Source organism: Octodon degus, unplaced genomic scaffold (genome assembly GCF_000260255.1).
Source record: "Octodon degus isolate 3935 unplaced genomic scaffold, OctDeg1.0 scaffold00001, whole genome shotgun sequence".
NCBI lineage: Eukaryota > Metazoa > Chordata > Mammalia > Rodentia > Octodontidae > Octodon > Octodon degus.
The window spans coordinates 35,348,227-35,420,315 of NW_004524577.1; positions in this window are offsets into that span (position 1 = coordinate 35,348,227).

Sequence of the window (72,089 nt, forward strand, 5' to 3'; positions counted from 1 at the left end):
ATTATCAAACTGAGAATTAGAAAATTTCTGATTTTCTAACTACTATTTTTCAGTAAACTCTTCCTTTAAGACTTTGGCTGTATCTTTACTGCTTTGAAAAAGTCTTACTCTGAAGTGAATGATAGTTGTTTGGTAGTGTGGGGAGTGCCAGCCCAGAATGAATAGGTCTTTTTTTTTCCTGTTCAATTATTTCATTTATGAATTTATTATGTCTGTCTTTAGCTGGAATTGAATTATTGGGATAACCCTAGTATTACAAATAGAACTGGAGTGAAATGTGCTCAGTTGTTATTTCCAAAACTTGAAAGTGTTTCCACTTTCTGTGTGAACCATTATGATAAAAAAGTGAAATAAAAAGATTTTAAAGGTCTTATATCACATCTGAGAGAAGGCAGTTTCTTAAACTGTATTTCATAACATGACAATAACACATCAAATAACATAACTCTCAATATTGATTCTATCAAAATCATAATCTGAGGGCCACATACACACCTGCATGGCAAGCGCGAAGTCCAGAGTTTAATCCTTGATACAAAACCAAACAAACAACCAATAACAACAACAAAAAACAAAACAAACAAAGAGCAGATAATAAAATAAATCATAACCTAACTAGACAACCCCTGGTTGTAGTCAGTGATTGATTTAGGGAATCAATTAAGACAAAAAATAGTGATGCTCTGAATCTGATGCTAAAGTTTATGATTGGTTTGCATCATTAATAACTATGATCATGTTAGGGTGCTAATATCATGATGGAACTTTTAAGAGCGCAGATGCCAGACGTTAGATCTCAACTACTCATACAAAATTTCATCCCGATGCTACTTTAGTGGACCTACGGTAGATTGAGGAAGTCTCTTTAAAGAAATCCACAGATGATTCTGGTGGGCAACTAGTTGGATTTCTGGTAGTATCAGCTACTAGCAAAGTGATTCTGCTCACATTTTGTTAACCTCGGTGTACTTTTTTATTAATGTATTTGGTTGTTACAGGGTCTCACTACGTAGCTTGGACTCATGGTGATCCTCCTGCTTTCATCCTCCCCAGCACTGGGATTACAGTGTATGCCACTACACCTGGACACTGTCCAGCTCAGCCCACCCTGGGGGTGGGGTTGGCATGGCATGTTGTGCTGGGGATTGAACCATGGTCTCTGGGCTTGCCTAAGCAGGTGCTTTAGTCTGCTGAGCTGTCTTGCCAGCTCATCTCTGTGTACTTTTCACTTTCTTATCTGGGTTTATGAGCTAATGCAGATTAAATAATAAGTTGTTGCATTAGGATATATAAATATCATTTAAAAGTAGCTTTAAGGAATTGTTTGATTCATGGTTTACAGTATGGACAACATTAACTCCTAATATTCATAGTGACATTTGAACTCAGCTTTACAGAATAGGTGTGGAAAGTTATCCTATTGTAAGTCAACATATTAGTTATTTAAGCAGGGAAGCAACAATTCTCTAACCACAGCGAAGTGGGGGAAATAGCTTCCCCCTGGATTTCCACATTGTTACAAATTTTAAATATATGTTGATTCACAGAACTGTACTAGAATGCAACAGTTAAGTACATATGTTAAACAGAGAGTGGTGGGGAATTTTACTCAGGCTTCATTTCTTCTTAAATAGTGACCTTACACAAATCATGTATTTACTCTAAGGTGGTCCCTGGGGCATGGACTTCCTGAGAAAAGGACTTCCTTTGTCTTATTCTTTAACATATCTCAAACTCCTTAGAGATGCCTAATCTAAATGCGTACTGAAAATACTTGTTGAATAACTATAATCCAAAGTGGCAGATAGAGCCATAGTCATAGAGCGACCTCACAGAGCTATTGTGCTTGGGTGGTTGTAATTGCTGGGCAAACACCATATGTGTACCACTGTATCCAGATGTCATCAAGATAGCCAAGTCTAATGGCCTTGGTGTAACTACTGAGTCCTAATAGTTGATATTTGTGATTGGCTCCCATGCTAAATAAGCACCCCCTAATACTTTTCATTGTTTAAAATCATTTACAAGTCCTTGCAAAGAGTGGGAGTATTCTTTACTCTCTCTGGCCCTTCTCTTTGGCTAACCATGTGTTGTTTCTTTTCCATACCCTACAATGAAGAGTGCCCTTGTGGACTATATCACCTGCCCTCAGCTGCCTTTTGGGTGTGGCCCCTGGAAGATGGAAGCAGTAAATCAGAAATGTCCAGCAGAAAAGTAGAAAAACAAGGTATATAAAGTAAAGCTATATCAATATGCTGAGCCGTGAAAGGCTCAAGTCAACAACTTCTGCAGATAACCCACTACTATTGTAGACTGCTGGAGTGTGTTGGATTGTTTTGCTGAATTCACGCACCTATAGTATTTAGATGCCAATAGAATACCCATTTCTGGCAAGACTAAACAAAAAAAAAAGGATACAGTGAAAGACCATTTTGTATCTGTACATGCAGAATAGTTAGGATAGATATACAGCTACTTTGCTTAATTCAGTAAGAAAGATTTGTACTAATGGTGTTTGGACAGGATATTCTGTCAGCATCTTGTACTAGGGATAACCACTAAGAAGATAACAATGTACGATGTATTAATTATTGAAACTGTCCTATTAATCAAGTTTTGAAACTGTCTCATTACTATTTGTTTCTCAATAAAATTAAAAAAAAAGAAGAAGTGTCCTCTGTGGTCAGAGCTCCTGTCAGGTCGCCTCTCTTCCCACATTTGAGTCTCTGACGAGGGTTCGGTAAAGGTTCTGTCCTCTTATAATTTTAGACCAAAGACTGATACAAGCTTCCTCTAGGTCCTAGTCACTACGTTATTCATCATACATTACTAGTTTCTGCATCATATCCACAACTCTGTGCATGCTTCCTTGACTAGCTGCGATTGATTAAACCACTGGAGCATGGCATCAATCTCCTACTGAAACTGGCAAGCAAGAAACATTGGCTTTAACTCGAAGCCCTGCTTGGTCTCCTTGGGCACTGCACAAAGGAGAGGAGAAATGTTTTGCTCTTGCTTTGCCATTTCTAAGGCTGCAAAGCTATGTGTATGGCAAAAATTACACTTGTGTCTTATCAGTCTTGGGGAGAGGACTGCCTCTGGCTGCTAGAACACAGAGAAGTTGCAAGTGCAGAGGGGGTGTGTGGGTGGAACAAGGCAGACTGGGAGAGTTAATGGATGTTGCGGCGCTCTACCTACAAGAAGGAGAAGTCATTTATCAGCTTCTCTGAGACTTCTGTTTCTTGCCACTTGGAAATCAGTCAACCATGAAGGACACTGAAAAGATCTCTTTGCTGCATATGTACAATGAATCGTGTCTTCATTGGGAAAGAATTTGGGCTATTCACACTCTAAATATACCCAATGTTGTCGATAGCTGTCCATGTTTATAATATATTGCATCGGTGGATTGCTTTGGGATTTTTTATTGAAAAAAATGATTTTATGTCCTAATAATGACATTTGGGAGAAGAAATAGAGGTAAGCTGTCTTTTTCCTTTTAGATTCTCAGACACATGAGGTCAGTAATTATAATTAGACTAATTTATGCATGGGAATGTGCTGAAGTGATAAATCCTTGGTGTATGTCTCTTCTCTCTGTAAGAACACATCAGATCCTTTCTTGTGTTACCACAGCAATACCCAAGAGGCATATTCCATTTCAAACACAGGATGGATATTTATATGTAAAATTTGTAACTTTTAGACATTTCAACTTTAAGGAATAACAGAGATACACAACTGGATGCATGCTTGATAAGAAATATTTTTGAGGAAAAAATAGGCTAATAAGTTATTAGGTTCTAGAGTGAAAGCAATGGAATTTAAAACTAAGGCTGAGTGTAATTTGTGAGCATTCTCTTTGCTAGACAGGGTGGTACCAAAACAAATCAGCCCTAACAGAGAGATTAGTAAGCAATGTGCGGTGATTATTACTTATTAGCTTTAGCATATGTGCACAAGTAACTCCAGAAGATAAAGGAACAGCCTACTAAGATTACATGAACAATGCTGAGAAACTCCACAATTTATGTGTTAGGCAAGAGCTAAAATTTAAATATTTTCAATCAGGGAACTACAATGACCTAAGCAGTATATTATGAAAAATTATGTGGAGTGGTATGTGGGCCATACTGAATGGAGAGTATTCTGGAGATCAATTAGGTGATCATTGCTGTGATTTAGGAAAGTGTTTTAAAAAATGCCTGTGTGAAAAATATTCAGTGTTATGGGGCCAGCCAAACAGCTCAGTGGATTAAAGCTCCTGCAAGCAGATGCAGGGACTGGGGTTTGATCCCCTGGCCTGCCGTGCCAGCCCTGCCACAGGGGCATGCTGAGATGGCAATTGAAACTGGGCGTGGTGACATGGGCCTGTAATCCCAGCTCTTGGGAGGCTATAAACAGGCAGATCACTATGAGTCTCATCTAATAATGAGACTGTGAACACCCTGTACACCCTTCCCTAAAATACAGAAAAAGAAATAAATGAAGATATTCAGTGTTATAAATGGAAAAGATGGAACTGTGTGAATGAAGAATTAATCAGTTGTGGACATAGATGTGGGGAGGTCAATTCAGGCAAGGAGAGGCAAAAAGACTCTCTGGGAGGCATTAGGCTCTGTGGTGAGCACAGTGGTTTCATGAAAACAAAAGGGAAATTATGAAACGGAAGTTAAAAAATTGGTCAGATAACAAAACCATTTAGACCAGCTCAAAGTGAAATATGGCAATATTTGAATATTTTCAATGCAACACCTGGAAATTCTGATTTGAAATTCGAAAAAGCATCAGGCAGTACAGTTGTTAACCGAGAATCACAGGCCCGGAGGGGCTATTTTGAGCCCTAAGTGCTGTTGAAATCATCAGAAAAGTGAGTATGATGCAGGAAAATAATGAGGCAAGGCTGGAAGAGAAAGCACTGGAGAGCACTTATGGTTCAAGGCCCGGAGCAGAAGCAGGAGCAAAGTTTACATCCTAGCTGAGTGCTAAAGTACTTCAGCGGCGTTTCCTGATTTGCCCAGCAAGGTAACTGAGAGGCCAAAGGACACGTGTCCTGAGAAAAGACACACTAAATGACTTCCCGAGATCACCCAGCATTATCATTTCAAAATTGTAATGTTGAACCCAAACTGTTCAATGCAGCGGTGTTGGAGATCTCGGGAAAACGGAGTATCATGAAACTTGGGTCAAGGGGGGCACAGCATCCCCAGGGATGGAGTCCTGCCCTTCTAAGGAGTTAAAGGCTAGCAAGGAGCTCTGACTTACTTTCTCTCTTCTGTGTACGCCTACTTCCCTTCTGCTTTCCGCAGAGGCAGAAGGAGCATGAGGCTTTCAGCAGAAGCTGAGCTAACGCTAGTGGAAGGCTTCTGGTTTCCAGTTCTCAGAACCTTGAGCCATTTACACCAAAAGTGTGAGGAGGTGCTTTCTGTATCATTTGCAGCTGCTACATTGTGCAGTTCTATAGCAGCATGTGGGAAGTGGCCTCCAGTCGGAGGCTCAAGATATCATATTGCTGTACGAGGGCTTAACGTTACCTCTTTTTTTTTTCAAAATTTTATTGATAAACAGCAATGAGACAGTTTCAAATCAAATTGGAAGTACAGTTTCAACAAATAACACACTGCATATATTCTTCTTAGTGGTTAATTGCTGTACAAGATGCGGACTTGAGATCCTATTTACAAACACCATTAGAATAAATCATTCTATTCATTAAGAGAATGTAACTATATATCTATCCCAACCACTTTGAATACACAGTTACAAAATGGACATTCATCGGTATACCCCATTTTTTCTAAGTTCCGTTATTGAATATTATAGGTGTGTAAACTCAGCAAAATATTCTAAAAGAGTCCAGTAGCCCATAATAGCATTGGGTCTTCTGTTTAACTGGCAATGTCAGAAATTGTTGACCTGAGTCCCCCGCAGCTCAACTTAACAGCATGGCTTTATTTCCTATATTTCGTCTTCATACTTTTCTACTGGATGGTTAAGACCAAGGTAAAGCAGGACCTGTGCAAAAAGAGTTGTAGCTTTTTGGTCTGAGAAGGTCTGTGAAATCCCCTCAGGATTTATCCTGAGATCCTGTACCTCAGATTGTAGAACCGTTGTCAGTGTCAGCCATGTGGATGAGTCACGACCATTGCTTGGCCAATGTGCTCTCTGTGAAAGCCTGAGAGAGTGTTTTCTCCTCATGTGACTCTCCTTAGGCACACTCTATTAACGTTACCTCTTAAGAGGTGTTTCTCCCCACACCCAACTTCTCATGCAACACTGTAGTTTCAATGCTGAAACAGAGAGGATTCTTGTATATCCACATTACACATCCCAAAAGGGTTTTCAGACCACACAGAAACACTTAAGTCACTGTCCTAGAATGCACAAAATGCATTTTGGGTTTGGTCAGCCTTGCCACTTTTCCACTATTTTGTGCTCTTTGTATTTTTCAAATTTTGTTTATTGATGCTGATATGAAGAAAGAAATTCTTGTCGAATTTCAGCTCTAATTCAGGAATCATGGTGAAGACTAGTTTTGCAGTCCATGAGGGTTTCAACTCAACATATATTCAAACACGCTTAAAAATTAATAAACATCTTCCTTCTAGGGCTCCAAAGTATGTAGAAAAGTTCATGATATGAATGAACCAATTAATTTTGGGGAATAAGTCACAAAGGGATCAACGGCATGAATTCAAGCATGAATTGCTCTCTAAAGGCTATAAAAGCCAGTTGGAAGAAAAAGAACACTGACCTCCAAAAAGAGATAGGCAGAGTGTCCTCACTGACCTTGAAAGGCTATGGATAACCCACTACTATTATGGACTCCTGAACTATATTGGATTATTTTGCTGAATTCTCACACCTACAATATTTAAACGGCAATGGAATACCCATCTCTGACAAAACTAAACAAAAAAAAAGGGGACACAAATGAAGGACCATTTTGTATCTGTATATACAAAATAGGATAGATATACAGTGACTTTTTCTTAATTCAATGAGAAGAAAGATTTGTTCTAGTAGTGTTTGTGGACAGGATATCACGTCTGCATCTTGTACTATGAATAACCACTGCGAAGACAACAATATACAATGTATTAATTATTGAAACTGTCCTACTGACCTGTTTTGAAACTATCTCATTGCTATTTGTTTCTCAATAAAATTAATTTTAAAAAAGAGCTAGGCAGAGGGCTAATGGCTTGAAACTTAGTATCTAACTTGGTTCTCCCATCAACTTGAAAAGTAAGCGATAGAACCCGAATTTTGCACTCACAGGCCCTGGTACTCACGAAAGAAGGTGTACATTGGGGTCTTGAAATTTCTTCTCTGATCAACTAATTTACTACAAAGCCTTTCTACCAGGAAGCTTCTAAACAGGAGCTTAGTTTGGTGAAATAACTTGTCTTCTTGGTTGTGATCAGAGAAGCAGAACTGAGAGACACAGAGCAAGGGGTTATTTTGAGGACTTGAAGTAGTTCAATGAGGGAATTCATTTTCCCGGTCACCATGAGGACGTGTGTGGTGCTCAAGCCTGAGTTCTGGCAGGGAGCCAGTGGAGAAAGCAAGGGAAGGTGCAGCAGGAGAAACCCAGTCAAGCTGGAGTCTGTGAGACTGAGCGGGAACCACAAGAATGGACTTGAACATGGGTAAGTCTCTCCTCATCTCAAAACCCCCAGTTTTGAGGGTGTGGGTAATGCAGGAAAAGCTGGTGCTGTGTACAGGAGAGCCCTACATGTACCTAAGTCTGAGACAGGGGTTGTACAGATTCTGGGTGTAGTGGCTGTGTCCCTCCCATCGGGATGGTCAGCAGCAAGCAGCCCAAGGGGGCCCTGCACAGAATGCCTTAGTACAAAGCCCCATAGCAGCTCTGCACCTGGACTCTCCAGCTCTCAGGCAAACACGCCCATGGCCCAGCCTCTGTGGAACAACACAGTAAATGAGCTTCTAGGATAAACTAGGCTCCAACTTATGTACTATTTCCCTACTCCCTCTCTATTACCTATTTAGAATCATTACACAATTTAAAATGTAAGAGAATTACCACACATAAAATTTTTAAAAATCAGTTATTTGGTAGTTCCACTACAATAAATACCATATGACAAATTTAACAGCCTAGGTCTAAAGTCCCCACCAAGATGAATCTGCATGCAGTCATGGAAAAACTTGAATATATATGTTGTGTAATTCAGATTTCCTCCCCTTACAAATGCATCATAATATGTTTCTTTTTACAATGCAATAGGAAATAATTACAGAAAAGATACCAGGTTGGAGAAATCTGGTAGGATAGATTTCACCCAGGTAAAATTTTTTAGATTCAACTGACTCTTGGAAACAATAAGCCTTCTGTTTATACCTTGTGCTATATATTAATTTTTATAAGATCATTTTGCAATATTCTCCCAATGAGTCGCTTACAAAGAGAGTGCCAGAAATCTGTCCCCACACATGAAAAGCTAAAGAATCCAGCTGAGGTCCTGGATTCCACGGCAATATCCTGCATAGATCCAGCTTAAGACCCAGCGCCCACCACAGTGCCCCTCCTGTGTCCACCTGGAGACCTACAGCTCACAACAATGCCTCGTGCAGGCCTGTTTCACAGACCTGCACTGGGAAGTCCCAAAGGCCAGTGGTGGAGGCTGGAGAGCCGACTCCCTGCCAGCGGGATGAAGGATCTGTGCTAGCAGGCTGAGGGACCTGCACTGAAGCTAGGATGCAACACTCAAGGTGAGAACCAGAGCTCCCTCCAGAAATGCCACAGCCATTCTCAACAGCAGTGAGGTCCTGAGCTTCTCTAACAATGGGAACAGCTGAGCTCCATCAGGAAAGCCAGCACAACAAGCTTCTCCAGGACGCAGAACAGTGAATCATCTTCCCCTCTGGAGCCAGGAAGTGATACTCAAAGTAAGGACCAGATTCTTCTTCTCCCTCATATTAATGTTTTTGCCTAGTTATCTGTGTGTGTGTGTGTGTGTGTGTGTGTGTGTGTGTGTGTGTGTTTACTTCTTTGACTTTTTAAAGAGGAGATGAACAGAATTGAGTAATTCTTTGGGCAAAGTGTATCATTCTTTTCCAAGACATGGCTTTCATTCCTTTTACTCACTTATTATTTAATAATGTGTTGTGTGTTAATGACCCAGAATGAAAATGCTATGAATAACATACTACCTCCTATCAGTTTACCAGCTTTATACTTTATATAAACATTGCAGATAACCTCCATGTGAACTCTGGCCTTAGCACTGCCTTAGAAAGAGCATGTTGGCTATTCCTAACTCCTGGGTCATTGGTTCCAGGGTTGTCTATGAAGATCAAGATCCACAGAATCCCAAGTCCCTTGCATAAAATGACAGATTTTCACACAGACCTTGTGATCTTCTGTATGCTGTGCCCTCTCCTCATATGATATAAATGACACCTAATTGTTATACATATTGCTTGGGGAATAATGACAAGAAAAACTCTGCACATGAGTAATAGAAACAAAAAAGAGAATTATGTATCTATGGACTACTTATATTTGCATTTGTGCTTGCATTTATGCATGTAAATACTTATGTACAATTGTATATGCACAATTTCAACCTATACTTTCAAAATTTCAAAGCTTGTATACAAAGGTGTAGCTAGAGATACAATATATTTCATTTGTTTTTTTTTTTCTTTCTTCTTTTTTTGTGTGTAGGGGTGTTGAGAATTGGGCCTAGGGCCTCCACACTGACCTATAGCTCCAGACTTTCTTTCTTTCTTTCCTTCCTTTCTTCCTTCCTTCTTCTTTTCTCTTTCTTTCTTTCTTCTTTTTCCTTCCTTCTTTCCCTCCTTCCTTCCTTCTTTCCTTCCTCCCTCCCTCCTTCCTTTCTTTCTTTCTTTCTTTCTTTCTTTCTTTCTTTCTTTCTTTCTTTCTTTCTTTCTTTCTCTTTTGAGACAGAATCTCTCTAAATCTGGGCTTCAACTTGTCATCCTGGTGCCTCCAGCCCTAGAGTGCAGGGATTACAGGCATATGTCACCATCTCCTATTTGGTCAGACTACATGGCTTTCTCAGAAGAAATTGATTTGGTACTAATGAAATTGAACATAATGTTATATATTTGTACTGCCCTTACATAGTTATTAGTTTATTCACATTTTTCCCTGTTTTTCTAAATTGGGTAGTTGGCATTTTTACTATTGAGTTGTATGAGTTATAAATTCAAGATAATGACCTTTTGATAAGTGCTAAAATAACTTTAGTTTCCATGTATATTTTAGCTATAATTTCATTTTTTTCAATGAATAGGGTTTCTGTTTCATTTTGTTTTGCAATGTGAAGACTGAACTCACAACTTCTTGCATGTTAGGCAGGCATTCTACTAGTGAACTTCAACTACAGGACCACTAGGTTTTTTTTATGAAATCACATTTACAAGATTTTTCCGGTGGTTAATTTTCTTATACCTTATTCTAGAAAAAATATCCTCTTGTATACATTTTCTTTCTGATTCTTAAGCTTTACATGTGACATTTAAACTCTCAGTCCATCAGGAAATCATTCTCAATTGCCATAAAAGGAAGAGCATGAAACAATTTTGCATTATTAAGAGTTTTTCCCCTTTAGAAAACCTTTCTTAGCTAGCTATCAAGCAGACGATTAAGATCCAACATAAGGAATTTAAAAGTTACCGCCAAAACAATGAATCCAATCACTAAAAGGCAAGTGAGCTAACCAGGTCCTTTTCAAAAGAAAACAAGTACAGATGGCTAATACCTTTTCTAAAAAAAACGCTTGACAGCTTTGGCTGTCAAAGAAATGCAAATGCAAATTACAGTGCAGTATCGTGTCACCCCACTCAGAATGGCCATTATGAAGGGCACCAATAGTGCATGCCAGTGAGGATGTGTGGCTGGTATGGATGTGGATGTGAGAGGCTGCGGGGGCTCACACGCAGTCAGTGGAGAGATGCCTCGGTGCAGTCTCTCAGAAAAACAGCATGGAAATTCCCAAAAAAAGTAAAAATAGGTGAGTGTATGATTTAGCTATATCACTCTTGAAAAGTAAACAGCCCATCGGTCAATATATAGATACCTGTAGATTGTTAATTAATCAATTATTATTATTTTTAAATGTATTTGGTCAGTACAGGGTCTCACTGTACAGCTTGAACTCGTGGTGATCCTCCTGCTTTCAGCCTCCCCAGAGCTGGGACGACAGGCATAAACCAGTGTGCCTGGACTCTGTGGCCAGCTCAGTGTGTCCTGGGGGCAGGGTTGGAGTGGGATGTGGTGCTGGAGACCAAACCATGGTCCCTGAGCTTGCCGAAGTAGGTACTTTAGTCTGCTGAGCTATCTCGCTGGTCCTGAGAATTGTTTATTGTGGACAATTCACAATTGACCGAGTGCGAATCAGCCTGAATGCCCCCCACTGGATGATTGGGCAAAGGAAGTATAGTATTCATACACAATAGAACATTATGCGACCATAAAGAAAAGGGAGATTATATCATTACAGGAAAATAGAGCTCCGGATCATCAGGAGAAACAAAATAAGCCAGCCTCCGGCAAGTATCTCCTGTTTTCTTGATTATATGGAATTAAGAGGAAAAGACAGAGCAGAAGTAACAGAGAGATTATCAGTAAGTAGGAAGCGGACTATAGGGAAAAGGAAGAGAAAGAAGATATCAAAGGATAGATGCTGCTGAAGCGAGATCAAGAGATGGTCAGGAAGGTAGATAAGGACCACATCCATTACACTGGTGTGTGGAAGGAAGCGTACCTTCCAGGACCTGGCTCTGGTGATCTGCTGCTTCTGCCAAATCCCTGCTCCTAAGAGCAAGCCAGCTGAAATCTCCCACAATGCAATGTTTCCAAATGCTTGAGGCTTTGGGGTCCAATGGGGATCCAAATCATAACACGTACTTTGTCAGGGCAACCACATTTTCTCAATTTACTACCTTCTTCAACTAAGTATAGCTATTGAATTTTGTAAAATGTTTTTCTTCATATTTTAAGTTAGTACTTTCTCTTTTCTGTCTATAGTTTTATAGATTTTTCAAAAAAATTATCCTTTTAGTCATAGGGTAATCCCAACCTCAAAATTATATATTATCATACATACATGTTATAAAATTCTGTTGGTAATTTTTATGCTTTGTTTGTGTTTTTGGGGACTGAATCAAGAGCAGGACTTTACACATGCTGGCCAGGGGCTCTATCAAATAAATTCACCCATGGTTTCTATTAGTAAATATTTTACCTTTTTTTTTTTTTTTATTTAGTACAGGGTCTACGGATCTACGGGGTCTCACTACACAGATTGGACTTGTAGTGATCCATCTGTGTTTAGCCTCCCAAATGCTGGGATTACAGGCATGCACACCACCATGCCCAGTCGCAATTGCCCTCTCAGCATGCCCCAGGGGCAGAGCTGGCACGGCAGGCTGGGGATCAAACCCCAGATGCTCCATTCTGCGTAAGCAGGTGCTTTAGTCTGCTGAGCTATCTGGCGGGCCCTTGCTTAATATTTTTGCACCTGCATTCATAGACACCAGAGTTTTACAAATTCTGTTTTCATTCTGTCCTTATATGGTTTTGTATCAATCTTACACTGACTTTGTCAAATTAACATGACATTTTCCTCTTGTTTTTATTCTAAAAAATTCTTACTGTATTTGAATTTGACAGAGGTTTTCCTTTTTATAGTTCTATGAACTTGATTTGTAAAATTTTAGAAAATCTGATGTTTTCCTTAAGGTGAAACATCAGCTATAAACATGCAAAATTGGGGAAAGAAAAGTTATAAGAAATTTAAGAGGGCAAGAAAAAGAGAAGACTGAGTGTGGGGGCGCACTCCTGTAATGCCAGCTCTTGGGAGGCTGTAAACAGGCAGATCACTACGAGTCCGATCTAGTAGTGAGGCCGTGAACACCCTGTAGACCCTTCCCTAAAATTAGAGAGAGAGAGAGAGAGAGAGAGAGAGAGAGAGAGAGAGATTGAGCATTGACCACACTCCTCTGTAGACCAGCAGAAATCAGCAGTGCCAGTGTCATTATTTCATTTCATCAGAGAAGCTGTGGTTAGGGGCACTTATTTTTTGAAATGTGTTCAGACATTATACACAATGCATTTTCAAAACAACATATATGCCCTTGAGCAAGATAAATATTTTCTGACTATTAAATGATCATTTCTATACATAGCCATTAGATCAAATTTGTTGGATGAGTTCTCAACTTCTTTCATTTTACTGATTATTGCCTGCTTGCTATCAATAATAATTAAAGGCTGCTTGGCTATTACTCATATTTTGATTCATTTGTCAAAATTTCTTGTAGCTAAGCAGTTTTGAAAGAATGCTTTTATTTGAAGACTGTCATGGTCACCTGTGTTTACTGAAGGCTTCCTCCTGGAGTAAACCATTTTTTAAAAAAGATCTTTTATTTATTTATGTATTTGGTACAGGGTCTCACTATGCACCTCGGACTCATAGTGATCGTCCTGTCTCAGCCTCCCCATCACTGGGATTACAGGCCTGCCCCAACGCAACTGTTTTCGGGGGGCTGACATGACATACGGTACCTGGGTTTGAACCCAGGTCTTTGTGCTTGCACGGCAGGCGCTTAGACCTCTGAGCTCCCTCCTGGCCCTGGAGTATATCTTTTGTCAATGTACAGTCACATTCTAGATTCCACGAATTCTCTTTGAGAAGGATCTGCAGTCTCTGGCCTACTTTGGACTACTTTGGACTACTATGTGCCTACTGTGTCTCTTTTATTTATATATTTTGATCATGTTAATGGTCTCATTCATTAGAATATTTTCTACAAACAACTGGATTTTAAAGAATCTTTTCCAGGACCAGGGAGACAGCTCAGTGACACAAGCACCTGACTGGCATGCGCAAGGTCCCGAGTTTGATCCCCAGTACTGAAAAAAAAAAATCTTTTCTGATGATTTTGACAATTCTTAATGTGCTGATAGATGTATATCTAGATATCTTGTGTATATGTAATATTATTGGGAAATAGGTTTTTTCCCATCTTTATAATTTGTCTTGCATTTGGTCTTCTTTCTCCCCTCCTCCCTTTTTTTCTGTATTTTAGGGAAGGGTCTACAGGGTGTTCAGGGTCTCATTACTAAATCGGACTCACAGTGATCTGCCTGCTTACAGCCTCCCAAGAGCTTGTTTCTTGACAGTAAATTGCCTTAACTTTCGGTTATCTGCAAACTTCCAAATCTTGCCTCATATTTGAGTGACAGTGTGCTGAACATTGACTTCTAATAGAGGAATAATTTTCACTTTCCCCATAATAATTTCACTGGCTTCTGCTTCCACTGTCACTCATTGTTGTGAGTTATACTTCTGTGCTGTCCTTCTTCATTCTGTTCACCTCCTGCAGTCTGTAATTTTCATTTTTAAATTAGTACTTTTTTTTAAAACAGAGGCAAAGCTTACTGGAAAAAGTGAAAGTGAAGAGTTGGGGAGGAACTGCCTCTGCAGAATCAGCTTGAATTAAAGAGCAAAAAGAAAGATGAACGAGCACCCCAGGAGAAGCAGGGAGGCTGCCAAAGCCACAGTAGTCCTAAGTAATGCTCTTGAAGACACAGAAGGACTTCCTGGACAGAAACCTCAGTTACTCAAGAAGTAACATCAACAATCAACAAATAGGGCCGGCGAGATAGCTCAGCACAGTAAGCACATCTTTAGGCCAATTGCAGGGACCATGTTTTGATCCCAGCACCACTTGCTGCACTGGCCTTGCCCCAAGAACACTGAGCTGGCCACCGAGACCCGGCCTGGTGGCGCATGCCTGTAATTCCAGCGCTGGGGAGGCTGAAAACAGAAGGACCACTGTGAATCTGAGTAGTGATACCCTGTACCAAGCACATTAAAAAAAAAGAATCAACAAATAGGAACACATAAAATTAAAAAGACTTTACACAGCAATAGATACAACCAATAGATTGAAGAACCAACCTACCTAATGCCAAAAAAAAAAAAAAAAAAAAAAAATTGACAGCTACTATTTCAGAAGACAAATAGAATATATAAAGGAATGAAAAATTATACCCTTCAAGATAAGAGACAGTCAACAAAAGGGTGACGGAAAGGAAGAAAACACGTAAGAGCCCGTTTGTTATCAACAAACTCTCTTTTGGCTACGGTGTGCTCCAGTTGTGTTGTGATATACCTGGGAATAGAAGTTCTTCTAATTGTACCTGCTTAATAATGTATTTGAAAGTCTTACTTTCAGTACAGGGTCTTGCCATGCAGGTCAAACTTCTAGTGATGCTCCTGTCTCAGCCTCCCCAGCACGGCCATTACAGCTGTGTGCCCCCACAACCAGTTTCAGTGCCCAGGACAGTCGGCCTGGCATTCTGGGGCTGGCAAGGCATGCGGTACCAGGAATCAAATCTGGAGCTCTGAGTTTGCCAGGCAGGCACTTAGCCCACTGAGCTATCTCCCCAGCCTGGAAGGTTTTTTTTAAAAAAAAATTTAATTAATTAATTTATTTATTTTTGGTGGAACTGGGGAGTAAACTTAGGCCCTTGAGCTTGCCAAGGAAGTGCTTATTCTACTGAGCCATCTCCCCAGCCCCTGAAGGTTTTATTTTTTGACCAGACTTAGATGATAACCATTTTCATTATTTAAAAAGTATCTTCTCTTTCCATTGCCTTTATGCCTGGGATTCTAATTAGTTATAGTTCATACTTTCTCATTTAAATTCCTATGAATCACCTTCCTCGAATTATTTATCATAAGTAAATATTCCAGGTGTGTGTGCGTGTGTGTGTGTGTGTGTGTGTATTTTTTTTTAACCTGTTCAATTTTGAAGTTTCAATCATTGTATTATCAATTCCAGAAACAGTGCTCTTTGGGGTTCACTTTTGAGGGGATCTTGTTATTTAGTCTTTCTTATAATTTTATCTCTTTCTGCTGTATGATATCTACACATGGCACATTTTATTTGGCTTGTTTGCTAGTGTCTGGTTCTCTTTGTCAACTTAACGACTTTATTCCCTCATAGTTCCTAAGGATGCTGGACAGACTGTTCCCTACTTTTGTATTTATAAATTTTGGCTTGGACGTGCCATAACTGCCCAAAGTCCTAGGTGTTCCAGTGTTAGTCCTCTGGCAGTGCTGCTGTAGGGATCACCCTAAGCAGTCTACCCCCTCCCAAGGGTGTACTGGTCCTGCCAACTGGGCTTCTATATGTTTCTCCGCGCCACTGCTCTGGCCTCGATGTCCTATGCTGGCATCCGTCGTGCTGAGCCTCTTACCCCTGGGCTCCCAGACGCTTCGCTTCAGGCTCACTGCCTCCTAGGTCCTGCGTCCTCATATTCAAGAGCAGTGCCCAGCGGGCTGGATCCTTGGCATAGCTTGTTTACTCTTGGGACAAGATAATATTTTGGAAATCTCTCATAGATTATGAGGTAGCAACTATTTCTGAGAGCACATCCTGCCCAGGATTTACCTGCCACAGAAAGGGAGAACTCAGAGCTTCAGTGCCTCCTCTTTTTCATTTTCTAAAGAATACAAAATACTGGCAGGAAAAAAACAGCATTAGAAATGATACCATATTTCACCAAAGTAATAGAAATTAAACAATGGTTACTGTATTACATGAGGTTATCTTCAAACTAATTATTCAGGTTACCAGATATAAACATGCAAGACTGGTTTCAAGAGAAAAACAAAACAGCACAATAACAAAGAACATATAAGAAATTCAAAAGAAAAAGAAAAAAAAGCATTAATTGCTCTTTTCAAAAGACCAGAAGAAATCAACAGTACAATTACCCAAACTATTCTGCATATTCACCTAAAAGGTATAATAGATACTGTGAAAGGGGAAAGAATTTGTTCAGAATTTCATGATACTGGTTGGTTTAGCTTGCCTGAAAATGTTCCATTTAGTGAGTTTCCATTCCTCAAAATAGAAGCCATAAAGCACAACGTTCTAATTTTCTTGAAACTAAGAGACAGGCAAGCTATTTAGGCTCCCCTCAGCCAACAAATTCAAACTGATCTTCAAATGAAAGGTCAGAGATGCGAGGGGACAGAACTCACATGGAACATGTTCCAGCATTCGTGGTGACAGATACCTCCAGCTCCCACCGCTGGCTGTGCATGGGAGGTGGTGGGGTCACTTCACGGGCCTGTGCCTCATCCCACTTCACTGGGATGAGGTGGGGGTCAATGCTGGGTCAGCTTTGTAGTGTGGTTTGAATGTGGTTTATGAATATTTATCTTCTACCTGCTTCTCTGGCCTTTCAAGACATTTTTAAGTAACACAATATTCTTCTCATTTAGAGAGGGCAAAGCATCTTGATTATATTGTATTGCTTTATAATTTCAATGGTATGAGCATTATCTTATTTAACTATTTCAATAGTAATTATTTTATTTATTATTTATTAATTTATTTATTTTTGCAGTACTGGGGACTGAACTCAGGACCTTGTACTTGTCAGGCAAGCGCTTATTCTACTGAGCTACCTCCCCAGCCTTGTAATTATTTTAATTTATTCTAATTATTACAGAAATGTATAAGCACGTACCTATTATTTGGGTACCATGTTTTGATATATGTAAACATTCTTTAATGTTGAAATCAAATTACACATGTCTATCCATTTGAATATTTTTTTATTTCTTTATGGAGAAAACTTTCAAAAGAAAACTTTCACACCCTTTCTTTTCACTCTTGGAAGCACAGTACACTGTTATTATGTGTAGGTACCTTAGGGTGTGGCATCGCACCAGAACTTCTTAATCTGACCTGCCTGCAGTTTGGTGCCCCTGATTCACAACTTCTCATCTCTCTACTCCACAGTCCTTGGCCTCTCATAACCACCGTTCTACCCTCAAGTTCTCTGAGATCAAAGTTTGGAATTCCACATGCGAGCGACGTCACGTAGCCCTTGCCATTCTCATTGTCATAGCTTATTTTACTTAACAGTGACTTGTAGTTCCACCCGTACTGCCACAAGTGATATAATTCCATTCTCCTTTATTGCTGAAGAACACAGCGTTGTGTGAAGATACTTCATCGTGATCCACGCAACAGGCGATGGAGGCTTCCTGACTATTGTGCATAGTTTTGCAATGAATTTGGGAGTAACGATGTTTTATCAATGTACAAATTTTATTTCTTTTGGATATAACTATTTTCTGTAATGGGTACACTAGTCTACAGTCCCTCCAACAGTGTGAAAGAATTCCCTTTCCTCTTAATTCTCACTGGCATTTGTTATCGTAATTCTTTTGGACAGTAGCCATTCTTACTGGATTTGGATAATACATCACTATAGATTTGATTTCCATTTCTCTGATGATTAGCTTCATCTAATTCTTCTACAAGAAATGGCTGCATTTCCCAGGAGCGCTTAGTGAAAAAAACGAGCATTTCTCCACATGTGACCTTCGTACCTAGGTGGCTACAGGCCTGGGACTCCTGCTTCACCTCCCTTGGTCTTTGCTTCAGTTTTATGCAGATGTCGTGCATTATTGTCTGGCTATTTCATCCTTACCTAGCATGCTTTGAGGTCAGATGGTATTGGGTCTCCTCCTTGGTAGTTTTTGCTCAGTATGGTTTTGGCTATTTCACTTTTTTTTTTTTTTTTGTGGCTCTGCAGATATTTTAAAATTGATTTTTCTAGTTTTGCAAAGGATATCATTGATTTTTTTTTTTTTTGGTAGAAATTGCCTTGAATCTGTAATTGCTTTTGGTAGTAGTGATAGTCTAACATTATGTATTTTTAATCCATGAACTCAAGATATTGCTCTACTTTTGGCTTCTTTTTCAATTTTCCCATTAGTGCCGTATAATTTCATTGCAGAGATCTTATAATTGTTTTAGTAAAATGAAAGCACAATCATGTGAACTATTACAGAGAATTAGTGAGACTAAGAAGTCAATTCATTGCAATTAAAAAACCAAAACTTAATTTTGAGGCCTAATATAGATTTCAACCTCAATCCCTTTGAAAACAACGTTAATTCCATTTAACAATGAAAATTTAGGATTGGTCAAATATTCAGGGTTTAAATAATTGGTTGGAAATATGAGAACAGATTAAATTGGTTATATTCAAAAATCATTTGATGTTGGATCTATTTTTTTTCTTTTCAAACTTGAAGAGATTTCAGAAAGCATTTTATCAACCTCTGTACCTCCTATTTTACAGATGGAAAATTGGTCCTCAAGTCCCTCTGCCAGTTTATTTTTTTGTCTAGTAATTATCTTGCTTTTTTTTTTTTTTTTTTTTTGAATTAGGGATTGAACTCAGGCCTTTGTGCTTGCCAAGGAAGCACTTATTCTACTGAGCCATCTCCATGACCCTTATCTTGCTTTTTGAAAAAATAATTTGAATGTATTTAAAAACAGATTATTGCTAGAATATAACATATATCCTTCTGTTTTCTTCAAGAGCTACTAAATAGTATATACATCAACCATGTGCTAGATAAAGTGATTTGTATTTGTTTAGAGCTTTATTGTACATATGGTCTCATAAAATTAATTGTTCAAGAAAAAGCTAAGAACTATTTGCCCTCCAAAATTTCAAAGCACTCCAAAGTTATCTAGATTAACAAACAAAATATTTTATTACACATTCTAAAACTTGGTGAGTTTTCCTGTAATGTTTTTAAAATGTGTATTAAATGGAAAGATAAAAATTGCATCGACTTTTTGCAGGACAGTGGCTCAATGGGCAAGATTGTAAAGTATTATAACTGTCTTCATTTTGCATGCTTTATATTTTACCAGAAAGAATTAGTTAAACAAATGTATAATTCACATGAAGGATAAAAAGACATGATCAATTCTCTGAAATGTTCTAAGACTTACATATTAGTTGTTTGAGAGGGAAATCTTAACTATCGTTATATTCTGAATATAAAAATAAATATTAAAAATCTCACAAGTACCTTAATGGATTTTTAAACACAGCAGAACTTTTCTCAGAGTGTATTCCATAGGTGACCATAAATAATTAGCTCCCTTAAAAGATTAATTTTCAAAGAATTTGAATTACATTTGTGCACCCCATTTTTGTTTTTTTCATTTTGATACCTTTCTTACATTTGGGAAAAAACTTGTAAATACCTGCCAAAGTGCCCTTAAAACCTATTTTTAAATAAAGTTGCAGCACAGACATGAAGAAATTGTTCTGACTGGCAAAGGTAAATACATAGACCTGTGCTTCCAAAAATCCAAATACTTGAAGATGTTTTTGTTTGTTTTACCTTAAACTGTTCATCAGTGTAGATTTATTTTTATGTTAAAGTATTTATTTTATTATTATATTTCTTTCACTGCAAATGCTATAGTAATTACTTAGTTTGCTGAAGACTTCTATTATTTTTTAGTTCTTTTATGATGCACAAGACTTCATATGAGCTCATTGGAGGCTATTTTAAAGAATGGAATTAAAGCAAAATGGAATAGAAGCAATAAAATGTATACTTATATATTTAATATATGTGGAATGACTATATATATAGATATTTGCTTTTAAGCTATAGGATTACAGATATATAGTCTATGTTCTTTTTCATTAATGCTGATTTTTGAATTACAGAAAAGATTTTTATTCTGTACTTGGGACAGGATCTACAGGGTATCACTACATGCATCAGACTCCAGTGAGTCTCCTGTTTTCAGCCCACCAGATGCTAGGATTACAGGTGCACACCACCATGTCCAGTCTCAGTAGTGTCTCAGCGTGCCCCGCGGGAGGGGCCGGCAACAGCACACCGGGCATTGAACTCAGGCTGCTGTACTTTGTCTAAGCAGGTGCTTTAGTCTGCTAAACTATCAGGCTGGCCCTTGAAATTTCTTCATCTTATTAAAATATGATTTTTTAATGTATTTAGTACAGTGTCTCACTACACAGCTCAGACTTCTAGTGATCCTCCTGTTTTCATTCTCTGGAGGAGGGGGAAGCTGGGATTGCAGGCGTGTTCCACCACACCTGGTCTCTAGCTGGCCCAGCGTGCCTGAGGGTGAAACCTCAGTGGCATTTGGTGCTGCGATCAAACCTGGTCCCTGTGCTTGCCTAAACCAGTGCTTAATCTACTGAGCTATCTCAATGGTCACCTTTAAAAATATGATTTTAATGATGACAATAAATTCCAGAATATGGCTATTCAAAAAGAATTTTTTTGGTAGACATTTATATTTTCAAGTTATAAGGGGTATTTAATGTTGCATTCTGCAAACTTAGGTTGTTAACCCTCCAGAAGAGAAGCTTATTGTTATTACCACACAACCTAGGCTGTTAAGCTTAACCTCACTATCTGTCTGAATATCAAACATCTTAGGCATAATATGGAACAGGTATTTTTCATCAAGTATTGATATGTTGAACTTTAAGTCCCTACAGAATATGATGAAAAAAACATTTAAAAAATTAAGATATATTTTAAAAATGGGCATAAATAATTATATAATTCTTGTGTTTACACATAAGTCCAGAAATCTAACCATATACAACCTTGTAGCAGGACAGTCCCGTAACATTCCTTTTCCTGTCTCCTACCTTCATTCACCACCCCCTTCTTTAAGTAGGGCCACAAGGAAAGCCAACATTTTGGCCCTAGCCTTCCAAGATCAATTAAGACTCAGGACATATGAGAACTTGTACTGTAACATCATGTAACTCAGTAGTGTCCCAAATTTTCTGATCAAGGAGATTATGGGGCCAAAGAGGAAAGTGATCGATGATGTAGAGTGTGCCTAAGGAGAGTCACATGGAGAGAAAACATTCTCTCAGGCTTTCACAGAGAGCACATTGGCCAAGCAATGGCCGTGACTCATCTACATGGCTGACACTGATGTAGGATCTACAATCTGAGGTACAGGATCTCAGGATAAATCCTGAGGGGATTTCACTGACCTTATCAGACCCAAAAGCTGCAACTCTTCTTGCATAGGTCTTGCTTTATCTTGGTCTTAAACATCCAGCAGAAAAGTACAAAAATGAAGTATAAGAAGTAAGGCCATGGTGTTATATTAAGCTGTAGGGGACTCAGGTGAACAATTTCTGACATTGCCAGTCAAGCGGAAGACCCAATATTATCATGGACTGCTGTACTCTTAGAATATTTTGCCAAGTTAACACACCTATAATATTCAAATGACAAAACTAAACAAAAAGGGGATACAGATGAATGTCCATTTTGTATCTATGTATTCAAAATGGTTAGGATAAATATATAGTTACATTCTCTTAATGAATAGAGGGGTTTGTTCTAATAGTGTTTGTAAATAGGATATCATGTCTGCATCTTGTACAGCAAATAACCACTAGGAAGACAGTATGCAATGTGTTAATTATTGAAACTGTTCTACCAATTTGATTTGAAACTGTCTCATTGCTGTTTGTTTCTCAATAAAATTATGGGAAAAAATAATGTTGCATTAACTAGGAATTAAGATAAGGAGGCATAAGAATCTTTTAAATATTGTTGATGTAGTGGCAAAAACGTTTTAGGTTTACAATGTATCATAGCACGTTGGCATCATAGTCACTAACATAATATAATGTAGAGATAAGATACTGGAATGAGACTTTTTTTGATACTAAACTGTAATGGTTTGTGTCCAGTTGTTCCCCCAAAGCCTCATGCAGTCATGGGATGACTTCTAGAGTTTATGATCAACTCATGATCCCATGCAGAGATTATGAATGTGAATGCTATACCACCCTGGGGTGGGTAACGTGCATGCAATACAAGGAAAGGAAAGAGGCTGGCTAGCTGCCACAGCTGCTGCCCTTCCCTTTGTTCTTTGCTGTTTTCTGCTTCCATGAACTGCTGCCCTCTGCCATGTGACTCTCTGCCTTGGAGCCAGCCAAGTAGGGACCACAATCTCCACTAACGGTGAGCTAAATAAACCTTTCCTTCCTTAATTCTGGATGTCAGGTATTTTGTCCCAGCAATGAGAGAAAAGTAACTGAGACATAAACCAACTTTGGTAATATACCATAAATGGAACAGCTCCTCACCCTCAAGAGAATAACTTTCTCTATGTCTCTTCTACAAACAATCAACACATTCATTTAGAAGGAAAAAATTTCACTCCAACTCTAATAAATGTTATCTATGGATATCTGGTATCATGAAACTTCATACTTCTTCATGGATCTTAGTGTTTTTTAAGCGTAGCACAAACTTTACAAAATGTTGAGAGGTCTTTTCTCCTTTCACTTATTAGTTGTAATATAGTCCTACAGTGCTAGATATTTACTGAAAGTTTGAAACTATGTTCAGATTCAAGTTCTGGCTCCTGAAATCTTATTTTGCTACATTAACAGAGACAGTTATTTATTGAGAAATAAAATACACTGGCAATGATTAACAGCAAACACATGCGACTGCAGGGAGCAGACATTGTCTGTGTGCTGTTTTCAATAGGGTTTTGTAATCTGCTTCTGTATGTTTTTGATAAGTTTTGCTCAAATGAAAACATGTGTTCAGTCATACTGACAGAGGATTTTTGAAATGCAGCTGCAGTGGCAGTATTGTTTAGAATTTCAATGAAACCTAAAATACATTTCCTTTTGGCTAAGGAAGATAGCGAGTGACAGGGTGGTTTGAGATTTCGCTCCGTAGTTCCCCAGATTTTTCAGGGTTCTCTCAGGATTGCCGGATAAGGGGTGTGTGTGTGTGTGTGTGTGTGTGTGTGTGTGTGTGTGTGTGTGTCCTGCTCAAGGGAAAACAGGAATTCCTTTCAGAAGGGTGACAGTCAATCTTTTTTTTTTTTGACCATCAATCTTAATTCATGTTGGTTTAAGACAGATGTTCTTAGCAGAAATACTGCAATGTTGATTAGAAATGGTATCTTGCTGCCAGAGATTAAATTCATATTTCTTTTCACATTAATTTTAAAGCGCTGGTCCTGTTTAAGAAAAAAAAGAACAGTGCCTAACCTCCCGACCTCCTTTCACTCCCTACCCATCCTCTTCTGAAGATGGAAGAACTCTATTATACTTGAACTTTTTCAAGGTAAGCTAGGTTTTAAATCTACAAAAATAACTCCATGGAAAAGCCGAAATCTAATCAAAAGTATGAGAAGTAAATTATATCACAAAATCCATGTGAAGATTTATGCAGTACAGCCATGCATTTAGCTCTACTAATTTAGCAGACATTCAAAATCCTTACCATAAAAGCTTATTGAGTCCAACTCTTCCAACGATAAAATTTATTTTTTATCCCATATTTTTACTTTAAAATGAACAATTTACTGATATGTGTAGAGGGTTTATTTTATAAGTCCTTTTCTTTGACAGAAATTTTAAATGAATTTCTTGTGCCTGTAACTGAAGTGAGTTTGCTATAATATATAGGTTTATATATTGCTAACAGTTTGAGTTTTATAAATGCAGTGTAAAAACCATTATAGTTTGGTGTCTGAAGCATGTAATTTTGATTTTCGAAGTACTTAATCTAAATATTCACAGTTCTAGCACTACATTCTCTTTCTGCACAAGATAGGGCCAACTCTCATGAAATTAGGTCGAAGTGCACAGTATTGAAACAAATTTGGATGTTATCTTACCCTAATGTTGACTCATCCCTTGAAAGTTTAAACTGCAATTTTGTGCCTTCATATAAAAATCTTTCAAAGAGTATGTTGCTTTTTTCTTTCAGTAATGGTGGTTGAACCCATGGCCTCTGCACTGAGCTATACCTACAGGTCTTTTTATGTTTTATTTTGAGAAAATATCTTGTTGTGTTGTTCAGTTGTCCAAACTGGGCCTGATTTGGGGTCCTCTTACCCCAAACTCCCAGAGTATGGAATTAAAGACCTGAACCTTCACATCCAACCTACTTCTCGTTTTAGTCAGAAGTGATTTTTTTGTAGTAGAGCAACCACTAGAAAGGTAGTATAGGCTATCCCAGAGAAGGATTTTATTACATCATTAACTGTTGCAGAGTTTGTAAAAAAAAAAAAAAAAACCCTTTCTTTGTTCCACTGTGAACAAAATTGTACTTGCAAGGGAAATATATATTTAGTTCTGTTTCTGTCCATCCTAAGGAGGTCATTTATGTTTCAGAACTCCTGAAGAAGAAAAAGCAATAGATTTGTATTTCTGATGACAAATGTTCAGGATTATTTTCAAAAGAAAGAGAAGAAAGAAAAAAACAAGGAAGTTATAACTGCCTTTTATCCTACACACTATTGATACTTAACATTGTGAGGTGTTGGATCTCATCAAAGATAGCCAAGTGCTCTTTCCAGCTGGTCTGAAGAGAGGTGTGAGAGCAGAGAACTTCAGGAATAGAATGGGGGTTGCTTCTTTCTTAGATTTTTCCATCTGTGACTTCCACCCAGGGGCCGGCAGTCCCGCTGGTTGACCTTCCATGGAGAGACAATGGCAAGCACTGTGGGATTTGTGCAAGACGTCAGCTCATCTCCTGTGGTTTGTAAGCCCCCGCCACTGAAGGCTTCAAACAAAGAAAGACTTCCCTTCTGTGCACGGCATTATTATGGACCACCGTGACTGCAGATAAAGCCCTTTCCCAACATTCACTAAATATAAAGTCCTATTTTGGGCAAGGAGATAATATTTATCTGTCAGAAATAGAAACCCTAACTCTATTAATGAAAAGGGTCTTTCTGGTTGATTTTCTGAATAGTAAGTCTTCTGTGCTTTGTAAAATGTCATAAATCTTAAGTAAATTTCTTTTATTGTGTTACGATATAAAAATATAGAGTGCTTTTTAGTGCAAACATGCACAGAAAACTTTCAACCTAACTATTCGCATAAAACAACCCAAATGTACACTCAAAGCCTGGTGCGTCCTACAGAAATTGAAACTTGGTGAGTGATCTTTATCTAAAAGTAAATGAACAAATCAATCATAATTAATCAGTGAATCACTACAGTCATCACCTTTGTCTTTGTAGAATTTCATACAAAAGGAGAAAATGCGGTGGTTTGCTTATTAGAGCAACTTTAATAGTGTTTGGACAAGATATCATGTCTGCATCTTATACTAAGAATAACCACTAAGAAGACAACAATATGCAATGTATTCATTATTGAAACTGTCTTACTAATTGGTTTTGAAACCATCCCATTGCTATTTTTTTTTCCCTCGGAACTGGGGATTGAACTCAGGCCCTTGTGCTTGCCAGGCATGCACTTATTCTACTGAGCCATCTCCCCAGGCCCCTCCATTGCTATTTGTTTCTCAATAAAATTATTAAAAAATAATTTAGATGTATGAGCTATACGTGTGTATGTGTCATATAAATAAATGTACAAAGATACATGCATATAAAAATGTAGCAATGTCTGATAAAAAATAGTAAAGTTGAGGCTGAAAGCCATAGGAAATATGATTTGAAAGATCATTACATATACTTCAACGACTTGGGATAGTCTGAACTCATGGCTAGCAAAGCTTTAAGCACTGATGTTACATTTGCAGAAAAGAGACTTGCAGGCTTTAAGTCAGGAGAGAAAGAGACCCACTGCAGGAAGAGAATGCACCACTCATGTACGTGGGGCCATGTCCAGTGGAATACGCCACGCTACTCCCATTTCAAAGCCAATACTCTCCCAGCACATACAACTAACTTTTTAAAATTAACTATGCATATAATGGAAGTCCAGGGAATTTCTTTTTAGTTGTAAGTTTGTTTCCCATCATCATATCTTTCATCATCATTATTATTTTTTTTTTTACTCTTCTGGTTCTTACATTCCAAACTGTGTATTTTGGAATGTACTTTACCTCTATTAATATTCCTTTATGCTAGATGAGCTACATTATAAATTAGCTATAAGAAAATGTATATATATATATGCATATTGCCTTATCTTGGGTACTCTGTAAGGTGCGTTTTGCCTCATAATGTTTCTACAAGCCAGATTCATTCTCAAATATATGAGGGTATTTACAAGGGAAAATTCTGCTACTAAAGAGGATGTGTATTTTATTTAAACCACTAAGATTCTTTTGCATTCTTTGATATTCTAGAACTCTGTGATTCCCTTTTCCTTTTCTATTCTGCCATCCTTCCCTTTCAAACCCACAGTCCCAGTTTTAGAGACGCATTATTAAAGAGAATTTTGCTAAGCAATTTCTAAGTGTCAGGAACTGTGCCAAGTCATGGATAAAAGGATGTAGGTAATTGTTTTGCATCATTTCTAATGCAAGGAAACCGAAAAGAGTGGTCTGAAAAATGTGGACTTGTATATTCATTTTCAACCAACAGTACTTATGGAAAACTACTTAAAGTCTTGCCAGATTTAGACTGTAGTACCCCAGTCTCTGTGGGAAAAAAATCATAAGACATGTTTGCAACTTTGCTCGCTGTGTGATTGGGTCAGGAAGAGAGGGAGGAAGTTGCTATGAAACATCCTCATCCACATGGATGGAAAGTTGCCCGATGCTTAGCTGAGTTCCCGCAGAGGCCAAGGTGAGCAGGAAACAGGTTGCAGTCGTGACGCAGGGGAAGCCTGGTGGAGCTGCTGGACACCCTCTGGCAATAGAACTGAATGCTGTGGAAATGAATTCCCAGTATCACTGAAACAGAGATTAAAGACTCTGATTGGACCACACAAGGGCCACATGATTGGATGTTCCAGATCAAAGCTGCCTTTCATTAATGGAATCATCTTTTGCTTTGAGAAGCTGTTGGACCAGGAGAAAGCCAAGAGACTGTGAGCAAACCCAGACAATGAAACGCTCTATTGATTTCCAGTGATGCTTTTAGTTCTCTTCTGTGAGGGATGACTGAAGACAGGCAGATAAGAGCCACATCTTCCTCAAACAGTGCACACAAGTGAGGGAATTATGCAATCTGGCTAGAATGTTATCTCTGTATTTACAAAATACTTCCTTACAATTAAAATTTGAAATGTTTATATTTTAGTATGTATAGCTTAAAAAGTCTTCTATCTTTGATATTGGGGAAGATTCTAGGATTTAGAGGAAATGGCTAGAAAAAAGGAAAAAGAGGGAGGAGAGTCATATATGTAAAAATGAATGAAGAAGAAAAGCTGGAGAAAGAAAAATGAAGACCAATGATGACTGTCAAAGATTATTCAGAAAACCTTGTTGAGACCTTCTAAATAAAGAGCTACCAGAGATCAAGTGGTACCCTAAGTTCTCTGGCCACTATGAAGTGTCAAGTAGCTTCCTTTGTGATTGAGGACAGTGAACTTCAAGACTCCTCAAAGATAAAAATCTTAACAGTGTCACTAAACAATGGCAGAGATTTATGTGTGAAGGAAGCTCCCACAAAAAGCAAGGTCCTTGGAAGGAAAACATATTTTCCACAGGTACTTGGTCCTCCAATCTGCTCAACAAAAATATTGTTGTCTTTAACAGGATTTAATCCAAATTGCAAATAACTTTGTACCAAAATTTGACATTGACCTATATTGGGGATTTATATCACTTGAGAGTCACCAGTTGTGGTATGTCTCTGTTACTGTCATTTTGTTAGGGTGGCTTCTATAAGTACAGTGAAGGAAAAGAGAAATGATAGGCTGGTAGGTTCACTCTTCCTTGCAGTCAGTGATTCATTCATTTTTACCTTCTTGTCTTCATTCATTTTGTTGTCAAAGATCTACTTCATGGGTAAGGTGAAGCATTGTAAATCCAAGGACAAAGGCCTCTTGGGCTGGCTTGGGGAATCAAGTTGAGTCTGGCATTTTCATGTCTGTAATATGTTTGTGGTTGAAGCATTTTTCCAGAACCTAGTCTCAAATTTTACTTTTTCTACAAAGTATTTTTCAGTAAAGTACTTGTATGTAAATAGGTACAAAAATCTATGTTGATATTTAATAGCTCCACTTAATTATATACCTTAATAAAAGCCAGTAGCCCATTTATACAAATAGCGAGGACTTTAAGAAAACTTTTATAAAATTAATAGACTCAATTCTTACTTGGGTATTGCTCCCTCCTTGTATAGTCTAAATTTACATTTCTGCGACTATATTAAACCTCTTCTAAATGCTCTAATTGTAACATAGCTACCAAAAAAATAGTTCGTTTCTAACATTGGACAGTTCTCTAATTGCATTTTCTAAATCTCTGGCTGCATTTCTAGATCCTAGTAGATGTATCTCCTACTAGAAGGTGGACTCTAAAGCAAAGAAGTCTTGACATTGCAGATGGCATTCCTTAATAAAAACTCTGCGATCATTGTTACATTGTTGTGGCATACTGATGCAATTTATTTCCAGTTCCTTTTGTTCTTTCTTGATGATATGTGTGACTAATGAAATTCAGATGGGGCTGTAGCGATGGAAACTATAAGAAGGCAGAAACATGAGTCTATTTCCTTACAGGCATCTGTCCCAGCACCCATACCTGTCAGCTTCTTGGTCACGAGAATATGTCTTATTAAAATAGGAGATGAAAATAATCATGACTGGTTGATTTCATGAGCTTCCTGCTTTGTAAAAACACTATATAGTGATGTTTTATAATTTATTAATATCCTGTACTAACTTAGGTTACAGAAAGGAAAGCTCTTCTATTGAAAGATAATGCTGTGTGCATGATATCAGTGAGAATGTTGAACAGTTATATGAAACATACGTGATCCGTAGGTACCATATGCTCCTGGGATATAGAACTGTCTTGAGAATATTTCATGCAGTAAACATTGTATGTAAATTGAAGCACTTTCAAACACCACTCACCTATAGGTTATCACTTTAATGTCATTTGATAATAAATTTGCTACCCATTACTCATATTTTATTAAATAAAAGTTGTTACATGTCAAATAACAGCTATTTTGTTCTTATTCAAGTTTAAATGTCATCTCATTTCTTGTTTGCTTCCTTCCTAGATGAATGACCTTCTCTGTATAGACAATAGCTGGTTTTCTACATAGTCTTTCTTCCATACAACTCCTTGCATTTGCTTGACTTATGCTTCTCAGAATGGCAGGCTATTGGAAGTAAAAAAGGACTTAAGCTTCTCAATCCAACATGAGACTTATAGCAGAGACAGTGAGCTCTAGCCTCAAGGACAACAGCCTTCTCATTGTCTCCCTTTTAATCACTGCAGACCAAACACAACATGTCCCAGAATGACCTCTTACATTTCTAAGACACTGCTCCTCCCACCGTGCTTCCAGTATGAAAAATGTCACAAGCCTGCATTCAACTGCTTAGACCAAAGAGCCCGAGCCCATCCGTGAATCCTGCTTTCCCTCTTAGCCTGGGATCCAACTCATCAGCTCCACTTGAGCCATGTCTCAGCTCAGAGTGAGAACAGACAGTTCCAGAAAGATGCTGTCCTTGACCCCCCCACTCCACAACGTGCTCTGTGTCCCCACTGTTGCTTATTTGTTCCCTGGGAGCTCTTACACTTTACACTGATTGGCTGAATCACTGTTGCCACACTGCTGTAAGCTTCTCAACGACAGGGAGTTTATATACCTTGTTCACTACTGGATCTTCTGATGCACAATATGCTCACAAATTATAACCAAAAGATCGAATGACTAGTTGAATGACTATATTAGTTAAGTCAGTGATCGATGAGTAATCACTTAGTGGCTAAGCTGGAAAAGGAACCCGAACATTCTTTCAGTTTTACTTTGTTCCCAACTATAATAAGCTGCTTGTCATTGTTCTTAATTTTGTTCTTACTCTTTTAATATTCTGGTCATAGTTTAATTTTTGCCTTCAAATACAAAGAATAGTCATGCATTTACATGATTCATTTTATGCAGCTTTCTTGATTGTTTTTTTTTTCTCTCTCTCTCTCATTGCTGCTTTATTTTTATAAGATCCAATTAGGTCATTTTTCCTATTCTTTCTAAGACTAGTAGACGTCTGCTTTTCTAAACATCTTAGATCCTTCAAGAAACCATCGACGCTACAACATCATGTTTTTCGACCTATTCAGTCCACTAATGTAGTTTTGGATGGAATCACTAAAACATCACAGGTCACAACTGAAGACAGACTGAGGCCTGGAGCCCTCTTCCAGGTTCTTTCAAGTCACTAGATTTCAGTTCTTTGTAGTTGTGAAATCTATATTTTTCATGAGCTGTTGTTTAGCAGTGGCAGGCAGCTCCTGAGGGCCACTTGTTCACGTGACAGTCATTGCTGAATACCAAGGCGCACAGGTACCTCATTTTGACCACTTAGTCTACAACCAGTCAGAGAAAACTTTTAAAAGCTCAGCTAATAAGGTGAGACTCTTCCTGGTCTTCTCCCTTGTGCCATATAGTATCATGATCCTGGAACTGAGATCTCATATTCAGGCGGTTCTATCCACATGCTAGAGGATTGCATATGACACACCCAAGGGCCAGGCTTGTGGGAATCACCTTAGAATTTCACAGAAGACTTTACAATCTAATGAGAGCCAGAGTTGCTGAGGGAAAACAGAAAAAATAATGGAAAGAATCAAAGTCCACATACTGATGGTATAGCATTTTAGTTATTATTATTATTATTATTTGGTACAGAGTCTCCCTCTGCAGCTAGGACCCTCAGTGATCTTCCTGTTTTCAGCCTCCCCAGCACTGCGATGACAGGCGTGTACCACCACATCCCATTCTCCGTGTCTGGCTCAGCAAGCCCCTGGGTTGTGGCTGGTGTGTCCTGTGGTACTGGGGATCAAACCCTGGTCCCTACATTTGCCTAAGCAGGATCTTATTCCATTGAATTATTTCACAGACCCTATGCAACATTTTTTTCCACACAGGAATATTTCCCTTTACCTGATTATGTCCATTCAGTGCACGAATTCAGATGTTGTATGGTATTAATAAATATTCTATGTGCTGGTTTATTTGGAACATCTACAAGTGGGTGTTTATTTGTTTTTAGTTGCATACCATTTCAGGAACTTTAATAACCCCACAGAATCTTCCAGAACAGGTATTTCCCAATATATTGGGAATCTATTTTCAGGCTCGTGTTAATTGACATTCAGTTGGATTTTTACTTCAGTAAATCAAGAGATTTACTAACCACACACAAACCCTAGGATTATATCAGGATACTTTCTGTTTGATCAAGTTTTCTTTCAGACTGGTAGTTCTCTCCATCAGTCATCTAAATATTTTCAATATCACTCCTGCTCCAGAATGATACTTCTCAAATCTGGGTTCATATTAGAATATTAGGGGAACCTTTAAAAATGACTGACATCTTGGTATCTGGGCCCCAACTCTAGGAATTTGAATATTGCTGAATATGCACCTGTTAAGTCAGATCCTTTTGGGAATATGCTTTAATGTTTCAAGTATTTCAAAATAATTGTTATACCTACACTTACAGGGCATATTTGATATGTTAGGCATTATGTTAAGTGGAATTTTATCTAATTTTCACCATGATTCAATGAGGTCAGGATTGGTAGGTCTATTTTATGGAAAGGCAATTGAAGATTAAAGGACTTCCATTTCTTGCCCAAGATCTCAGAGTAGAGACAACATTTGAAACTACAATAGTCTGACCTGTCTCTTAAACCTATTCAGAGATTAAATTATTCTGTTGTATTGACTGATAAACTAAAATTTGTCAAAAAAAAAAAAGATAATATCAAATCTGTACTTTTAAATGCATTCCTCTCTTGTGGGGTCCATACTTGCTTAGTGACAGAGAGGTAAAGGCAGCCTGCCAGAATTTTGACACTGACACTCATTGAAGCTGGAAATCCTGGTCTTGCTGAATTGAAAGCAATGAGCTAGCAAGGGATAGAGAGAATAGACAGAAAACATGTCAGGAGTGAGCTTCCCCAGCCTTCATTTCCAACTAGTCAACATGTGCTTCCTCTTAAAACCATTTGCACAAGTAAACATTTTTTAGGCAAATTCCATTACAGCTTGCCACAAAGACCTAGCTGTTCTATCACGTATACAAGGGGCACCAGTTAATGTTTTCTGCTCATTTTCAATGATGGGAATTTGTACTGTAATTGTTAGGCAACAAGATCAAACAACACAAAAGCTAGTTGTGGCTACCGCATGTTTTTTTTCCACATACATTTTAAGAGATTTACTAACCACACAAATACACTAGTTTCTGCTAGCCCAGGCTGAGAGATTAATACTTCTGTTTTGAAAATACTTCTTTCCAGATTTCCTTTGGCGTGTGATGCACATCTTATTTCATCAACAGATCTGCTGCAGTATTTCAAGGGGATGGATAGCTCTGAGATCACCCAAGAAGTGGAAGCATAAGCAGCTCTGGAGGGGCCCGGGGAGACAGCTCAATGGAATAAGCGCTGGCTGGCGAGTGCAAGGGCCTGAGTTCAATCCCTGGTCCCGCCAAAAAAAAAAAAAAAAAAAAGAAAAAAGAAAGAAGCATTGGAGGATGGTAGTCAATCACAGTAGGCTAAGAAAAAGGAGGCCTGCCTTTCTCTCTCAGTATTTGTAATACCTCACCGTGTTCCCTCTAGCAAGCATATAGAATATAGCTAGTTCTGCTCCGCCTCACAGAAACATGAACAGGATGGATCAAAGGTCTTCTTTGTTATCTTGAAAAAATAGGTGCTGTTGATGCATTTTCATAAAACTCAAACTTTAGCCAAAAGCAAATAAATAAATTTGGTTCATAACTTTTTTTTGTTAGTATGTTTATGATATGTGGTAAATACATTCACTGTGTGGGAATTGGCACAAATACACGTCATACCTGGGGGAAGTTTATAAACTCTTATTTGAACAATAAAAGAACAAAGTGCCCGAGGAAAGTAATGAAGTTGATCTTAGAGTTTTAACCCTAACTCTAACATTTACTTAAATGACCAAATGCTTTAATCCCAGGAGAGCCTCAAGTTTGTTTATCAATTGGCCATAATAATAACAGCCGGGCTGGGGAGATGGCTCAGTGGAATAAGCACTTCCCTGGCAAGAGCAAGGACCTGAGTTCAATCCCTGGTTCTGCAAAAAAATAAAAATAAAAATAAAAAATAAAAACATAATAATAGTAATAATATCAGCCTTCAGGAACTTATTAAAGAAAAAATAATACCCAAGCTAGAGCACCTGAAAAGTGCTTTGAAAACTGGAAAGTTTTTTGTGAATATTGGTGGTTGCTGTTTTACTCAAGTCCTTGGACTGAAAGTGATGAGGGATGCAGGAAAGGTTCAGGGAGGTGAAGATATCAGGGCAGCACTCATATTAACCAACGGATGCTTGTACACTGTTTACAGAAATCTAAATGTAGCTAAGCACACTGTTTTAACTGGCAACCCCCCTCTCTGTACGTCCTATCTGGAAGTCAGCACTGGGATGCCTCGCAGGAGTGAGGGTCAGGCCCGGAGCACTGGGGACTTTCTTGTTGTTCTGCTCTTTCTATTTCCTACCTTGTGCTCCAGCATGACTGGGTCAGTTTCTTTTTTAGGAGCCACCATGCTGAGTCACGCTGGCCTCGTGGCTGAGTATTGCTTCAGAGGTCATCCGACAGAGGAGCAGGCCGGAGTGGACTTCACCGCTCTTTCTCTCTGAGAGAGAACTGGAAATGCCCCTGGAAAGCAACCTCTGCCTCCTGCGTGGGGCACGCAAAAGTGCTGCATTCTGAAGCGATGACTACAGCAGCAGTGTATTGCCCTGTGTGCTTGGGAAATCCCCGTTGAAGGAATCTGACACCTTTAAACTCTGGTTAGACTGTTACCTCATCTGAATGATTTACAGGCACATTTTACTACACTCTGAAGCTTATGATATCATTCTGCTTGACGTTTGCTCTTCTTCTTTGAATGAAGATATCACAGTAGGGTGTGTGTGTGTGTGTGTGTATGTGTGTGTGTGTGTGACATAAATACACTGTGCCACTGATTCCTATTCTGGGGGGAAGATAACTGGCAGCAGCGATGACAGCCTATCAACAGGTCTCTGTTCTTACACTGGAGAGAAGTGGTTTTGGACTTGGGCAGCAGCCACCTGTCAAAGTGGTGGCTGGGACCACCCATGCGTGGCAGGGATGTTGTGTTTGTTTAGTTCAGTTGTTATGAAGCAACAGAAGTAACAGTTTCTAAAGTGCTTTCATGTGTACCTTATATAAGTGTAAGAACACAATAATTATTCCCAGGAATAATTTATGAAATACTTTGAAACGTGAAGTACAATAGGGTGAATTCCTAGGGGTGCATAAAGATAAGAGATCTTATTTTTACAGCCCTAGGGACCCCAATGAGGAGACACACAATGAGGGTACTGAGTTAGGCACTTTTGCTAACAGAGATCGTTTTGAATTCCCCAACTCTTCCCTACAACTCCACTTCTTCAAATATTTGCGGAAAATGCCCCTAGGGAAGTTTAGCATGGGGGGAATGGCCTTGATAAAACCTTATTTGACACTGTAAAAAAGATCCCTTGTTTCAGAATTCCTAGAAATTGCCGGAAATGCCACATGCTGCTGTAACTATATTTGCTGAACCAAGAAACAGTGCATTCAGAATTACGTGCTCTCTGCCCGACATCTGTCCCCACAGCGAAGGCCCGCCTTAGAGGTGAGCAGGATGTATGCCTACTATCTGAAGGAGATTTATGTTAGCTGGAATCTTCACCATGAGACTGGATATGGAGAAAGCAACTTGGTTTTATGACGTGGTTCACATCACCACCTAGGTTGGTTAGAAACCTGGCTAACGTCATACGCCTTTATTATTGCTGTTTTCAACTCACTCAGAATTTCAGGGGCAGAACGGTGTGATGGTTTGATCAAAGGAAAATTTTTCTGATAATACATTTTACTAATATTGTACAATAGCATTATTGGCTTAGAGCCAGTTTCGCATATAGATTTATTAATTTCAGGTGGCAACTTGGACTTCACCCACTTCAAACTGGTGGATCTGATGTGGCACATGGAAGTAAAGTCTCATTTTTTCAGTTATTTTCAGGTTGTTTTTTTGTACATATCCCCACATACCCTTTTCTGAAAACAAAGTTCTAATCAACAAAGGAAACTTTAAACATGGAAACAGGTCTCTGGGGTTCTCCATTACTAGTTTGTTCTAAGTTCGTTTCCTTAATCTTTCACCAAAAATAGGAACATTAGTTAGAACAATAATATTGTCATGTTACCAATGTAAAAAATAACACGTAGCAATCATAATGGTCGGAACAGAGAGCTGGAGCCGCCTTCCTTCAGCCAACACCAGACTAAGTAGATTCTTGATTTTTTTCTGCAATTTTTTTTCTGTGTGCACCTTGAAAGAACAGACAGACAGACAGACAGACAGACAGACAGACAGACAGATATACTAGGAAGGCATTTCCAAGCTTCTTCCATAAAACCCTTTCCATGGAAGGAAAGACAGCACATAGATTAATAATTATGCCATGCAATGACTTAGAACAGCTAGCACTCCTTAAGCACACAGAGGAGACACGTTTGTACCGCAGCATATTTAAGAGCAAGGAAAAGAATTTCCTTTTAATTTTTAAAATCAATAAAATGAGTCCTATAATAATAATAGGCCAGCAAGGTAGTTCAGCAGTCTAAAGCTTGGCTGCTTAGGCAAGCTTAGGCAGGTGTACAGGGACCTGGCACCAGCTGGCGTGCAAGCCCTGCCTCCAGGATGGGCTGGGCCGGCCACAGAAAGGAATAGCAATTGATAAATAATAATGAATGTAACCTATATCGTACTTATGTGACTTATACGATCATACAATATCATATTTAAAATTTTATTACAAAAAGTATTATAAGGTACCAGTGCTGAGGACCCTGAAGAGTCATTCAGCAGACCCGGGAGGGAACCTCAGGCTAAAAATTCATCAATCCCTGGAAGGCTCAGCAAGAAAGACAGTTTATGGCTGAGGAGAATCACAAAAGTTTCAAATCAGGCGACATCGGCTGCAACCTTGGCCTAAGAATATACCATAAAACATACCACAGATTAATAGGAAACAGGGTAACTAGCTCATACTTTCCTTGAGTGGAAACTAAAGAACATTATAAATTGGAGTACATGTGCACATGTACTTTGTGTGTGTGTGTGTCTACATACATGGGCATGCATTTGTGTTGGTTAGATAGCTTGTTTATGATGTTTACATTTTTTACATCTTGCTTAATTTTGTCCTTAATGAATGTTTCATTAGGCTTAAAGTGAATAAAACCTATAATTCAGGGACTTTAAAACAATGTCCAGTACAATATGAAGCTCCCTTGAAATGACTAACTATAAACACAAAACAAATCACCCAGAGGATGAAAAAAAATATCACATTTCCACACTTTGTCCCTCTTACCCTTTAACCTAATTTTAACAGAAATTAGATCGCTGATATGACATAGATTTTCTTAAGTGGAAACAAAATTCACAATTTACAGATAATTTTTAATGAGACTGGCACTCAATGAGCTGCAGGGCTTTCCACCTTTAGTCCGATAAAGTCAGTGCTCTTCGCAGGGCTTGTCTAAACACTTCCTTCTGTTTCACAGAAATCACACACTGGGCATTTGACCCAAAATGTATTTCTCTTTTTCTCCTAAATGAATCACATCTCCATGGAAATTTAATGTGGATGGTTTACAGCCATTAGCAATTTTTCTCAACCAAGTCTATTACACATACTGGACGCTGGCGAGTTTGGCAAAAAAGAAAGGAAATACTTTGGGTTTTGAAAGATAAAATAGCTCTTTTCCTCAACAGAGAAGTTTGGACCACTACACTTTGAAACTACCGGTCTTTGGCCATTCCTCATGCTTCCGCTAGTCATCTGTGTAGTGAACCTGTGGCCATGGGGAAGAGAAGGAGGATAATGTTTTCCAGAGGAAAATGTCTCACTAAGGAACCTGAGTCTAAGATAGTGTCTAAGTCTCTGGAATATTCTTGAGGAAGATCAAGGAGTCAGGAGAGAGAAGAGCAGAGACTCTTGCTAGACAAGTGTCCTAAAAGGGGACACAATGATCTTTCTCTCAGTCTAGCTCAGTGCTGCTAATTTTATGTAAATCTCACTTTGATCCTCAGGACAACCTGCAGCAAGTCACTTTGCCACCTGTCTTGATGGAATAATGGAATTGTTCTAAAGAAATGGTACTGAGAATTCACAGCACAGAAGTTGGAGGGGAAAAGCAATCACTAAGACAGGCAGATTGGAAGCATGCAAGCTCTACACGAGATTTCTAGATGCGAAGTCTGAGCGTGGAAGCACATGTGTCTGTTTCACTGTGCACATGATATCTGGGAAAGGAAGCCAGGTCAGCAAGACCCCACAGGGGAAGGGGGTCAGCACAGATGTGGTTTCCAGCCAGTATCTTTCTACAGCTAGTGCCATAAGAGAGCCTGGGACCAGAGTGCCCCCAAGACAAAGCGGAGCGGCCTTTGGACCCCTGTTCCTCACTGGCTGTGATTCCCCTGAGGAGGGAGGCTCATACCCACTTGAACAAATAATCTGGGAGCTTTTGGAAGAGTGGATTGAAAAGCAAGGGACTAGAAAGACAAAGACCTTTTTGTAAAAAAAAAAATGATAAAAATATTTGATGTATATGGATCATTTGGTATAAGTGAACACTGCTATAAATGTTGTATGTAGGTCTCTCAATTAACAAAATATTCTCTAAAATCTTTACCTGTTTTGCCATTGAGAAAAAGTAGATTCTGCAAGGGTAACTTGCTCAAGCTCCATGGCTAATACATAATGGAGCCCGAGTCACCACTGCTTCGCCTAACACCCTGGACGGTGGACTCCAGCAATGTGCATGAGGTTAAGACCATGTGCATTGCCTTCCTGTGGCCACTACAGCAAGTTTCCACCAAGCTGGTATTTTATTTTATTTATTTTTGTATTTAGGACAGGGTGTACAGGGTGTATAGGGTCTCACTGAATAGATGGGACTCGTAGTGATCCTCCTGTTTACAGCCTCCCAAGTGCTAGGATTACAGGTATGCACCACCAGGACCAGTCTCAATTGCCATCTCAGTGCGCCCTGGGGGCAGTGTCAGCGGGGCAAGCCTGGTGATCGAACTCCCAGCCCCTGCCTCTGCCTAAGCACAAGTTGGTATTTTAACACAGTAGAAATCGTATCTCTCACAGTTTTAGAGGTTAGAAGTATGAACTAAGTATCCCTAGATGGAAATCAAGATATTAAAAGGATCGCACTCCTACTTTAGGGCAGAATCCTTTATTAGTTGGCCATTTGACCTTGTGGTGGTTGTGAGCCCTCTTTAGTTAGGGCCACATCACTCCAAAATACGAGTGCATCTTTGATGGACTGTCTTTCTGCCTTAGTTTCCGTGGAAAGAAAGTATGTGATTGTATTGAGAACCTGTCTGAATAATTCAGGAAAAAAAATTATCTAAATTTTCTTAATTACACCAGCAGACTTTCCTGTTTTGTCATATAAAATACCATTGGGGGTTCCAGGACACAGCTGTTAGTGGAAGGAGAAACATTTTCCAGCCTACCATGATGAAAGAAAGCCAATGATTTTTAACTAGGATTACACTGACATATTATCAGATATGTGCCATGACCAGGATTATACTAATGAAAAACAGAGAAGTCAGTCAAAGGAGTGGGTTAGAAACAGAAGTAGAGGAAGATATGGCTTTCGGTGCACAGATTCTGTGGTGTTCAGATAATATGTAAGTGGACGAATCTTGAAGGCAGCCAGAAGTATACAACTGGAGCGAAAATGGATGGGGTGGTTGTCATCATCACTGTGAACTTCCAGGAACCAGAGTGTGAAGCCTTCCTTCGCCTGTGGTGTGTCCTGCCTGCCTGCATTTCCTGTCACCCAGGAAAAGCGAGTCCATGTTCAGATCTTCCCTGCATAATTCATGCCAACCTCAGGTTCTTTCCATTCTGAGTTTCCACTTCTGTTTTTCATGAGCCTAGTTTACATTTCCTTTGTTTTAGTTTCCATCCATCAGATTCAAAGTTCGGCTGGCCTTTCTTATTCTGCTCCCCATGATACCTGCTCGTTATGTGCCATAATTTTTCCAAGTAGGGAAAATTGGCCTAGGTATCCACAATGCAGAATTCGTCTTCTCCCCAGTTCCTTCAGCTCCATCAGAAACTGGGTCCACCTGCTGCTCACACCTCACCGTTCTTTCAAAACATTGAAATGGGACTACACTTGAGGTGCTGCACCCTCTGATTACAGCCTCACCACTGCCCATTTGCAAAACTCACCTCTGCTGTCCAGGTCCTCTCAGGATCCCCCTTCATCCTTCTTCAGGACCTTGGGACAAAAATTTCCTGAGTCCATCCCACGCCAAACCTTGCTACTATGCTCTTTAATCACCTGCTTATACCTCCTTTGAAAAGTCCATTTCAACTTCATTCAACTTCACTGCTTTCTCATCATTTCCTTTCAGAATAGGTTTCATTCCTTACCTCTTCACTCCCTTTATGCCAATGTGGATTCTTGCTCTTTTACCCATTCGCCTACTTCTTTATGAACCTCAGGCTATGCTTGGATCTTATCTTAGCTAGAATATCATGGTCAGAGTTAAAAGCATTCAGTGGCCTGGGCTCTACATGCACTATGGTAGGATTACAACATAATGCACACAATTTTCCCACATGGTGAGCTCGCAGTCAGCTGCCTGAGATAAGTGTCCACACAACCGTGCAGGGAGATTGTTCACCCCCTGACTGCAGGCATAAGCTGTAAGAAATGTTAGAGAAAAATGAAATTACTTTGAAAATAAAAAGGTCAGTGAAAACTTACATGAGAAGGTAGCTTTAACCAAAGTAGAAATAAATTATCAAGCAAGGATGAAGAAGGTATTCCGGACTGAGAAGTGTTAAGGGCGTAGGAACACAAACAAGGAGATACAGGATACAGCATTTCAGTGGCCATAGAGACTAGGATGCAAAGATGAAGCCAGCAGAGGGGAAGAAGGGTAGATGGCAGCTGTGTTTAGAAAACATTAAAGTTAAAACTGTGGAATTTTTATCTACTTGGCAAGACATGTGGCATCACTAATAAATTTTGAGCAAGGGGATGGCATTATTGAACAGAAAATCGATTCATGAGGTGGTCTTGCTATGCCTACTGCACTTGTGTCACTCTAATAAGCATGGATAGAACCCTAGGACATGACATGTAATATTAATAAGCTTTTGTGAAGAGGAGACAAGACATGCCTAGATATAGATATGGATATAGATATAAATGTAGATATAAATATAGATACATGTTTCCACATATAGTTAATATGTCTGAGTAAGCCATTGATAATGGGTTTGTTGATGAAGCACAGTTTTAGCCTGTGGAAGTCAGGAATTTTGAAGCAATGGACCTCTTCCTTGAACTATGTTTGGGGTGGTAATATAGCAAAGCTTTTAGAAAAGTTTTCAAAAGTCAGAGAATAGAGGCAGAGAGAGGACTTTGAGTTTTGTTAAGTAGCCATCTAGAGGAGGAGTAACCAAGACCTGGGGGAAGAGGTGAATTTTAGCATGGCTGTGAGAGGTATTAAAGAGCTAAGATTCATATGATTTGAGCTACTTACATTGAAGTGGAGGCAGGAAAAGTGGATAGAGATGCCAAGATTATTTTAAGTTTCTTTTCTTTTCCCTTGTGAGGCCTGGGTAAGAAGAAGTATTACTTAGAACAAGAATTCTTAGGGGCTGTGTTGGTTGCAAATTGGATTTTGTTTGAAGTTTGAATTCTTAGTAACACTGAACATTTAAGGCAGTGGGGGGGGGGAATGAAAGTAGTACTGGTGTGTAAGAGATTGCTCAAGATCAGATGTGTAGATTTTTAGACAATTAAAGATGACCGTTTGAGCTTTTGGAGAAGATAGAATCCTGGAAGGATTTTATAGTAACCAAGGTCAAATCTTGGGAATATGTGTAATTACTTACTTGAATGAATCCAAGAAGTTGAGAAAACACATTCATGGAGGTAAGAGTGGAAATTAAAATTTGTCCCAGAGATTAATTTTGATATGGAAAGAATCAAAGGAGAAAGGTGGAGATCAAAGAGCTTGAGGCTGGGCCATTGGTTACCTAGCCATTCAGCCTGTGCTCTTTGGCTACCCTGGAAACAATAGCTCCAAGAAGTTTGGAGATAGCTAAGTCTAAAGGAGTATCTAAGAGCTGATAGCTAGTTGAATAAGATATGGCTACTTTCTAGATTTTGATGGGAATGGATAGGTGAAGAAAAAGTATCTTAGTTTTTAAAAGAATAATAATAGTAAAAACCCAACTAGGTACCTTAGACTGTGACATTCTTGTGAATGTATTAGATTCATTTACTCATCAAAAGCTCATAATTCCCCAGATTCAATTTTTTTCTTACTAGTTATTCAATTGAGGGTCAGAGAAGCAAAGTGATGTGCCCAGGACAATACAACTAATGACTAATTCACAGAGTGCAGGCTCAGCTCCAAGGAAGATTGACTCCAAAGTGTCTGCTGAGGTCTATTTTCTTCCTGAATTCCCTGTAGGACTCAGCACTGTGACTTGTTGTTAGTAGACTCAGTATTGATTTATCGAGAGAATGGTTGATGCTTTTCAATATAAAAAGTCAGATATAGCGTTGTGAAGTAGAAAACGAGATTGTTGGCTCTATTCTGATGCACAGAGAGCATCTTAAAACCAGTTTTAGCAACATAATAGTGTAATGGGTCCCCCCCCCCCCCGAGCCTGCGGAGGGTCTTTCTGGGAGTGCAGCTGATTGCTTGTAGATAAAGAGCACAAGGTTACACTGCCATTTATGTATCAAGAAAGACTAACAATAAATGGTTACAACAGCAGAGAGAAATAACTAGAGAGACAGCTTAAACTTTGACATTCAAAACACACAATTTCTGTTTCTGTTGAAGTTTATATATGTCATAAATTCAGAAAACTCATTTATATTTGGAATTTTATGAACCGCAGCAAATTATAAGTGAACTTGGATGAAAATGAAATACCTTAAATTGAGCATTTATCTCTTAAGACTTTTGTTTCTCAAAAGTGGAAATTTTGGTTGTTTACACAAGTTAGATCTAATTTTTCTAATTTCAATCAGCAGAAGTGTGCCAAATGATTTAATTTTGAATCAAAATGATTATATAGATGCTGATATTCAAGGACTACATGGACAAATTATACAATTTTATGATATTTTTCAGTAAATGATTTTTTTTCCAAAGGACTCTTTAGAAGAAATTAATCCAAAGTATTAAGCTAATAAAAATCCAAGAGTAACTAAGTGGAGCCTAACAATGAGTAATGCCTTTATGAAATCAGGTTTAATGACAAAACACACCAAAGTTATTAAGTTGGAAATTACTTTTTCTTCCTGGTCTCGTACTTTGCATGGTGTTCCTCTTGGGTCTGGGTCCAATTCAGTCTTTATTGCTTTAATCCCTTCATGTTCAATCTTATTCATTTAATAAAAATAAACCTTAAGGCCCTTAAGGCTATGCACTGTAAATCTATTTTGTAATAAACATCTCAGATATTGCAAGGACCTCAAATAGATACCAGTGCATATTTAGCGTGCTATGTAGGGAGTGAAATTGGGACCACGGTGTCCATGAAAAGCCTCACTCAGTTCTTCTGCTTAAGAGAGAGTGGTCGGCCATTGGTAACCCCAGGTGCTGTCTCCATGGGTCCACACCACACTGATGACAAGGCCGTGCTTCCCCTGTGCTCTTTCTTCTGGCTGATGGTTATGTTCCTGCTGTGGGCCACTCCTGCGAGATGTGGGACTCCTCCTGCAGCCCCCAGTTCAGGCCATATCCCTGGCTTCTCCATCCTGAGAGCTCTTCTGAGTTCCACTTCCCTCCCTCCCCCAACACAGGCCCAACTTCCACTGTGGTCAGCGGCTCTCACAAGCTCTCTGGTTGCTGCATCTGTATTCCTTATAGACTTTTCCATGAACCCTTTAGATGTCATCACCTGGAACTGGCTTCACCAGGAGCCTGAGCGCACATGACTCAGCACTGTGGAGGTGCTCAGAGTCTCTCACTTCATTTGAGACCAATCAAGGGAGGACTAGACTCTGCATTGTAGCAAAGTGTTGGGCAATCCCTATCCCAGCAAGTGTGAAACTCCTACACCTATACTCCTATCCCTATAGGTTTATTTAAATAACAGGATGTGCACATTGAATCTCCAGGGCACCTACATAACATATGTTCTTGGTTCGATGAAATGCATCTATTACCCTCATCTTTCAGTTCTCAGGCCAGATGTGCTGGTCCATTTGTTCTTGGCTTGATGTGTAGGCTCAGCAATTAGATAATAATCATCCCTACTTGGTCGCTCAGCTAACCATAGGTTGCTTACCAGGATAATTAATACTTGTGAGATGTCTGCATTTTCCATATATTAAGACAAGTCTATGGTACGGGCTACTGTTGCTTACATTAACATGTAGCCCTCCTCATTAGCAGGAGGGTACAGGACCCCCCCATATTACCACTATCTGCAAACACTAAGAAAAAACAAAATACATGTTGCAATTGTCCTAACTGCTGGTGTGGGAGTGAGGGTAAGTGTTGTGTGGGACTTCCAGGAAGCAGTTTTAGAGGTGAGCGGCACACCCCTCTTCTGTTCTTCCTCCTTCCTGCTGTTTGGAATGCACAGAGAATAGCATCAATTCCAGCAACCACGTTGGGTTGTGAGGCCATGGGGCAAGGAGCCGCAGAGGAGGAGGGACCTGGCCAGCTCCGCCGTCTGCCTCAGGAGCTGCAAGGTGTGAGAAGAAAACAAGGGTCTATTTCTGAAGTAGCTACTGTCATGGGCCTTTCTATACTACGAAGCTAATCTTTACGTAAATCACATTATTAGTACATGCAACAACTGAACAGATGTTTGATGTTTTGCATTAGGAAACTATAGAGGGAAATTTTGGTCAGAGAAAATAGGAAACCAAGGAAGAGGCTGTGCTGTGGGACTTACTGCTCTTTTTCGTAACATCTGTCTTGCTTCAAGAAAACTAAACACATCAACAAAATAAATACTTTGTTACTAATACTTATTATTATAAATTGCCCATTAGTAAAAATAATAACATTCTTTTAATTAAGGTGTTATTTCATGTGTGTGTTCTATGGAGAAATAACTCATAGTAAAAGTAACATAATTGGCTGATTTCTATTTTCTCATTCATTAGTTTGTACATTAATGAATTAATTAAAACACATAAAATACCTACTTTGTAAAAGGGACTATGTGAGTTTTTCTAAATGTAAAAAAAAATTCTTATCTTTAGGGGATGGTGGCGATATATTAGCACACCATTAATTGTAAAATGACAGTGGTACTGATAGCGAACCCCAGTTTGTTTTGTAACCTTCAGTGAGACATGCAGGGAACATCCAGTTACCCTGGTGGACAGGCAAGGCTCAAGGAAGAGTGTTAATGGAAGACAAAAGTCCTGCACGTCTAAGTAACTTTTTACACTGTAGTAGATGAAGCTGAAGGCCAGCACACCTGTGCGCTGTGTAGGCCACTCTCTAGAGAATGGACTTTAAATCCCTGGAGACGGGCCATGGACAGTTCTAAAGCGTGGACATGACATTGCCAGATTTGTGTTATAGCTCAGCTGCTTTGTGCAGCCTTGTGACTGTGGGTTTGAGGATATCACTGGAAGCAAGGGGACCACTTAACGAGGAAATTCCAGCTGTCTAATTGAAAGCTGGCTCAGTTCTGGGTCATGCCGAAAGGTCTGTGGAAGAGAAGAACAGGACCAAAGACACACAAAGCAAATGAATGACGGGAAACCCATGACTACTGCGCTGAGGAGGTGAGGGGTAGAAAGAGTCAAGAGGGATTCCATGATGTGGGAGTTGGGTTAGGAATCAAAGATGATGCCTTTGATTTGTTTTGGAATTTCTAATTCTCTGTATGGAACTTGGGGTTTGTATTTGAGCACAAGCTCTATAGTCCAACTTCCTGGATTAAAGCTCTGAGTCTACCCCTTTCACCAGAAGCAAGGTGTTTAACCTGTCCCTCATTTTTTTATTTATAGGATGTTTGTTGTAAAATACAATGTGTATGAGGATTAATTGAGTTAGCACATGCAAAAATACTTAGAATGGTACCTAGTACAAAAGAAGGGCTTTGTGAATTACTGTTATTATTACATGATGATTACTATTATGGTATTACTCATGCATTCCAGGGTGAATTGTTTGTCCAGGAATATATATAGAATAAGAAGATAAGCTGTTTGTAGATAGAATCTTTTTTTTTTTCTTTCCAGAACTGGGGATTGAACTCAGGCCTTTGCACTTGCCAGGGAAGTGCTTATTCTACTGAGCCATCTCCTCAACCCCTTGTAGATAGAATCTTGGAGAAAAGTTTTTAGTGCTTTCAAAGAGTGATCATGAAGATTTGAGAAAGTTTAGAGAAGCAGGGGAGAGCTGGAGGATTTCGGCCTCTGCAAAGTAGCCAGCTAAGGAGGTCCAAAATGGTGACCAGGGATGCTCAGCACAGCAGTGAGGACAACAAGGAGCAATACAGCACCCATTGCGTTGTACCGGAAAACTATTATTGACTTTAAAATGAGTTTAGTGGAGGGGCAGGCTTAGACAAAGTGACAGAGACAGGAAAGGAAAACCAGACAAAGTGCAAAATAGAGTGAGAAAAAACATGAGTCTCTTGAGCTGTTGAATGGGATGTAAGGAGAGGTAATGAAACCGACGAGAGCAAAGGATAAAGGGGGACCCTTTCCTGCACCAAAGAGAAATAAGGAATTATGGAATGGAGTGAGAGGTGGGAGGAGGAAAAGAAGGAAAATGGAAAAGGACTGGTGCTGTACAGGGGATGCTTGGGCTTCTTACGATGGGGGCTGGGAGAGAGGAGCAGTGTCAGCATTTACAGTTGCTTGAGGGGAAGTGGGAAGGATTCTAAGAGGGGATGTGGCTGATGGCCACAGCGTTTTGTTCCTGGTGTTGGTTCACTGGCCATCTATCTCTGCTTCCCTTGCTCTATTCAGTCAAAACTGAGAACTTGCCATGTGTTGGGATATGTGCGAAGCAGCAGGCATTGCGTGGTAAATTGTTAACCCTTACACACATTTCCACTCCAGATTTTGCTGTGGTGCACACTTGTAAAGAGTGGTTTCAAGTGGAAAGTAGAGCCTGGTGGCTCTCTACTCACTGTGGCAGGCCCTAGCTCCTGGTAGAATTTAGTGAAGAGCTAGATACATGTGGATTTCACTTTGGAAGAAAGAGCACTTCTTCCTTTGGGCATTTGAAGCACTAGTAGGCTTCAGATAAGCAGAAAGAAAGGTGAGCTTGGGACACAGAGCAGAACTTGATAAGAGGGAGAGATGAGGCATTTGCTGGGTCAGATGTTTTTAAGATTGCCCAAGAGTCGCACTGAGGGTGTGAAACTGGACTGTTTTGCCCAATGACGAAATGCTGCAGAGGTGGTTAAATGAACATGCAGGAGGAAATAGTTACGAATCCAATCTTAGCAGAAAAGGGCACTTGGAAATGGTATTATCTGAACATTCTGGTCCCTCGACATGAGTCATTTTAAAGGAAGTGGCCAGTGCCGGCATAGGGACTGATGACAGAGGATGCAGTGCTTTGGGCTTGGAGTGCCTTCCTCAGTGCCAGGAAGTCTGTGATGGGACGGCTGTGTGCAGCGCTGTAATTCTGGCTTTCATCAGATCCAGACATTGTGACTGAGGAAGTTCGAATTTGGAACTGGATTCTGAACCACAGAGCAACTGCCTCCATGCAAACAGCCCTGTGTCTGAGACACCTCCTCCTCTTGGGCCATCAGGCACGTGGGCCTGGCTGCAGCAGTACCTTACAGCGCCACTGAAGGATCAGGCTCCTTGAACCCAGTGCTTAGGCTACTGGCCTGTTGATTTGTTATCTTTTATTATATTGCTATGAAGGGACTATCAAGAGCCTGCTTCTGCTTTCAAAGCCAGGGTTACAAGCAATCAGCAGTAAATGGACACCCTACTGAACAACGGCCCCTCTCCAGCACTGTACTTACTGAGCAGAAAGCTGAGCACAGTACTGTCACTAGAGCTTGGGGGACAGGGAGAAATTCAGAGCTTTGAGGGCTGCGCAAGTGTACAACTGCCTTTCTCTGTAGATCTTTGGATTTTGAGACAGATGCTTGGGGTGAGAGTGAATAGGTAGATAGAAGAAAAAGCTCAATCCCAGGAAGAACTGTAGTACAATCTTGGTGATACATCTAGGGAGAGAAGGCAGGCGCTCTCTGCCTTTCCATGATACCAGTTTAAGAGTGTTTGGTTTGGAAAAAAAAAGGGGGGGGGCACATTAAGGAAAAGCCACCTCACATGAAGTTCTTTTAGAAACACTTTCTTTTGTGATATTTGTTGACACTGATTCCAACGCAGAATGCTGGAATGGTAACTCCAGTCATCAACACTGTGGGTAATATCAGGGCAAGCGCCTCCCTGTGTGTGCGTGGAGGGTGTGGTTACTCTGCTAAGGAATGTTTTTCCATCCAAGATGGCTTATTTATTTTGTTAGCTGCAGGCACACCAAAGGAAATGGGCAGAGCCTTTGGCTGCAGGTGTTTTTGGGGTGTGCAGCTTGGCAGTGGCTTGGACGGTGCAAAACCTATAGACTTCCTCTCCCAGTAGAATCTGGGAAATCATCCAACACGTCCCACTTTCCTGAGAGGAAGCAAGATGCAGGGACAGGAAGGCTGTGTCAATAAAGCGTCGCAGCAAGGCGTTTTGCGATTGTTTCTGCATCACAAATATTCTGCAGCCAGGCCAGTGATATTTTGGTTCTGAACAAGTGCAATTTGCAAGCATGCTTTTCACAAAGTGGAAAAGGAGTTGAGTTTGTGGCCCTTTCTTGTGAAATCCTCAGCAAAACAACACGGAAAGGAAATTTCAATAAGGGAACCACCCTTGTCAAATCACGAGTGCTAATTAGGACATCGAAGACCGTGCTTCCGCGTCATAATCTGGCCACCAAGACTTCACGCAGCTCTCAGGAGGGGTTTCCTGCGTGGGTGAGCCATCTTGGTTTCTGAGATCTTGTTATTCTGGATGTGACTTGAAAACAATCTATGTCACAACTGTACCACTGATGCTCAAAATTCCTCCACAGTGCTTACAGAAAACTCCACTGCAGCTTGCCCTGCCGCTCTCCCAGAACACGCATCTCTCCTTTCTAATATTCACTCATTCTTTTGCCGATAGCCCAGTCAGTTCCAGCACTGTCCTTCACAATTCCACTTCCTCGGGCCGCAATGTTTTCCGAACATCCCTCCCGTCTTTGTTCTTCTCTAAAAGCAGCTGCTTTGACTGAGTCCTCAAAGTACAACTGAGACAAACATTCTACCTCCCTTGATTCTGCTACTTAACTCCGTGCCCAAATCTAGGAAAGCACACATGTCAAGGTGAAAGAAAGTCCTGTAGTCCCACAGCCTTACCAGCATTTGGTGTTTGATTTTTTGTTGATGGCCATTCCTTCGGGGGTAAATCTTCCTGAAAGATTTCAAGAGAAGACATTACGAGATGCATGAGCAGCCAGGTTTATAGAAGTACAATTCGTAATAGCTACATCTTGGACGAGCATATGTGTCCAGCAGCGTAGGAGTAGATGGACAAAATGAAGTATGTCCATGCAATGAATCATTCACTCTGCCATAAAGAGGGTTAAACTAGGGGCTTGGGAGTGGCTCAGTAGAATAAGCACTTGTCTGGCAAGCACAAGGGTCTGAGTTCAGTTTTTTGGGTTCTGCCAAAAAAAGGGGGGTGGTTAAACTTTAGACATTTGTAGGAAAATGGATACACCTTGAGGCTAATGATAAGTGGACTAAATACAACACATACAAGTTTAAATATCACATAATTTATTTTATGTGAGGAGCCCAACTTATAAAGAGCAAAATAAAAGATAGATAATAGGAAACAGAGAGATGGATCTTTCTCAAATGGTAGGGAGATCAAGTGAGGAAGCAGGGGGGCCAGGCAGTTAGCTCAGCAGACTAAAGCACCTGGTTAGGCAGAGCACAGTGGCTGGGGTTCAATTCCTAGAGTGCCGTGCTGGCCCTGGCCCCAGGGTGCACTGAGACGGCGATTGAGACTGGACATAGTGGCACGTGCCTGTAATCCCAGTGCTTGGGAGGCTGAAAACAGGAGGATCATTGTGAGTCCCATATGTGTAATGAGACCCTGTAGACCATGGAGATGCTGTACCAAATACAGAGAGAGAGGGAGACAGACAGACAGACAGACAGACAGACAGACAGACAGACAGAGACAGAGACAGAGTGTGTGCAGAGAGGAAGAGAAACAAAATGAGATAGAGAAAGTAACTAAGATGTGTTATATCCATGTACCAACTCTGCACAAGGAATCTAAATACTCTGTACTGGAAACACATATTAATAAAAAGGGCTCTTGCTGGTGACTTGAACCTATAGTGACAATACCTGCATAACTTCGACAAAACTCTTGAGTTAAAGTAGTTAGGTATATGTGTCAGGTTAGCTTCCCATCTGAAGGGTCTTGGATTTATTTGTTACACTGCATTAGAGAGAAAACGAGCATCTTACTGGACTTAGAGCACCACAGTGCCATCGGCAGGGTGGCCCACTGTGTCAGGCACAGCTGAGACAGTTTTGCTGAGTCGAACCACTGGGAGTGAAGAGGTGCTGGTTACCGAACTTAGTCACAATTGTCTCAGGTCAGATTCCTTTCCCCGCCTTACCTTTTCTACGAAGGTCCACAGCAACCTGAAAAGTTGAATGTGGATGATTGAAATTTCTTTTTTGGTTGGAATATTACTCTAGTTTTTCTCCTCTACATTCTTTTCTTATTTTCAAACTGGAGAATATAGGTGAAGAAGGACTTGACTTTTTGTTTGCTTTGTTAATTTTTGATATCCATTGTGGACTATTGTACAAATAAAAAATTGGGCCTTTGTAGTGAACTGGGACAGTTTCTTAGCTTACCTGATAGCATAATCACTTTAATTCTTCCTCAAGAAATCATTAGAGAAATAAAACATGTAAGGATATCAAACTCTACTCCCTATCTATCACTCCATTTTTAAAAACAAGATTAATGGCTGCTTAGGCAGACACAAGGGTTGGAGGTTTGATCCCCAGCCTGCTGTGTTGGCCATGCCCCCACGACCTGCTGAGACAGTGATTGAGACTGGGCATGGTTGTGCAACCCTGTAATCCTGTAAGCACTTGGGAAGCTGAAAACAGGAGAATCCCTACAAGTCCGATCTGTGTAGTGGGACCCTGTAGACCCTATAGACCCTGCACTAAATAAAAAAATAAGAATAATGATGAAAAAAGCAATGTGTTAAGGTTTAATTATTGGCCATGCTCACTAATTGGGTCAAGTTTACAGGGATGCTCAACTTCTGTAGTTGGGTTAGAGTGACCATTTGGCTCACAACCACCTACTCTGACTCCAAGTATTTTTCAACCCATCATTCAAATACATACAACACTATTAAAAATTTGTCTGTTTAGAGGCAGAATCCAGAAGCAGTTCATATGCAGAACAATCCCAGTCTTAGGAAGCACAAAGTTCTATGGATTAAGAAAAAATAAAGGCCTTTCTCTTCTGGAGCTTGAAATCTGGAAGCATGGCCGAACAGAATTCCATTAGGGACTATGAGGAAGTACCAACACTTTCTAAGAGACAGGGCACGGCTAGCTCTAGCTCCAGGCATCAGGAAAACAGGCTTTGGGCAGAAGTTGGCCTTTTCTCAGTAGAAGAAGTCATAGTCAGGTGAAGAGGAAGGTCTGCTCACCATTGGATGCCAAAAAAAATCAGAGGAACAAACGTAAAATGAGCAAATCACATACAGAGCAATGAGGGGTATACAATACACTGGGGAACATTCTTTACATACAGAAGAAAGTGGGGGGATCTAGACTGAGAAAAACTTGGGAAGCCAAATAGCCAATCTCAAGTTTATCTGGGGAGAAAGTCTTTATATAGCGCAGCTGTCATGATAAACATTTGATTTTGCCTATAGCTATTTCACAGTAGACCATTTTACCACTTAAACTGTGTGTGTGTGTGTGTGTGTGTGTGTGTGTGTGTGTGTGGCTTTCCACCACCCCTTTGAAGCTTTCTTAGCTATGATTTCATGTTTGGTGAGTCAGGTGGAACAAGCAGGATCAGGAAGTGTTAAACAATAGGACTGGGAATAAACGTTCTCACAGGTTGAAGGCAGCTGGGAAGGTCACAGGGTGGGGCCACCTCATCCTCTGCCCTGGCCCAGCAGAGCCCTTCTCAGCTCCACCCTGTCCTCCCATGCAGGAGTGGCAGCATGGGAAGGTGTAAGATCCAGGGACTTACACCTTCCCTAATGCCAGCTTCTGAATTTGCATCTGTTTAATGCAGCTGGTAGGCTCAACACACATTCTCTGCTGACTTCAACCTCAGACCCTTCCTAAGAAAAAGAATATGACACAGCCTTTGCCAGGAGGACCCTGGTGACCAAAATATATCATTATAAGTACATGTGCAGCTTCTAGAGAAAAGCAAATACATTCTTGTCAAATAAAGTACTTTGCCGTGTAAATTTTGGAAACGTACTGTAATAGGTAAGAATGACAGAGATGAGAGGATGCTGGGGCTTCCCTGAGCTCCTTATTTTTGTCATGTTGAAACAGAGGGCTAGGGGCTGGGGAGATGGCTCAGTGGAATAAGCGCTTCCCTGGCAAGCGCAAGGGCCTGAGTTCAATCCCCAGTTCTGCCAAAAAAAAAAAAGAAAGAAAGAAACAGAGGGCTGGGTGCATGTTGCCTATTATTTAAGCTCATAATAGGCAGAGTTCATTTTGGAAACTTGGTGTGCACTTCTAATGGTTTCTCATATTCCCGTAACCACACAGCTTTGGTTTGTCTCTGAAAGTGTTGTCAATAAAGACTTCTTTTGGTTAACTAAAATTTTCCCACCAGCCTGGCTTTCATGCAGGTGAGACTTCTGGGTGGTCATGGGGCACATGGGGGTGCAAAATTCTTGCCGGATGACAGTTAGCCTTGCCTGCCTCTACTCTGGCATGCTCTTGACATTTATGTTAGATGAACTTCAGAGATGTTCTTAGAACATATTATTGAAAGAAGAAACAAAGCCATGCCTAGACCTGTGGTCCTTGTACTCAGGAGGCTGAGGCAAGAGGACTGTCATGATTCCAAGGCTAACCCGGACTTCACCATGAACTCAAGGGCAGCCTGAGCTACATTTCGAGACCCTGTCTCAAAATACAAAACAAAAACAGAACATATGCCTGCACTATCACTATCAAATACTACTCTGAAAACAATCTTCTGGTGTTTTCTCGACTGTAACACCTATGGACTATTCAGGTGGAAGCTTCTAGCTCCGTTGATTATTTTGGAATTTATCATCTTTTCCTGCTAACTAGTGGTTTCTTCCATTTATGGGAAATATTTTGATAATAAGAAAATGAGAACATATGGGGCTGTTTTCCACCCTGAACGTTCCAGTCCTTTGATACAGAACCTGGAATGGAAATAAATTTGGCCCTCCGATCCTCAATGGAAGGAAAGAATCACAGCCCTCAGGAGAAAGCTAACCCTCTGGGCCAGCAACTCTGCAATCATATTTAGGTGCCATGTCCAATGGTATCATTTGAAAACTTATACATAAAGTATCAAACCTATGTCTATTATTGTTGTCTGCAATACAAGTAACAGGGAGCCAAGCTTGAGAAAATAGGAGCTAGTTGAGAGAAGCTATAGAATAGACAACCGCCAGGGCGGAGGGCAAGGAAAAGCATATGCGGACATTGAGGCTCAAGGTAGGAATTCAGAGAGTCTCACTGTTGCTTCCCCGGCTACTGCTGAGGCTATTTATAACCGGTTCAGCTGGAGCCCGTGATCCATCTTCACGGATAAGATCAGGATGGCTCAGGAAATGGCCGTGAAGTTGTTTACTTTCTCACGACCTTTCCTCTCCAGTCGCCCCGCAGGTGCTGTCAGAAGAGCCCGCCCAAAGGGGAACCCTCCAAACAACAGCGGTTGGAGGTGATTTTTCTCAGTTGATAACGGTGGATCACAACCCAGGGAGGGACTCAGAACAAACAGCTTCCGTGCCGGAAACAAGGCTTGTCATTTGCTGATCACAGCCCTTGTCCCCTCCATGCACAAGGACTTACGAAGTGAACTTCCAGTTTCCCAGAGCCTCACGGGTCACCTGTGGCGACTCAAGCAGATGAGAAAAGACTGCAGGCCAGGTGCATCTGTCAAAATCAGCCTCTTCATAATTCCACATTTATGGGAATAATTAGGAGGGTGGATTTTTCCCCTTGTAGGAGGGCAGATTGAAAAGCAAAGCACCGTTCTGGAGCCAGACTTCAAGACTTGTTGGGTGCTGGTTGAGGGTAGAGGAAAAATGAGTTTCTACTGGTGAAACTCCCTTTTGTAATTCCATTCTTTTGAATAAAACAGATTCAAGGTGCTCCCCTCTGATGAGTCCTCCTGCAACCCTTCTGAGTCATGTCTGTTAATCAGCTCATTTTTCCCCCCAAAAAATAATGCCTTAACAAATAACAACGTTTGCTATAAACAAACACTTGAAAGTAGCATTATATTCGAGTTCCACCTATAGTTTAGGGAATGTTCTGAATTCTACTTAGGAAGGAGTCATTCTTTCTCTTTGGTAGAAATTGCTGATCATAATATCAGCTGCACTTTAGGAAGTTCATAATTTACACCAGGCACAGTGGTAAAGTCTTCACATTATGTCATTAAAATCTCAGCAAACCTGTACATGAAGAAATAGTATTCCTCTTTTGTCAGTGAGGAAACGAGCTTAGGGAAGTTATGTAACCGACTCAGCATCATGTGACCTGAAGTGGTGGCATGGGGGACAGGATGGGATGCTGAGATGCTAAGAAGATTCCAGCCCCGCGGCTGGCACTAGACTTTGTCCTTCTGGCTTTTATTCTCTTCGAAGGCAGCAATCTTTGGGACATGTGAATCTCTAAGCTGTTACCAGCTTAGTGTGAGCATGTTCCAAATCCTTTTCTTCTTCTTCTTCTTCTTACATATTTGGTGTTGGGTTTCACTACGCAGCTCAGACTTGTAGGGATCCTCCTGTTTCAGCCTCTCCGGAACTGGGATTACAGGTGTGCACCACCACACCCTGACTCATTGCAGGCTCAGTGTGCCTGGGGACGGGGCAGCTATGGCATGTAGTGCCCAGGATCGGATCTGGGTCCCTGTGCTTGCCTAAGCAGCAGCTTACTCTGCTGAGCTAACTTGCCCTCCCAGATTCTTTTCTGAAGTTTATAAAAAGCCAAAAGAGTCCCTAGGAGATCGAGAACATAAGAAAGATGGAATAGAGCTGACAAAACGCTGCACTTCAGAGTGAGCTTGGCGATTTGAGAGCACACTTGGGAAGGGAAGGTGACTCTCAGAGGCAAACCACCAGCTTTGTATTTTTACCCTCGGTCTAGTTTGTGTGTGGCTTTGTGAATTCATGTTTAGCTCACCAGAACCATAACTATGCTGGGTGAAGTAACGTTACTGCAACATGCAAAGCTATATCTGCTTTTTCTTATTGTTAGCAATCATCAGTCCTATGTTTTTTTTTTAAAGTCAGTTTGTAGGGTACATGGCTGGTAAGAGACGGGGTGATCTGGGTGAGGGCTGGATTGCCAAGTCCATACTGAAGGGAGCTTGCTTTCAGAATTCTATAGTCCAAGGGATACTTAAAGCAACATATTGTTTCTATTTAACACTCTATATTTACCAAATTGTCTTTTAGATAAATTTAGCTCAGTTAAAATTCTAAAGCAATGGTAACTAAAAGGTTAACAAAGTAATAATGTAGGCAAATTGGAGGTATGGCCAGGAGCATGACCACGGTGCACACTGACTTAAAAGAGCTCACAAAATTCTGGTGACTTCAAATGACTTTAAAATTATGCTGGATATTACTTTCTGAAAACTATCATTTATGAAGCTCCTTTCTGCAGAAAACCAATCTTTCCTTTAAAGGACCCCAATGTATCATATTAAACATATAATTTGCAAGCATGACAGTGCATTGGCCATTGGCCCTAGTTCTTCTTTGTTTCGCTTTTGCAGATTACATAAGCATAAACTAGAAGAAGCCAAACAAATACATCATAGATGTTACTAGGAATTAAAATATTAGCAATGTCTATAGCTATTGAATTCCCTATAGTGTCCCTGCTAAATGATTTGGGGCAGTAGATTTTTCCTAGATTTTTATTAAATTTCAGTTGTTCAACATGAGGACAGTTGCTTCTGTGATAGATACAGTTGGAAATGAGGTACTCGTAAACCACATAGGTGTTGTCCTTCTGGCTAGCTTAGCTTGCAACTTTTAAATGAATTTCAGAACTTCCTACATAAAAGTAAATGCTTTTTCCACATTTATAAATACATATTTAATCATATTTTTTTGCCTTGAATAGAAATTGTTAACATTTTTTCTTTTTTGGTACCAGGGATCGAGCTCAGAACCTTGTGCTTTCCAGGCAGGTGCTTGTGCCACTGACCTATCTCCCCAGCCGAAATGTTAAAATTTTACATGAAATGACTCTCACGTGTATTTCCAAATGCCACCTAAGGCACGCTCTTCTAGAACTGATCATTTCCAGTGTCCTTCGTGTCATGGTGACATGGTGTGTAGAGGTCATTCTCTACTTTCTGTCATCCTTCCAGGTAGATCCCACATGGCTCTATATGTTCAGTGACCGTGTGGCTCACCTGTTACAGAACTTGCACTTGAAGAGACAGAGGAATGAGCGAGATTCGTTCTAGCCTAAGACTCTCGTGAGCTAATAGCCAAGAGAATTATGCAGAGCAGTATGCTGGAGTATGTTCGAGGCCTTAATTAGGATGTTCAGGGATCACTAAGAGGAAAGAAGAGTCTTCTCCATGGACATTTTGTACGGATGATTTGGTTCGAGGGAATGGAGTTCTCCTAAAGGAAAATTAGGCGTGCAAGAATATGAGTGACTCTGACAGCTACATTGCAAGCTGCCAGGTAATTCTATGATGAATGTTGAACCCTTTAATGGTACGGTACAATATTGCATAGGCCACGCTTGCCACAGCCTCACCAGTGGGGCCATGTCTCCGCCAGGGGCTGTTTCCTCAGTGCAGAGGAGAACTAACGCCCTCCTTTTGCACCCACTGAAATATGCTTGCTCCTTGTATCCCCCAACGCTTTGGCATGGTACATGTTATGTATTTTCCCTTCCCTGTTGCAAGGTATTAGGTTCCCAGTGGATAGAGACAAGGTTGGAGTCATTCTACAGTCTTCTGTGATTGCATGATCATTCCTGCGTACCTACTAAACTTTCCTTAACTGAAAGAAAATTTCCAAGAGCTATCTGTATCTCAAGTAGATTTTTATTATCAATAGGATAATTATTGCTTTTAATTTTTTAAATTTTTATTTATTTATTTTCATACAGCATCTCACTACACAGCTCAGACTTGTAGTGATCCACCCGTCTCAACCTCCTCAGCACTGGGATTACAGGCATGCACCACCATGCCTAGTTTCAGTGGCCAGCTCAGTGCGCCCGGGGTTCTGGGGACAGCACAGAACGCAGTACCGGGGATCGAACCCAGGGCCTTGTACTTGCCAGGCTGGCGCTCAGACCACTGAGCTATCTCCCCAGCCCAATAGAATAATTATTGTTATGTCCCAATGTTTTAAAATATTCAATGTATTTTACATATTAGCATCCAGTTGCCACAAAATGCTTAAATTTCCCTTCAATACATGTGCCTTCTTCAGTTTTTGCTGGTGAGTTATTAAAATCTCCTGTACTGTAATAGGCTTTATCTATTTCTTTGATCTTCTCTCCATCAGTAAAGGTTGAGTCTCGAATGATTAGAGCTCAGGGATGATAATAGCATTTCAACACATTTTGCATTGAATAGTGTTTGTGCTATTACAACAACCTAAATTGTGTGTTCCTAGAATAAAAAAAAAAAAGGAATTTAGAAAACAGCATGAAAAAAAACACAAGAGGAAAATCAAAACAAAAGCTTTGAGGAAAAAAAGAACATTAATTCCTGTTTTACTTGTGGAGAAAGGTATTTAGTTTGTATTTATATATATTTTTATAAGGATACAGACTGTCCTGAAGAAAAAAAAATCAAGCTGTGACTTTTCTACATCTAATCTTTAAAGAATAAAAATGATCCAAGCTTAGAAAAAGGCAGAGCAATGAGTTTCTCTGGCAGAGGTGGATAGTAGTGGTGGATTTCAGTGTCTTTATATTTGTGAATTTGAAAAATGTATAAAGCGAAAGTTATAGCTGCTTCGCAGTAGAGTAAAGAGCACGTGACGTAGCATCCTGAGGCAGGCACATTGCCCTGGAAACACTTCCTTTGTAAACTGTGAAACCAAGAAGCCCAGTGTGCAGTAGAGGCAGCCCTAAATCTGAAGATTAGCAGCAGGCAAAGAAACGCGGCATAGATTTACCCACAAGCCCATCAATTTCCCGGATGACATCTGTGCCGGGTTTACGTATTGCAGCTGAGTCTGACAAAGATGGGCTGATGTCATGACACCAGGGACAATTATGAGGAAGTGAGGGCGAAGCTCACCTGCGAGGAGGGTGGTTGTGAAAGCCTGCCTGGGAAGTCCTGGGATTTGCCCCAGGGGACAGGAGCATGGGCAGCGCAGTTGGCCTCCAACTTGGCACATATTTAAATTATTTCTGCAGATAGGAATGCAGATATAGAGGACATCAGGAAAAAAAGATAAAAGTTATACCAAAAGGGCCCTTAAAATCACTTCCGTTGGATTTGTTTGCTGCATATTGCCTGGTTTGAGCAATTCAATTATTACTGCGTCATAAAAGAATTACTAAGGGAGAGCCACTTGCCAAAATTTAAGTTGGTTTCCATGGTATAACACAGACTTGATGAGTGGATGTGGAAGAGAACAAATTTTCAAGTTAGTTGAGAAAGCAGAAAAATGTTAACTCTGATCTTCTGTATGATGTCAATCATCTTGAAAGAGGTTATTCAGATTGGACAACTTTTTGGTTGTTTTGTTAGCTTGATATTCTTCGTCAGTGATTGTTTCTGCTCATTTTTTAGTTTTTATTTAGTTTGACCCCTCACTGAGATTTTGTTTGGTTTCTCTCTTTAGGAAAAGTACAAATGAAAGGAACACAAATACCATGGTGATGTGCTTCAGTCTCTTTCTCCACACTAAGGAAATTTGGGGCTGGAGAAGTTACAGTGTGGGCTATCCTGTGTTTTGTAAGATGTTTCACAACATCCCTTAGCTCTACCAAATATCTGTTAGTACAAAAATGTCCCAAGGCATTGCCACGAATCCATTTGGCCAAAATACCTCCTGGATGAAAGCCACTCATTTAGATCGCATAATTAAGAATGATAAAAATCACTGAGAATTTATAGAGAAATATAAAATATAGTTATTGTAGCTTCAAAAAAGCCAACTAAAAAAATCTATAAGTTATTTCTTGTCATCAGTATATATTAAATCCAATTTCTAGATTTGAAAAATTTTTATAAATACTTAGAAGTATCCTTAAAATTCTTGCTGTGCGTGCACTGTCTGAGAGTACTGAACACTTCCATGGAATTACATTCATCTCAGCAACACCATGACCTTCATGTCACTGTGCATCCAGTTTCAGAAATGAGAGGGAGAGATTCACAGCCCCAAACTCTAGTGCTTAAGATCACCCGGCCCCACATCACATAAAAGGCAACCTCGGGTTCTCACGTCATTATTCTTACAAATATTCAATAACCTAGGATGATTTTCAATGGCAAGAAATTAATGAAAGCCTTTGATCAATTAGAATATTCACTCAAAATTTTTCAATTAGATATTATTCTACTATTAGAACCAAGTTCCACTTTGTCTTTGTCTTAAAGCAAACAAATGCTAGTTCTCTTTTCCTTATTGTGCTCAAACTTTGATAACAAAACACAGTGTATAAAGTGGCTTCGAAACACCGTTCTGGAAAGAGAAAATCTGAGCTACAAGTGCCAGCCTGGCTGAGGAGGGCCCATTTCCTGATTCATTCCCTGCTAGGCTACATCTCTCTGTCTTAGCATGGCCGAAGGGCTAAGGCTGTTCTTTGGGACTTCTCTTAAAAGGGCACTAATCTCATTCAAAAGGACTCCACTCTCACGATGTAATCATCTTTCAAAGTCAACATATCCAAAAGCCACATGGCAACTTATGAAATTGCCGGGGACACACATACTGAGACTAAAACACCATGGATGGTGAGAATATTTTGGAAGGCTAAGCAGTAGAAGGTGACGTGATATTTAATCCTTTCAATATCATTGTGTAAGCCTAGAATAGGGGTCTCCTTCCTAATAGCTCTTTCTTCAAATATCATTTGAAGGGCTCTTTCATTCAACAGTATTAGTAATATTGTCAATTTTTCCATACAGCCCAAGAGAAAAAAGAACAACAATTGATTTTTTGTCTGATTATAGCAAAGTCCTATTTATTCGCCTAACGATGAGCAATAGATCATTCATTCTACATTGATTTATTCACTACTTCTTACTATGTACAAGGCATTATTCTAGTCATTGAGGACATGGTGGTAAACCAGAAAGACAAACCATCTGCTGTCCTGGAGTTTACATTGTAATGCAGGAAATAGAAACTAGACATCAAACCAGTAGAATTTCCTAGGTTTAGGAAATACTCAGAACAAATGTGAAGAAGAGAGATGAATTAGTATCTTATAACAGGCAGTAATGAAAGGTCTTTGGAAGCGACTTTAACTAACCTTGATTGAGGCACACAGAACTGAAGGTGCGACACGCTGTCCTAGTCTCCACAGGAGGTCCTCATAACAAGGCCAGAACCCCAGTCAGCAGTTAGTTTCACCACCAGAAAGATTTTATCTTTAGTGTCATGTGGAGCCATGGAGGGTTTTGAGTGAGGGCAAGTATTTGTGCTTGTATTAAACAAAGATGTATTCAAGCCAGATTTTGGAGACTTTATCTTCTCAATTTCACTCAAGGATAGATTAGGAGGCTGAAGTTTGAGATCTGTAAAGTGCAGTGATCCGGGAAACCTTGAGTCTTTCCTCTTCCAGATGTTTGCTAGGTGTTGTCCTGTCGGACTAGAGCCGCAGCTGGGGTGGTGTTTACTCACGCTGGTGGCTGAGCCAAACTCAGCACAGTTTCCTTGACAAACTGTTCTGGGAACAGTGAGTAAGAAGGCGCAAGACCTGTGCAAGACTGGCAGTGTCTGTCATCTCTTTCATCGCATATTAAGCTGATGAGCCCCAAAGCAGGGGATCTCGTGGGCTCCTACGCTTAGCAACAGCTGCAGGGGCTCCTCTGGGCTGTGCTGCAAACCCCTCCATCACCTTCCAGTGGAAGTTCAAGACAGCGAGATTCTGGAATAAAGTTCAGTGATTTGAAGTATGGAAAGAAAGCTAGAGACATAAAAGAATAGGATCTGAAAACTGGCCTGCTGTACAGTTTCTGACACCAATAATACCACTTCATGCTATTGAATTTATTTACTTGCCTTTGAGCCGTTCTGAAATCTTGTGATTGAGAAGAACAGTACCGAGGGTCTAGGAACATAAGAACAAAGATGACCACACCCTTAGATTCAGAAATGGCACACAGTAGAAAGCGGCTTTACCATAAAGATAGCTTGTTGACACGTAGGTTAAGGACATTATGTCATTTCATCTTCACGGCACTGTGGTGGATGGTGCCCACGAAGGCCTGGGGATGGGCTCCCTGCTGTCTGCACATGTGTGTGTGGGGGATGGGAGACATCCTCACGACTCCTGCAAAGAGAGGCTATGAGAGCCTCACCTGGAAGTTGCTTAGATCACGGCTCCTTGGCAGGTTTCTGTTTCCTCTTATTGGCATAAGGATACCATTTTGAAATACGAGTTGTGATTGTGAAGTCATGCCAAGTACCTCTCCTTCTATCCTGTACGGATAGACCTTATTCTGTTTTTTAGCTAGTAGAGAATTAATTTGACATACAACCAGCCAGTCTTTTTGTCCCTCCCCCCCCAAAAGAAAAAAACCATGTCTGAGATGGAGGTTATGAAATAGATTAAATGTATGTTCAATAAATGATAGAAGTGATTAAAAAATAAGGTAGATAGACTGGAGTATGAATGAATATTCTAACCAAATGTGATTCTAAATGTGATATGTCCATCCAGTGTCTGTGAAAGGGAGTGTTAACTTACTCTGACAGAAACTCAAATATTAGCATCTTCACGTTTCAATATCATGTATTGTTTTGAGGGTTTATGATAGAACTGGATAAAAGACACTAATTATGCTTTAGAATGGTATGTTTTAGATATGCTAGGAAAAAAATCTGAGAATATTAAAATATCTTTGAGAGTAATGTAATATCATAGAAAATTATTATTTTTCATGAAATTTACCATCCTAAAAGAGAAGGCATTGCTAAATTTAAATGTAACCTCTGTAAAATGATTAGCGTAGACTTTGGCAGAGTCGGGAATGAGGTTATCTTTTCAAATGTCTAGAAAGGTAATAAATTGCTTCTCTAGTAATAGTATTATTGTTTCTTATTAAAATTTCTGTATGTGTCCCCCAAGCAATATGAAAATAAAAATGCCCCAGAACAAATTCAATAGTTAAAAGTTACTTATTTTAATTCCAGGTTTGTTATGTACCTTTTTTAAAAAAAATCACTTATTTGTTCTGATGCATGAGAAGCACTTTTTTTTTTTCTTTTTTCAGAACTGGGGACTGAACTCAGGTCCTTGTGCTTGTGAGGCAAGTGCTTATTCTCCTGAGCCATCTCCCCGGCCCAAGAAGCACTGTTATTCAAGAAAAATTATTAATCTCTTTTATAATCACGTATCTAATATAACCACTAAGGAAGCATTGTTATTCCTGTCTTCTGGTATTACACAGAACAAATACATCTCCACAGAAGAGAGTGTGCTTGTGTGTATAAACTGTGCAGCAAGACACAGTGACTTACAATCTATGTGAGGAAGCTGTTTCTTTAAGGATCCACAGGGAATCTGTGAGCGAACAATCACACGGACCACCCTGGAGAGCCAGGAGAGCATTTTGCCCAGCTGTCCTGGAAGGGCCTCCTGGCTTGGCATGCACTCGCCCGGGAAAGCTCCACCTCGGAGTCTGTCCACTTACAAGAAAACAGCTCTGGCTCTAAGCAGTGGCTTTTGCAACAGGCACAAATCATCCAGGCCTTTAAGCAACCTATGCTTAGGTCCTTCGATGTCCCATCTCCAGAGCCACTTGTGCCTTTGATCCTGAAGCCTGGCTATTCCAAAGGTTTCCCAGAACCAGCCTACTGATAAGTAACAGAATGCAGTCGTCACAACAGGTCTCAGTTGTAAAGAAAATGACTGTCATTGTGGATAAGAGTTCTGGTGATGAAGTGCAAAAGCAATCTCTGTTTTATTCCTCCTGGTTATTTTTCTTCAAAACAGAAATGGTGTGCCAGTCCCTTCCCTGGGGCATGCTCAGACAGCGATAGAGACTGGGCATGGTGGTCACACACCTGAAAAACAGGAGAATCACTCCATGTCTGGTCTGTGTAGTGAGACCCTATAAACTTTGTACTGTACTAAAAAAAAAAAAAAGAAAAAAGACAAAAAGCAGAAATGTCTACCTTTTTTCCAAAATAGAAAATAAAGATTTTGGTAAAATAATATTAAGATAAAAACCAGAATCCCATTATCCAAAAATAGCCATATATTGTTGCATATAATCCTTTTACCCCTTTTTCTCTATGAATACATTTTGTACATAAACTTAAAAAATCTTTGATGATAGCAGAATATTAATTTTGTTTATAACTTTTAAAAGATTGGAGATACTATTTTTTATTTTTATTTTATTTATTTATATTGAGACAGAGTCTCACCTTCTCACCAGCAGCCCAGCCTGGCCTCGCACACTCCACCATGCATGGCAAGATTGTTGCTATTATATTTTAAAATATCAATAAAATTAGATTTGCATGAAGAGTTAAAATGACTAGAGTATTTTTGACAGGAAAATGGCAACATTCATTTAAGAAAATTTTTTCCTTGGTTATGGCACTTGGTTGTTTTTTATTTTATGTTATTATAAAAAAAGTCTTGGAATAAATATATTGAAACATATATTCTTCCATCTGTCTAATTAACCCTTAGGATTAAGTCCTGGAAGCGAGACTACTTGGTCTAAAGAAGAGCGATTTTAAGAGTCTTGGTACATGTGGCACACTGTACTCAAGAGAGGACGCACCAGTTTATCCTCCTATCAGTGGTGCATGAGTGTGGGAGGCTTTCCCACCAGCTTTCACCACACATTTATTTCTGCTGGCTCCTGACAATATAAACTCTTTTGACTTGGGGTAGATTTTAGGAGGAAGAAAAAAACTCACAGAAACTGATATTTTGCTGTGGCCCTTCATGAATCATAAATGTAAACCTTTCTTCCTGCCCTTGCCTTTGTGGGGGGCAGGAAGAGCCTGGGGCCCTGTGCAGCTTGCTAATGTCACAAGGCAAAGACAGCTTAAGAAAGGCTGCAGTGGGGTTTGATGTGGATCCAGGAGGAAGTAGAGGAGTCCCATGGTGCTTCTGAAACTCACCATGAGAAAATAATCCCCCAGCTGCCAAGTGGGTTTCAATAACGTAGCCCTGTGGGAGGGGAGAGGCAACACAGGATGGCTCTGCCACTACGCAGAGGACTGTGGGCAGGCACTCTCTGATACCCTCCTGACAACGGCTCCAAGAAACAGGGACTGGATTCTGTGGTCACTGCTCTAGGGGGAAAAATACATGAATTTAAAAGGTTGAATTTTAAAAAGAAATGCAAAAATGTATTACACTGTTTATAGACATATATTTCTAATATAATGAAAAAAGCTGGGAGCTATTAGGAGAAGGAAGCATTTAGTTGAAACCTTTTCATCCTTCGTTGATAATCCTGATTAATAAACATTGTATAATCAACTTCCCGGAGCAGGCTAATGATTTTAATATTTCAGCTTTGCTGCAGTAAGCTCCATCATTTTAAATATTCGCTAATACCACATTCCAGTTAAAAATAGGCTTGTCAAAGGAAATTGCTTTTACATTCTGTTTCTTCTTTGCAGACATGAATTTATAGAACATCCCTTCTTATTTTTTATCCTGGTTAAGCTGGCCTGTTCTAATTGGGTCCGATGCAAAGAATGATGAGACATGGGAGGGCACAGAAAGGGGGAGGAAATGATATATGTTTTCCCAGGTTTGCCTCAGTGGTCCCTAGCTTCCGGGGTGGTGGAGACTCTAAGAATCTCTCAGCACTCATGTCTGCCCAGGATTCATGAAGAAAGAAGTCCTGCTGGAATTTCTTTTGTTAGCTTGGTTTATGTCAGATGATAGATAGATAGATAGATAGATAGATAGATAGATAGATAGATAGATAGATAGATGATAGACAGATAGATGATAGATAGATAGATAGATAGATGATAGATAGATAGATGATAGATAGATAGATGATAGACAGATAGATGGATAGATAGATAGATAGATGATAGATAGATAGATGATAGACAGATAGATGATAGATAGATAGATAGATGATAGATAGATGATAGATAGATAGATAGATAGATAGATGATAGACAGATAGATGGATAGATAGATAGATGATAGATAGATAGATAGATAGATAGATAGATAGATAGATGATAGACAGTAGATAGATAGATAGATGATAGACAGATAGATGATAGATAGATGATAGATAGATAGATGATAGATAGATAGATAGATAGATAGATAGATAGATGATAGACAGATAGATGGATAGATAGATAGATAGATGATAGATAGATAGATAGATAGATGATAGACAGATAGATAGATAGATAGATAGATAGACAGAGACAGAGATATATTTTTCCCCCTGCTTTTCCTATCTTCATTTATAGGAGGTGGGTGCTTTTCGCTTCTTCCTACCTCTAGTGTTTTTTCAAGGCATTTCAACACTAAAATTCCTGTCATTTTTTGACCTCTTCTCTGTTATTCCAAGTGAAGTTCTTGGCCCCACTTTTTTCTGGGACAACGGTGGGACGGAACTGTACCACATTTTGTGGAAATGCACAATCATAAATTTTTTCTCTCTGGGATTGTGCGACAGCTTTATTCTTGGGAGTGGCTTTAGCCTTTATATTTCTGTTTGTTATTGTTGAATTGCTAAGTAGGGTGAGAACACTTGCATTTGACCTACTAAACGATAACAAGATGTAGATAGTTTCAGTAGCCACTGAAAAATTAAGGGGCAGGGAGTTTAATATTAGCAATGAATTATACTTTTTCCATAAATGATTTCAGTTGTAGATATTAAATATCCTACCCAGGGTAAAAGGAATTAAATAGATCCAATATTTTCTCTATTCAAATAAAAAAGAAAACTTAGTCAATTCTGACTTTCGTACAAAGTCCATTCATCTGAAATTCTGACCATGATATCATGGTTACAATTGCTCCTTCACAAAGCAATAAAATATAAGAAAATGAAATATTGGCCTGCTGGGGATATAGCTTAGTGACACAGTACCTGCCTGTCAAGCACAAAGCCCTGAGTTCAAATCCTAGTTCTAAAATAACATTTTCCTGCCCCTAAGACCAAGTACTTTGAAAGCTAACCTATGTCAGTCACTCAAAGATGGTGAATGATCACTATTTTTAGATAGACACTATATAAAATATATTGTATTTTTATGTTTATGTCAAGTCCAGCCAACATACTTAGATTAGCCCTTTTATTTTAAAGATGAATTTATAAAAAAAAAAAGCAAAAATGAGTGTAGTATTATGGTGGAAATCACAGCCTATGTCAGACTGCGTGGACTTGAACACAGAGTTCGCCACTCACTGGCTGAGAGGCCTGGGGCCTTGGCATCTCCACGCCCCAGGGTCTTGCACTCTGCAGTGCACAGCCTAACGACACAGGGTTCCTTCAGGATGCTGTGAGCCTAGGCATTTGGGATGAAGCAGCCCTAGAATACTATGCCCAGGCTCGTCTAGAATTTGTGGCCTCAAGGAATCCTCTTGCTCAGTCCCTGGCATATCTGGGGCTACAGGCTTGCAACACTGTCCCCTGCTTGGATCGAATACTTGGTGGTAACATCGCTGTCACCAGATTTGTCCTTTGGAAGGACAAGCCTGTTTGGGCATAGAAAAGCCTAACTAAGCGATTGGAGAAAATACTTTGTTAATTGTCAAACACAGAGTTATTCCTATTGGATTTCTGGGAGATGGGATGGGAGTGAAATCATGTTTTTAGATTCTTAATTGTTACTTTTATGCTAAATTGTATTTTTAAATTTATCTCGAAGCAAATTAGCTTTCTTCTTTTTGTATGTAGACCTGTTAGTTTTAATATGTACAGATTTGGGTAACTGGCCCCACCATCAGAAGAGCAAACCATTTTATGATCACACAGTAGCACCCCTCTGTATCATCTAACCCTCTGGCAATCACGAACCTGTTCTCTACTGCAAGTTTCGACTTTTGGAAAATGCGACATAAAATGACTTGCATGTTACATAATCTTTTCTGATCAGCTTCCTTACCCAGCAAATTACTTTAAGAATTACCTGCAATACTCTCTTTTCCATGATTTGTTCCTTGGTGTGTTCTGCTGCTAGCTCATTCACTTGTTCAAAGACATTTGAAGCAAGAGCTGCTCAACTACTTATTTACAAGTTTTTGTGTGAATGTAAGTCTTTATTTCTCTTGAGTAAATGCCCAAGAGTTCCATGGTGGCTGTACAATTGGTATCAGCCATGTATGAAAGCTCCAGTTCCTCTAAATCTTCTACAGCACTTAGTATTTTCACATTTTGAAAAATTATAATGATGTTGATGGGTGTGTAATAGTATCCCATAATTCTAATTTATTGATTCTGGACATATTTTCATGGCTGTATTTGCTACCTTTATAGTCGCTAGTAAATTATTTTGCCCAGTTCTTTGCCTATATTTTAATAAATTTTTAGTCTAACTATTAAGCTTTGAGGATATTTCATGCATTCTAAATACAAATCATTTTTGGGCATATAACACGTATTTGTTGCACATGCATAAATGTTTTGTTTCACTTTCACCTGAATTTTCATTGTGTTATGTGTTTTTTAAAGAAATTCTTGGGCTGGTGAGATAACTCAGTGGACTCAGCATGTGCTTAGGCAAGTGCAGAGACTGAGATTTGATTCCCAGCACCATACACTTGCTGGTCCCATTCCTGGGTGCCCTGAGCCGGCCACTAAGACCAGAGTAGGAGTGGTGGCACACACCTCGAACCCCAGTGATGAGGAGGCTGAAAACAGGAGGATCGCTGTGAGTTCGAGCTGCATAGTGAGACCCTGCACCAAATATATAAGTAAAGTATAAACTCCTTAACTTTGATGAATTATAACATCGTTTTTTGAAAAAAGTTAGATCTTGTTTTTAGTGTCATATCTACAAGCTCTTTCCTGGTCGTAGACTGTGAAGGTTTTTTTTCCTAAAAGTTTGATACTTTCTTGTTTTACATATAAAATTAGCTTAAAAGATGTTGATACTTTCTTCCAACTCCTTTAGAGAGCTAGAAGAGCTGAAATAACTAGAATTACTTTAGTTTTCTGTTGGATCCTGGCTTTATGATTTATATTCTAGTGGAGAAGTCAAAACTTCAGTAGTCAGAGAAGATAACTGAGTGTATAAGGGGACTTTAATCCTGTTAATAAGAGCTCAGCAGAGACTCCAATAATATTATATTTTCTTGGGTACTGGAAGTTGAACTCAGGCCCTTGTACTTTCCAGGCAGGTTCTTATGTGACTGGGCTACATCCCTACCCCCTTGAATTTTTTTTTCCCAATATATATATTTTTAAATGCTAAATTTGGGATCTAGACTATTATATGTCTGGGTGTGTTTTTAATTGGATCGATGTTATTTGGAGTTCTATACGCTTCAGTTACCTGCAGATTGTTTCCTCATACTTGAGAAGTTTTCTGCTATTACTTCTGCCCATGTTCTTTTTATATCATTTGTATTGACTCCTTCTTTCTCATTGATGCCTATTAGTCTCACGTTGTTCATCTTTGTATCATCTTGCAGATGTTGAATTATTTTTTTCCTGTATCCTACTTGTTTTTAAGGGATCTTTTCTTACCTTTTCACTAGCTGCAACAGTGTCTTCAAGATCTGAAATTCTATCTTTACTTTCACTGAAATGGTTTTGCCAGCTTGTGATTGAGGTTTTAATTTCCTGTATATCTCTTTGAATCTACGTAATTCATTGTATTTCTTTTGTATATTGCTCATTGAATAATTCCATCATTTTTTCTATTCTCCTCTAATTTTTTATCGGTGTCTTCTTTAGAAGCACTTAGTACTTCTTTCATTATAGTTATTATTTCTTTTTTTACTTCAAAGATTATTTCTGATCTGATTTCTTCTATACCTTTCTGCAGTTGTTTCTTTACTTCAGAAAATATTAATTCAGAAATTTTAGCTATATGGTGCCCAATTTCTTCTATGCTAGTGTCTCTTGCATTTGTTCTGGGTGGGCGTGAGGCCTGAGAATGTGTCTTGTTCCTTCACTCTGTCATTTTGTATAGCACTATCTTCTGACCTTTGGTGTAGAGCTTTGTTACAGTTTAACATTAGCACCTACTGAAATTCTTACCCAAGAGACATTATGTGATTTTAACCATCCAGCAGAAAAGTTTAACCACGAGGGATAAAAAGTAATGCCATATTAATATGCTGAGCTGTAAAAGTTTCAAGTCCACATCTTCTGACAATTTCCAGTTCTGCTGACAACCCACTACTCTTATGGACTATTGGACTGTATTGTGTTATTTTGCTGAATTTAAGTACTTACAATACTTGGGCTGGCACTGAGTATGAAAAGGTCCTTTAAAGACTTCTCCAAATACAGCTTCTCTAACATCAGTGGAACACCCATCTCTAGCAAAACAAAACAAAAAAGGGAATATAAATGAAGGACCATTTTGTAGTAAAAAAATATGTATATACAAAATAGGATAGATATACAGCTACTTTCTCTGAGTTCAATGAGAATATTTGTATTAATATTGTTTAGACAAGATATCATGTCTGCATCTTGCTCATTGAATAGCTACTAGAAGACAACAATATATAATGTATTAATTATTATAACCATCCTAATAACATGTTTTGAAACTGTCTCATTACTATGTCTTTGTCATTAAAATTAATATTTTTTTTAAAAAGCTGGTAAATTGATGGACACTTTTGAAAGGAAAGTTTAATAAAATACTATTAACTGATATTTTTCTTATAATCATGCAATATATATATTTTAAAAATATATATTATAGATAGATAGATAGATAGATAGCCGTTGTCTGTTTTAGGTTTTTTGTTGTTGTTGTTGTTGTTTGTCTTGTCTAGCTGAAACAGACTTTTTTTTAACCTAGAATTTCCAAAGGTCTAACACTGCATTGAAATTTTGATTTAATAATGCAACTGTTTTGTCAGATTGATAAAGGCTTTTTCCTTTTCCAGTTCTGAAAGCAAGACTATTTTTAACAATTTCACCATCAAAATAACATTCCACAAAACAACTTTTGGCAAAGGTAATTGCTCATCTCTTTGCTGACCATTGAGAAATAAAGCAAAATTGTCCACGTGTTAGGAAACTAAAATTAAATATGACAAGAAGTCCAAATAGTAATGTTTTTTCCTGTTAGACTAAATAAAGCTTCTGCTGATTCTTCAAAGCTTCCCATAACATGTGAGAATCAGAGCTTAATGGGTCAAAAACATTTCCCTCCGGTAGACTGGCAGTTTATTTTCCAACATTATTATTCTGCTGGAAAACAGAATTTATTACAAATTATTTAATGTTTTGGAGCATTTTTTTTACTAGCAAATGAAGTTGAGAGCAAACAGCTTCTCATTCAAAGCAGAAGCACTACACTTTTAACCAAGATATGTGGGAAGATACCAGAAAACCTTGCTTAGATGTGGAGAACAGTGCCTGGTCCTAACTCAAAGGGAGAAGGTGGAGCGTGGCCTGACTGAAGATTGCCGATGTCCTCATGGATGTGAACAAAGTGTATCACTCAATTTCTATCTGGAATGATCAAAAAGGAACAAAGCACATATTATTTCACAGGTTCAGTTAGTGTGACTACTATTATCCTCTTATGGGAGGTGTGTGTGTGTGTGTGTGTGTGTGTGTGTGTGTGTGTGTGAATTTCTTTGTGGAAGCTTTAGATGATTGATTAATGTGGTACTTGAGGTAGAATCCAGGGACTTTCCATAGAGCTGAATTGACTGACTATTTTCTTTAACTTTAAATTCTGAGGCAGTGTTTCTCTATATTGCCCAAATTTGGCTTGACTTTGTTATCATCCTGCCTCAGCCTCCCAAGGTGCTGGCACTACAGATATGTACCACCATAGCGATACTGGAAACTGTATCGCTGATTTGTTGGTTATGCCCACTCAGAGTATCTTATCTTATAGAGAATATTAAGCACTAGGAGAAAAACAGAGAGAAATACAAGACTTGTAATAATTCTATAGAACCTCATTTTCTGTGTTGATGTCCCAGGAAATTTATTTAACAGAACTTTGCTTCATGAACGATAATCTTTGTGTAAAAATTTTGATTATATTTTCATCGGACTATGATATACTAATAAGTTTCCCTTCTCCACATTAGAGTAATATGTCAACAGTTTAAAACTATCTAAAAACTGCGGTACAGGGTTTCAGGATAAATCCTGAGGACATTTGACTCACCTTGACAAATACAAAAGTTACATTTCTTGCTTTATCTTGGTCTTAACCATCCAGCAGAGAAGTATAAAAATGAAGTATACAAAGTAAAGCCATATTAATATGCTGAGCTGTAAAAGGCTCAAGTCAACAACTTCTGACATTGCCAGTCCTATGGATAACCCACTACTACTATGGACTACTGGACTACATTAAAATATTTTGCTGATTTTACACACCTACAATATTTAGATGACAATGGAATACCCTTCTCTGACAAAACTAAATTTAAAAAGGGGATGTAAATGAATGACCATTTTGTATTTGTATATTCAAAATAGTTAGGATAGATATACAGCTACTTTCTCTTAATTCAATGAATAGAAAGATTTGTTCTAATAGTGTTCATGGACAGGATATCATGTCTGCATCTTGTATTATGAATAACCA